This window comes from Podarcis muralis, chromosome 1 (assembly GCF_964188315.1).
Source record: "Podarcis muralis chromosome 1, rPodMur119.hap1.1, whole genome shotgun sequence".
Taxonomy (NCBI): domain Eukaryota; kingdom Metazoa; phylum Chordata; class Lepidosauria; order Squamata; family Lacertidae; genus Podarcis; species Podarcis muralis.
Genome location: NC_135655.1, coordinates 122,681,299 through 122,753,387, shown reverse-complemented (window position 1 = coordinate 122,753,387; position 72,089 = coordinate 122,681,299).

Sequence of the window (72,089 nt, the reverse complement as noted above, 5' to 3'; positions counted from 1 at the left end):
CCTTTTCAACATGGTTTGTTCATGCGCATTACAAAGAATTTATGCACTTATCTATTTCATATTCCTCTTTCGCTGTCCCCCTAGAGCTTCTACCAAGACTCTTATCTCCCAGAGAGCAAACTTTGTTAGAATGGAGGCAGGTGTTAGGAATTATGGTAGCTGAGCTTGACCTACCCAGTTAATCATTTTGGATGTGTGCCCCAGGGGTAGGGACACACTGAAGGGGAGTAAAACACACACACACAGGCACGCACACCACTCTTGCATTTTGTTATATGAGGCCAGGGGAATGAATTAACAGGATCACACAGCAGGGACCTTGCATAGATCAGTAGGACAAGCCCTAAAACCAAAACAAAGGCGGCAAAAGCGAATTTTATGCACCGAGTTTGGCAGTTTGCTTGAGGTTTTCTTAACGGCAAACTCTACGGGAGATGGAAACCCCTTGGAGTTTGACCTTGTATTTTGTCAGCAACTGTTCCAAAAGCACTAGCACAGCGTTTCTGGAAAAGCAACACATTTGTTGCATCGGGGAGGAAAAAGAACAGCAAGCAATTATTTCAGACTCTCCCTCCTGTTTTGGAGTTCTTCAACTTTTTTTTTTTAAACTCACCCTCAAGTGGATTATTCGTATAATCTGGAATAATATTTTGAAGGCACCTGTGACTGGTGTGAGGGTCTCAGGGTTAGGTTTTCACACCTCGGCGCACATGAATCCTGCAGCTCAATCCCCATTAATACTAATAGAAGCTGCTCAGCAACTGAGCTCCAGTGTTTTACTTCCCGGGATGACCTTGCTGGTAAAATGAAACCGTCAAATGAATATGTATATAGATTGGGGCTAACAAAAATCCATGCCGTTGATCATCTTGAAAAGTTCTTCCAACCTTCCTACCATCAACCTCTATGGAGACCCTGGAGACAGATGCTTTTAATATTGTTTCGGCAGCTCCATGTAGTTGTCTTGTCATTTTAGCTTCTAATCTGCTCCAATGCAGAGTTGACATAGTCTATTGTTCCCCCTCTTGGGAAAAGGGCAATGACAGGCCTAGACAGCATCTTGAGAAGTAGAGACGTCACCTTGCCAACAAAGGTCCGTATAGTTAAAGCCATGGTTTTCCCAGTAGTGATGTATGGAAGTGAGAGCTGGACCATAAAGAAGGCTGAAGAATTGATGCTTTTGAATTATGGTGCTGGAGGAGACTCTTGAGAGTCCCATGGACTGCAAGAAAATCAAACACATCCATTCTTAAGGAAATCAGCCCTGAGTGCTCACTGGAAGGACAGATCCTGAAGCTGAGGCTCCAGTACTTTGGCCACCTCATGAGAAGAGAAGACTCCCTGGAGAAGACACTGATGCTGGGAAAGATGGAGGGCACAAGGAGAAGGGGGCGACAGAGGACGAGATGGTTGGATAGTGTTTTCGAGGTTACCAGCATGAGTTTGACCAAACTGCAGGAGGTAGTGGAGGACAGAGGTGCCTGGCGTGCTCTAGTCCATGGGGTCATGAAGAGTCGGACACGACTAAACGACTAAACAACAACAACAACATTGTTCCCCCACCTTCCTAGCTTACTTACAGCTGGTATGATTCTCATTATTTTTCATTTATTTATAAGGCACCAGAAGGAAGTTCTACTTGATAGGAACATATATCGGTTTTATTTTCAGAGTGCCTGTCCTGACTCCAACATCAGATACTAGTCTCTTAAAGTTAAAGGTAAAGGGACCCCTGACTGTTAGGTCCAGTCTTGGACGACTCTGGGGTTGCGGCGCTCATCTTGCTTTACTGGCCGAGGGAGCCGGTGTACAGCTTCCGGGTCATGTGGCCAGCATGACTAAGCCGCCTTTGGCGAACCAGAGCAGTGCACAAAAACGCTGTTTACCTTCCTGCTGGAGTGGTACCTATTTATCTACTTGCACTTTGATGTGCTTTCGAACTGCTAGGTTGGAAGGAGCAGGGACCGAGCGACGGGAGCTCACCCCATCACGGGGATTTGAACCACCAACCTTCTGATCGGCAAGCCCAAGCTTTGTGGTTTAGACCACAGCACCATCTTACAAGGTGGCTATCTCTCCTAAATTACAAAGGATGGTTCTTGATTTCAAGGAGGGCTGTTTTCTGTTTGAAAACCTCTGTTTGAAGGGCTCTCTGGTCTAAGTTCCATTTAAAGATTAAGACTCTGCGCTTTAAACCCCTCCGGAGTTTCCCCCACAAAAACCTGCTCTTTACTGTTGAATAAATGTTTTCCATATTTTCACATATAACTCCTTTGCCTTTTGTCCCCTGATTACCCATAGTTCTGGTGTTCATTTCTCTAAAATGGCACATTGCCAAACTTCCTGGTCTCACTGTTCATTGTTTTAGTTCTAAAGTGTCATCCAGTTCTGAGCTACAGCTGCTCATGCAGGCAAAAGTAAATGACTCAACTTACATCTTATGAATAAGATGTAAACTCCCCTAGAAACATATTTAACAACACCAGTATTGGATATATCCATTGACCAGTAATCACACTGCTCTGATGGCATAAAGGTAAAGGTAAAGAGACCTCTGACCATTAGGTCCAGTCGCGGATGACTGGGGTTGTGGCGCTCATCTCGCTTTACTGGCTGAGAGAGCCGGCATACAGCTTCCGGGTCATGTGGCCAGCATGACTAAGCCTTCTGATCGGCAAGTCCTACGCTCTGTGGTTTAACCCACAGCGCCACCCGTGTCCCTGGTGCTCTGCTGGCATAGCAGCTTCCAAAAAATTTGTATCTGTATCTGAAGGAAACCCCGCCACATGTGGATGTATGTACCAACCATACCACACATTTGGGTTTGCCAAGGATAACTTCCTTGGTGTCAATATAGGCAACACTGAATGGGATGCCCCCAAAGTGGCAACTCAGAAGATGGTGGCTTTCTATGCTTCTAGGGTCTATGGGGTTGCTCTGCCTAAGCCCCGAACCCCAAATCCTGGACCTGAGGCTGCTAGGAATGATAGTTTAGTGAAAGTCCTGGGGATTTTCTCTCCTTTCTTTCACAGGGGTCAATTGTAACTATATTAGTCAACGTAGGTATAAGAGGTTTGCCTGGATAGCTCAGTGCTGATAATGCCAAGGTTGCAGGTTTGATCCCTGTATGGGACAGCTGCATATTTCTGTCTTGCAGGGAGTTTGGACTAGATGATCCTCAGGGTCTCTTCCAACTCTGCGGTTCTGTGATTCTAGTATGATTCTAACTGGTATCCTTTGGGCTCCCCTTTCATATCCCCCCCCCGGCACTGGGCAGGTGGATCTCACTGCTGTCAGGTAAGCCCACTAGAGCCTGGCAGCAGCATCATGGGAAGAGGGTGGCTGAAGATGGAGATGGGAATTCTATCCAAATGGTGCAACAAGACTTTTATAAAGTGTTGGTGCTAGCTGTGTGTTGGGGATGCCATTGTCCCAGCTCCTGTGGGACTTATTTCCAGGTGAGGGTGCAAAGGATTTCAGCCTATGTTATCCGATGGAATTCCTGGCAAGATCATGAATGTAAACCGTGAAGTCTCTAAAGATGTTTTGTGGTAGTTTTAATGAATTTTTTTTTTTAAAAAAAGGGAAGAAAAGCTCTCAGATTAAGGTATTGTGTGGCTTTCCATTTGGAGGAGGAGATCACAACATTCTTCACATCAGATTAAGTCTCCTTTTTCATGTCCTTGGAAATGGACTTCATTCACACAGCCAGGGCTGGAGACTTTGAAGCAAGCAGCGCTTGACAGCCTAGACTCTTCCCGGCGAATGGAGCTATAACTGTTCTGGCATATCGGTTTGCTATCTTTATTGCAAGCTGGCAGATGCTTTTCGAGCATTCGAAATGTAAATAAAAGATGGCAAGGGGCAACTGGATATGAAATAAAGAAGAGCAACACCTACAGAGCAAAAGCATTTGGTGAGCTCTCTGACTAACGCAGTTGGCTCACTTGATAAATCTTTTAGCAACTTCTGATTTCACAACAGTCCATGCGCTAAAGAGCAAAAATGGAAAAGAGTAAGTTTAACTCCTGGTTTTCTTTTTCTTTTGTGAAGGTTGTTGTTGAAGATGCACCAGATATATTTATTCCACACCAAGGAATGAAAACATAAGACACATCAGCTAGATGGATATTCAGGGTTACAACTTTATCAAATTCTTTTAACCAAGCCGCAATGCATTCCTGCAGTTAAATTGCTCGTTCCACTAGTAGACTCATGCCAGTAGTAAGCCCAGTGCATTCTGGTAGTTAAAAAGGCTCACTGCTCCTTGCCCTTTCAGGGCTCATCAGTTCACATGCAGCTGCTGCTGAAATGAGAGCTATAGAAACAATTTTATTTCATAGCTGAACGAGATATCAGGAGTCATCTATTTCAGCTGAATGTGGGAATGTGTAGTTAGAAAGTACCTGACAGATGGTGACCATCCAAACTCATCTTAAATGCCTCCAGCATCTACGGATGCCTAGCCTGGCTCAAGGCAATGGAGCCCTAGTTATATAGTTATTTGCGCTTCGCTGTCCACTCACTGTAAAACAGCCTTTCCCCAACCTGATGCCCTCCAGCCTGTCTGGCGGAGGCTGATGGCGGAAGCAACTGGATGGCAGAAGCACCGGGTTGCAGGAGGTTGTCCTATAGGATGTGCGAATGGAGGCTTTGACAGTGTCACTAGCAATCCCCATCACCAGCTAGCAAGCCTTAGAGTTAGTGAGGCCATGAAGCTGTAGGGTATTTCCTGTCCCAAATTATCTCAGTTTGACAGCCCATAAAAGGTTGGTTGAAATCGGGGGGAAATCCTGTGCAGTTCTGTTGGAGTCTGAGGCCTACGCTGAAAGTGATGAATACCACACACACATTCTTAATACGGTCCAAAGACCCACAAAAGCAGTTTCGAAGCAAAATACAGCAGGAATACAAGAGAAAATTCCAAGACAGTCATGTTTTTACCAGGAGCATGTTGATTCCTAATTCTTATTACCTCCAAGAGAATTTTTTGCCACAGCTAGGTTACTATCATTTGTCTGATCTTCGAGAAGATACTTGAGATAGAGGGTTTCAGAATTTCCAGGTAAATTTGCCATTAAGGGTTCAACTAACTGATCTCTGGCCCACAGTGTAGTAGGATACGCTTCATACAATCAACAGCCTGAGAACTTAGCAAAGTCTATTCTGATAAGGTATGCCGATCGGTTTGCCGTTGAGAACTTTAGATGGAAATACATTTAATCTGGTTTTGGTAAACAGTCGGCGATAGTTCAGTACCCAACTATAATCAATGAATACCAGAGATTCTTTCAAGTCCAGGTGAGGGCAATGCAAGTCAGCACCCTGGACAGCTCCCAGTAAGCTCTGCTCACTTGGAAAGATGTTGACTCAGCAACAGCTTAAAGCTAGGGTTGGGACAGATCTTTATCTCTTCCCCCATAAGCTAAGATTGACAGAAGGTGGGACAACCCACTTGTCAGCCATACAATGGCAGGTAGGCTGCCCTATCAGAGTTGACCCACAAAGTGGTTGTGGTGGAGGAAGGCATTTCCTTCATTGGTGCGTTCCCCACAGGAAGTGCACTGCTGAAGCAGCACCCCGCAGGATTGAACTCTCTGCTCCCCAACTGATGAACAGAGGGCTCCATCCTGCTCCCAGCAGGGGTCTGCTTCACCAGGGCATTTCCTGCTGCTGGGGATGGGACTGATGGACGGGGATGTGCAGAGTTCCATCCTGCTGGGTGCTGCTTTGCCAGTGCATTCCCTGCCCCGACCCATCAGCTGACATCACTGAGTGACATCAGCTGATGGATGGGTTAGTTGGTTTGGGGGAAAATGGCTTATGGATCAAGAGTGGCCTGACAGCCAGAGGTTTCCCATCCCCGACTTGGAGCAATCTGTTCTTAAAAAGGCTGGCACTATCCCACTCCACAACTCATGAGAGCTATTTGCAGTGTCAAGAGGGCCTGTTGCCTATTCTGCCAACGTGTGATCTTGCATGGTGAGGGTGAAGAAGGAGAGGCCTCACATTCCAAGGAGGAGTCAAGAGCCACAATCTTGGGTTCCCCCACCCTGAGTGAAGTGACTGGTGTATCATATGGAACAGCGCCCCCTTCAGGACCTAGAGGCAGGAGACATGGCAAAATGCTTCCTTCGCAAGTCCAATACTTCAGGATACGCAAGCATTGTATTCTACTTCTCTCCTACCTGCCTGCCATTTGTAAACTATGCCGAGGAGCAAAGCGATCCATTATACCAGGGGTCAGCAAACCTTTTCATCAGGGGGCCGGTCCACTGTCCCTCAGACCTTGTGGGAGGCCGGACTATATTTTGAAAAATATAAATACCCTGCAAGCCAGTCGCGCAGCTGCCTCCGGACCTGGAGGAGGAATGCAATCTGCACGCGCTCAGGAGCGCATCTCGGCGTCGCCCACTCACCGGCGTTGTTGATGAGCAGCAGCTGCTCCATCAGCCCGTCCCCGTGGAGCTTCCAGGTGGCGTGCACCACACGCTGCAGCTGTTGTCCGACACCAGGTCGGTGGGCAGGTCGCACATGCAGAGCGCCGGGCAGACGGCGTGCAGCTCACTCTCCAGCTGCTTGAGCATGGCCACTGAGCGCGCCACCAGCAGCAGTGCTGAGCCGGGTACCAGGTGCGGGGCCAGCAGGCGTGCCAAGCCCATGGCACAGCTCAGACCCGCCACCCGCCCGCCAGCTTCTCTGTCCTTGGCCGTGCCAGGTTTACCACAGCGGGTGGCCGGCAAGGCATCAGATTGGCTGCAGGAACTTCCTGCAGCCAATCCGAAGCCACACCAGTATTGCCGTCTGCCCAGAAGCTGTGCCAGCATTGCAGAAGTCAGTCCCCACACAGCGAGGCGTCCGCAGTGGCGGGGACTAACCAAGCGGGCAGCAGGGTCCGCGGGCTGGATTTACGAGTCTGGGGGGCCGCATTCGGCCCCTGGGCCTTAGTTTGCTGACCCCTGCATTAAACCCATTCCTGGTTTCTCCCAGCTAGGCAGAGAAGGCAAAACCCTGCAGCAAAAAATCCTTCCCGATGGGCCAAATCAGGAGCTCCCCCAAAGTATCCCAGCACAACAGAAAGTGATGGACTCATATTTCATTATGTGGATTCTGAGCTGGGGGGGGGGGGCAGACAACTCTCCCAATGATGTACTTAGTAGGAAGTGGGAAGCCTTAGAGGCACACTCATGCCTGCTTCTCATTGGGCACTCTCCACAGGGACAATGAATAATAATAATAATAATAATAATAATAATAATAATAATAATAATGATAACATTTTTTTTAATTTGTATCCCGCCCTCCCTGGCCAAAGCCGGGCTCAGAGCGATTAACAACAAGTAAAAACAGCACAGTGTACATAAAATCACACAGAGAATTAATTAAAATACATTCTAAAATCAATTCAGAATCAAATTAATGGCAACCATTGGGCTAGAGTTCTATGAGGATTACAGAAGGAGGGGGTCAGACTGTGCCTTGGCCAAAGGCCTGGCGGAACAGCTCCGTCTTGCAGGCCCTGTGGAAAGATGTCAAGTCCTGCAGGTCCCTAGTCTCTTGTGACAAAGTGTTCCACCAGTTCGGGGCCATGGCCGAAAAAGCCCTGGCTCTGGTCAAGGCCAGCCAAACCTCCCTGTGGCCCGGGATCTCCAAGATGTTTTTATCTGAAGACCGTAAGGTCCTCCGTGGGACATACCAGGAGAGGCGATCCCGTACGTACGAGGGTCCTAGGCCGTATAGGGCTTTAAAAGTTAAAACCAGCACCTTAAACCTGATCCGGTACTCCACCAGGAGCCAGTGCAAATGGTATAGCACCAGGTGAATGTGATCTCGCAGTGAGGACCCCGTAAGGAGTCTCGCCGCGGCATTCTGCACCCGCTGGAGGTTCTGGGTCAGTCTCAAGGGCAGCCCCATGTAGAGTGAGTTACAAAGTGGGCTTAGTCTGTCCTGAAGCCTCGTACATTGTTCCCTTTTAAGTTAGGGAGGCTTTTAGTGGAGGTGAGTCCACTGCTCTCTGAACATTCAGACGTTTGCATTCGTCATTCAATTGCATTTGATTTAAACTATGATTACAGGACGGGCCGTGGGTGGCGCTGTGGGTTAAACCACAGAGCCTAGGACTTGCCAATCAGAAGGTCGGCGGTTCGAATCCCCGTGATGGGGTGAGCTCCCGTTGCTCGGTCCCTGCTCCTGCCAACCTAGCAGTCAAAGTGCAAGTAGATAAATAGGTACCACTCCGACGGGAAGGTAAACAGCGTTTCCGTGCGCTGCTCTGGTTCTCCAGAAGCGGCTTAGTCATGCTGGCCACATGACCCGGCAGCTGTACACCGGCTCCTTTGGCCAATAAAGCGATATGAGCGCTGCAACCCCAGAGTCGGTCACGACTGGACCTAATGGTCAGGGGTCCCTTTACTTTTATGACTACAGGGATGATTTCTATTGTGCAGTATTTGGTAGTTGGAATGCAAGGCCATTCTTGTTTGGCACGTACTTGATAAGCGACATGCAAAAGAGATTTGTTGTAGCTCCTAGCGGATACCTGCCAAATCAAAATCCCTTGGCAGGCTCCTATGGTTGCATATGCAACAAAGGACTTTGCTGTTAAGAGTCCTTGCTTTGAGTTCTCGGGCAGATTATTGGTGGAATTAGCACGGATCACAGATGAGAAGCTGGCCTGAGTCCTGGAACATAGGAATATAGGCACCTGCCTTACACTGAGTCAGACCCCTAGTCCATCTACCTCAATGTTGTCTTCACTTACTGGCATCAGGGGTTCAGACAGGACGTTCTCAGCCGTACTTGGAGAGGCTGTGTATCTTCTGCATGCAAAGCAGAGGCTGTACCACTGAGCCATGGCTCCTTCCTGAAGTATGGAATGAAAGGTTGGAGAAGGGGTGTGAGCCATAGAACTGAAGACCCAGCCTTGGTCCAAATCCCAGGGCTGAAAGTTCTAGTTGTCTACCTACAAAACCCTTGTTACTTGAGGGTCACCCTCTTTCATGTGAGTCCTCCAAAACACTCTCTCTCTCTCTCTCTCTCTCTCTCTCTCTCTCCTCTCTCCTCTCCCTGATTCTTATTGATTTTCAACAAAATATGATCAGAACATTAGGTTCCCCCCAGTTCCACCAGTGTGAGAGCCAGTGTGGTGTAGTGGTTAAGAGCGATAGACTCGTAATCTGGGGAACCGGGTTCGCGTCTCTGCTCCTCCACATGCAGCTGCTGGGTGACCTTGGGCTAGTCACACTTCTTTGAAGTCTCTCAGCCCCACTCACCTCACAGAGTGTTTGTTGTGGGGGAAGGAGGGAAAGGAGAATGTTAGCCGTTTTGAGACTCCTTAGGGTAGTGATAAAGCGGGATATCAAAATCCAAACTCTTCTTATTCTTCTTCCACCAGCCTCCTCCAGGAACAGAAAATTAATGTGTATTCTTTCTTTTTTATTGTAGTGCATTTATTCCACAAAGGCTGCTCTATTGGAGGGCTGTGACCAGGGAGAGGGATTTATTTGTTTCGTTTTGGCACCTCATATTTGGAACTGCTCCCCTGAAGAAGCTTGCCTAGTGCCAACTCTGATGCCCATTCAGTGCCAGCGAAATACATCATTTGCCCTGGAAGTCCATCATTCTTCACAACTGCTTTTACAGTCGTACCTTGGAAGTCAAAACAAAATCCGTTCTGGAGGTTCATTTGACTTCCAAAACATTCGGAAACCAAAGCGCGGCTTCCAATTCGCTTCAGGAAGTTCAGTCATTCGGGTTCTAAAAGAACGTTCGCAAACCGGAACAGTCACTTCCAGGTTTGTGGCATTCGGGAGCCAAGATGTCTGAGTTCCAGGGCATTTGGGATCCAAGGTACGACTGTAGTATCATTTTTGCAGCTCCTCTGGGATCTGCTGCTTTTTATGGCGGCTGCTTTTAATGATTTTAATGCTTGCATTGTACTTACTTTTCAAACGTTCTGCTGCCCCTCGGAGGCTTGTTCTGAAGGCTATAATGTATTTTTAAAAATCAAAACCATGACATTTTGAGGGTCTGAGTCTTGATATTTGAAGGTGGCAATATTGACGTCACAATCTTCACGTTGCCAGCTGCTCATTATACAAACCAGCATTCTTTGAGTCTAGTAATCAATTTATTTTCTTTTTTTCTTTTTGGAAGGGGGGAATTTACTGGCAAATGGCACAAATGTTATGCTTTCATTTGAAAACCTGTAATCTGCTCCAGCAATCTGTTATAGCATATGTAGCGGCTTGGGTGCATGTACCATATTTCAAGCAAGGTTCCAATTACCGAGGTTTTATTCACACCAGTTTTATGCAAATCTGTCGCGAGTGGGTGTCTGTAAGAATCAGTGTCTCGGGCTCATTAGTAAACACTCACTTTGAAGTCAGCTTTGCATCCAGACTACAGAGCAGTGAATAATATCAGATCAATCTGATTTCATTGAAAATGTATGAGGAAATGCCAGGATACAATGTCAAGATTCTTGTTTCCTAATGGCCTTCTATACCAGGGGTAGGCAAACTAAGGCCGGGGGGGCCGGATCCGGCCCTATCGCCTTCTAAATCTGGCCCGTGGATGGTCCGGGAATCAGCATGTTTTTACATGAGTAGAATGTGTCCTTTTATTTAAAATGCATCTCTGGGTTATTTGTGGGGCATAGGGATTTGTTCATCCCCCCCCCAATATAGTCCGGTACCCCACATGGTCTGAGGGACTGTGGACCGGCCTCCTGCTGAAAAAGGTTGCTGACCCCTGTTCTATACAATGGAGACACACTAGCTTGCATGCCTATATTTCTGCATTTTTCTTTTAATATTTAGCAGCTGAGTCATTTTCAGAATTGAGCAGCTTTTCCTATACAGTGGTACCTTGGCTTTTGAGCATCTCAGTAGCCGAACGTTTCGGTTTGTGAACTTTTTTGGAAGCCGAACGTGCTCCGTTTTGAGTGCTGCACTTCCAATTTGAATGTTACACTTCCGTTCTGAGTGCCACGCTGAGTTCTGTCGAGTCCTGAGCATGCACGCAACACAGAGGTGATATTTGGCGCTTATATTTGGCGCTTTTGTTTTTTGCTATTTATTTTGCATTCTTGTTTTGGGGGCTTTGTCAGTTAATTTGTTTTTGTGACTGTGTGGAACCCAGTTCAGCCGTCTCGTTAGATAGTAAAATCCATGTTAAATTGCTGTTTTAGGGGTTGTTTTTCAAGGTCTGGAACAGATTAATCTGTTTTGCATTACTTTCTATGAGAAAGCATGCCTTGGTTTTGGAACACTTTGGAAGTCGAACGGACTTCCGGAACGGATTAAGTTTGAGAACCAAGGTACCACTGTATATAAAACTTCATGCTCTGTAAATGTACTTACTGCCACTTTTTTCTTGATTCAAGGGAGTTGTGGCAAAGTCAGGAGAAACAGATTTGGTTGAGCATTAAGAGAGCAGATCAACAATGATGAATATTACCTGGAGGGCGATGATGGTCTCTTCTTCACTGGAGGTCTTCAAAGCAGAGGGTAGACTGCTATCAGCTGGAGATGTTCTACCTCTGGGTTGCCTGCATCAAGCAGATGTTTGGACTGGCAGATGTCTACAAAGCCCCCTTTCAGTTCTATAATTCTATGACATTTTAAAAAATGCTTTTTATTAACTTTTTAATACAGCACATAAACACATGACACTTAAGAAACAAACTAAAAAGAAGACACAAAACAAATGACAAACATACTGTATAACCATAAATCTGAAAGTTCTTACCCATGGACTGATGTTACCCTATTTTCTATTTCCGATTCTTATTCTATTAGACCTCCTTCCTCCTCAAAGCAGGCCTGATTTCCTGTTTGATAAACTGTTTCTTTCTCATTTCATCACTTCTACCCTTCTCCATATACTATACTTGTAAGCCATATTTTGTTTTGCAAATATTACTCAAAGCAAGTCTAGGTTTTGATTGGGGGACACTGTTTATTTTAGGTAATCTCTGTACATTCCCCACTCTTTTTGGAATTTCTATAATTCTGTGACATTTTTAATCTATAATGCCAGAATGCACACCTCCTCCTTTTTTATTTTTTAAGTGGCAAAAATCTGTTCTTCCAGTAGCAAAACCATCCCCTGAACAGCAAGGCGCCTCCCCAAATTATTAAACACAAACAGGACATCAGCACACTATTGCTTATTTAATTGTCTAGATAAGCTAAAGCTTTGGGTACTAGCCCCTCTGCAGTTGCAATTTTGTCTCACTTCCTGTCTCTGTATTTACCAAGACAAAGAGTTTTCCCAGCCTACAAATGTTTGTTGATAACCGCAATTCCAAGAACATCTGCGTCTCAGCTGCAATGCAAATGAATATTTGAATATAAGGGGAAAGGCATTTGGTGCTCGCCATAAACTCTCCCCCTTCTCTTCGCCTCCTGCTGCATCCTATTTTGTCACTAATTCCGCCTGAAGCTGCGCTTCTCCCCACAGAGAAATTGGAAAGAGCGGGAAGCCGCTAACAGCTCCATCAATCCAGCTTCCCCCAGCCACAGGATGTTGTCACAGATGAACTCTGCAGTAAAGACAGCATTTAGAGAGGGGCATCTACCGGATTGGAAGATTTATGGGCTAAAGCACACATCTCTAGAACACTGTTTCTGTACTGCAAGGTAACCCGGAGGAAAATGCTTCTTGCAATGTGACAGTTTAAAGGAATGCTGTCTTTGCATAGCGTTAAGATTAAATGGAAAGTTCCTAAGATAGCCGCTATTCAGGCGCTTCTCGCTCAATTTAAAGGAGCAGCAAAATAATGCCAGGAGGTTGTCAATTCCATGCTTCTCTTTCTGTTTGCGGAGCTGTCATTAAAAGCGGGCACAGATGCTTATTGCTTTGGAATTTGTTAGTTTGGGATGCTCTCCTATAGGCCTAGTTGATAATGTCTTGCAGGTGTTGGTATAGTAAAGACCAAGGGTACAAGCTACGAAGATGTTCTCCTGCTCTCAAAGGCAGGGTAGGCTTATCAGTCTAGGGGCCACATTTCCACCTTTCACATGCCAGTGGCGGGCAGGGGCAGAGGCTATTATTACAAGGTGTGACCGGAATGTTCCGTGAATGGTCACAGAAATTGGACGGCGAGAAATATTTGAACATACATGCCTTAACAGGCCTTCAGAGTAGGCCCTCTCTGATACAATGCAACGTTTGTAGAATTATTATTATTATTATTATTATTATTATTATTATTATTATTATTTATACCCAGCCCATCTGGCTGGGTTTCCCCAGCCACTCTGGGCGGCTTCCAACAAAATATTAAAATACAATAGTCCATCAAACTTTAAAAGCTTCCCTAAATGGGGCTGCCTTCAGATGTCTTCTAAAAGTCAGATAGTTGTTTATTTCCTTGACATCTGATGGGAGTGCGTGCCACCGAGAATGCCCTCTGCCTGGTTCCCTGTAACCACACTTCTCGCAGTGAGGGAACCGCCAGAAGGCCCTCGGAGCTGGACCTCAGTGTCCAGGCAGAACGATGGGCGTGGAGACGCTCCTTCAGGTATACTGGACTGAGGCCGTTTAGGGCTTTAAAGGTCAGCACTTTGAATTGTGCTCAGAAACATACTGGGAAAACTGTTGGAAACTTCTGGAGAAGTCCTCTCTTCTTACTGCTTTCAGTTCCCTCGTCACAGCAGCTTGGACATGTGAAATGTTGGAAAAATCAGTGCCCTTTCAGTGCAGATTTCAGTTTTGGAAAAAGAAAGAAATCCGGTGGGGCCAGATCAGGAGAATATGGAGGGTGGAACAACTCAGTAACCTCAGGAACGATTTCACGTGGAATATGAAATTCTTCCTCCATCATTCGGATGGAGAAACGCCGATCCCGCATCAGTAACTCATGAACTCTGTTGACATTTGCAGCCGTTCTGTTCTCCTGCCAGACTGAGGGTCCTCTTCAATGGTTTGCCGCCCTTCACAGAAGTGCTTAAACCACTCATACACTGTCTTTCGAGTTGCAGCTTTATCTCCGTACACAATTGTGAGCATTTTGTGGGTTTCCGATGCCGATTTACCCAAATTGAAACAGAATTTCGTATTGACTCTCTGCTCCATTTTCAGGCACAACGCACTGCACTATTAACAGCTACTAAACGCTACCGCATGAACATAGGCCTGCCAACAAATGCAGAGGCGCGTGCGCATACGTTAGCTGAGATACTGTGATGGCCTGGGAGTCGGGCTCAGACTTGGAACCAGAGGACTCTCAGTCTGCACCGGATCCTTTGCCTCAGGCACCATCTGAACCAAGTTGGGGCCTGATCCTGAAGAGTCCCAGTCTGCACAGGTTCCCCTGCAACAAACACCAGCTGGGCCGAGTCAGGGGCCTGAGCCTGCCCTGGCTCCAGATGCGGGGATTACCTCGTTGCCTTCAGCTGGGCCATCACTTACAGCTGCTCCACTACCGGTTTGGTCAGGGGAGGCTGAGGCGGCCCCTGGGTCTAGTAACCCACCGACATCTCCCGAACTGCAGAGACTAAGGTTTGAGAGAAGGAGAGACCGGAGTACTTGCAGGAGGAGTGCTCGCCTTCGGGCGAAACAGGGAGGCGAGTCGCCGGGGGAGCAGGACCAGCCGTTACCCCGACAAAGATAAAAGGCTGTTGGACCCTGCCCCAGGTTGCGGAAGCAACAATATTGTATGCCAGATCGTGCATGAGATCCCGTACCTGTCCTTGCCTGGTTCCTGCCTCGTGTCCTGCCTTGACCCTGTCAGATTGGCTCCTAGCGGAACCTTCGGATTCTGGACTGGACCTGGACTGCGGTTCTCGGGTTACCCCTGGGCCCAGCACAGTTACAAATGCCTCCCACGTGTCTCTGCGAATCCGGCAGTTCCCATTACAGTGGTACTTCAGGTTACATATGCTTCAGGTTACATATGCTTCAGGTTACAGACTCCGCTAACCCAGAAATAGTGCTTCAGGTTAAGAACTTTGCTTCAGGATGAGAACAGAAATCGTGCTCTGGCGGCGCGGCGGCAGCAGGAGGCCCCATTAGCTAAAGTGGTGCTTCAGGTTAAGAACAGTTTCAGGTTAAGAACGGACCTCCAGAACGAATTAAGTACTTAACCCGAGGTACCACTGTATTGCATATAGGGATGATTCACCCTCCTTTCCGGTCACACCTTGTATTATTATTATTATTATTATTATTATTATTATTATTATTATTATTCCCTTCATCCAAAGATCACCCACAACATGCATCATTGGTGTGTGACATCATGCACGTCGCACACATGTGTGTTGACACACAGTCACACGCATCACGGTCACATCAGAAGGAGGCTGAGCGTGGAGCCAAGGGGTTGTGATCAGATCCTGGCTTGTTGGTTTTGCAGCAACTGGCCCTGTGGACGAACTGAACTCGGTGGAGGGGGGGAGAGGGGATGGAGGCATGATGGGACTTGTAGTCCCCAGAGGCTGAACTGAGAGATGTGGCAGAAGCAGCAACTCATTGGGAGACAGCACAGTGGCAGGCCAGGCCAGGGGACAGGGGAATTGCCCTTTCATCTCTGCAAGGAAGAGGCTGACCAGGCCCCCCTCAATATTGGGGGGGGGGGGCTCAGTCCCATCCCAAGAGAATGGGGGGGACTGAAGACACTTCTGCCCCTTAGAGTTGGCATTAAACAAAAAAATGAAACATGACAGATGGCTGAAATGTTGCACAGGATTTTGCCTGTGACAGAATGACACAGGGTCTTGGATTCAAATCCTAATGCGAGACATTTTCAGCCTCAATGCCCCATCTGTCAAGTGACCTGTTATCACAGGTCCTAATAATCGGGCTAGAACGATGGAGGCGATAGAGTAACCTGGTCTCAACCAGTCATGCCAAAAACTGGGAACACGACATCAATAACTGCTCCACAATTGTCAAGGATTTACTGTTGATCCTGGAAAGAGACTGTAACCCACATCTGGGTCTGCGTGTTCCAGCTTGCCCCTCTTGTTTTGACACTTAATAAGAACCGATCGATGCCAGCAGAGTTCAGAAAAACTTGCTGCTGCTAACCGCTTTGCTGTGTTACACAATCCAGCCCAAAGTTAAGCAGGTTTAATCTCTGTTCGTTTCCAAAGGAGGGAGTGAAGCGCATGCCTTGAATGCAATGGAACTTAGATCACATCCACACCATAAATCAAGGCATATGACTTCACCCAAAAAGGTTCTGGAAATTATCTGTTGGGGGTGCTGGTAACTGGAGTGCATGTAAGGGTAAACTATAGTTCCCAGAATTATTGGGAGAACCCGAGGTGCTTTAAAGGTGCCAAGTGGGACACAAGATTTACCCACCTTGGAAGAATGGCAGATGCAAGCAATGGATTACATGGAAATGGCGGAAATGACTGGCAGAATTCGTGATCAGGGAGAAGAGTTGGTGGAAGAAGATTGGAAGAAATTTAAAGTTTACTTACAGAAATATTGTAAAAATTTTGAATGTTGATGACATTGAAATTAAATGAAGGGGTTCTAGTAAATAAAGTAAAAGATTATGTAAGAGTGGATTGAGAATAGATGAAAGTTTGAAGTTAAAATATGTGAAACATGTGAGGAAAATAATTAAGGACTAACCATTAGGATACGAATTTGCTGAACCAATTTTTAAGTGGAATACAAAAAAGGGAGGCGTGAGGAAGTCAGGATAATAAGTTGATCAAAGTGGACAAAAGAAAAAAGAGGGTTTTTTGGTTTTTCTTTTTTCTTTTCTTTTTCTATCTTATGTTAATTGTTTGTATTTTTGTACTTTTGTATTTTTGTGCTTTTGAGTTCATTTTTGTGTTTTTATTACTGTTTGTTTTATAATCTTCTTGTTGTGGAAACTGAATAAAATATTATAAAAAAATAAAAATAAAGGTGCCAAGTGTCCCTATTTTCCAGGGACAGTCCCGGATTTACAGAAGCTGTCCTGGTTTCTGATTTGATCCCAGAATGTCCCGCTTTCTCTTAGGACGTCCCTATTTTCATTGGAGAAATGTTGGAGGGTATGGAGTTATGCAATCCCCGAGCCAAGGAGATAAGTAGCTATACAACCTTTAGAAGATTTATGAAGGCAGCCCTGTATAGGGAAAGCTTTTAAATGTTTGATGTTTTATTGAATATAAATATGTTGGAAGCTGTACAGAGTGGCTAGGGCAACCCGGTCAGATGGGTGGAGTATAAAATGGCTGTTGTTGTTGTTGAATAGGACGTCCTTATTAAGCATAGCTGTCAACTTACAGATTTGAAAACAAGGGACCAGCAGCCAAAATAAGGGATTTTCAGAGCACAGGTATGTTCACCTTCTGAGCCCCTCTGAGACAAAGGCAGAAAGCCCAGCCAGCAGCCAAACAAAGCCTCAAGTGGTGGTTCCCACAGCGCAGCAACCCGGCAAAGGGGATGCAGCAAGGAAAACCACCGTCACCTCTCCGCTGGGAAGCGCTGAGCAAAGGCAAGTCCCCAGGCAATGCAGCTGATTTGATAGGCGCAAGGCATGCAAGCTCCACCCCCCAGTCGTTCTTAGACTCCTTATTGGGTGAGCAATGCAGCCAAGCAACACAGCTGGAGCCTCCCTCCTCCCTGGCCGGCAGGGAGGGAGGGAGAGGATCTGCTTCCTTTGAAACCCAGGAAATTTAAGGGACATCATCAATAAGGGACAGCAGTAGGACACGGTGCTGGGATAAGGGACTTTCCCGCCAAATAAGGGACGGTTGACAGCTATGGTCCTTATTTTCCTCAGAGAAATCTTGGAGGGTTTGTGACTTCCAGTGTGGTGTAGTGGTTAAGAGTGGTAGACTCGTAATCTGGGGAACCGGGTTCGCGTCTCCGCTCCTCCACATGCAGCTGCTGGGTGACCTTGGGCCAGTCACACTTCTCTGAAGTCTCTCAGCCCCATTCACCTCACAGAGTGTTTGTTGTGGGAGAGGAAGGGAAAGGAGATTGTTAGCCGCTTTGAGACTCCTTCGGGTAGTGATAAAGCGGGATATCAAATCCAAACTCCTCCTCCTCCTTCCCTCAGAAGAGTTCTGGAAATTATGTCTTGGACTGCTGGTAACTGGAGTGCATGGAAGGGTAAACTATAGTTCCCAGAATTACTGGGAGAAGTCAGGTGCTTTAAAAGTGCTTTGAATATATGGTGCGGATGTGACCCTAAACAAGTTTTGGTTAGGCCCCACCAGGTCCTGTTGATTTAGCTACTGCTAAATATACACCTCGCCAACCCAGCGATGTGGCATCTCTCAGAGATGACTGTGGAAGTCAGATTTTTGATCCCTGCAGCCTTTCCAAGACACTTCCCGCTTCCTTTCTAGTGCCTCCTGATAAAGTTGCTTCCCAACACTGCAATAAAAAAGGAGCTACAAAGCAGTGCTAGGCATGTAGCTGTGAGGGCTCTGAGTAGCTGTCACACAAATGGTAAAGTTAAATTGATATACTGCAAGGCTGTCTTGGAGCAGTTCAGCAGGAGCAATCGGCCGCCCGCTGCGGCCTTTGCAGGGTCCCGCCTCTTCCTGAATAATAAGAGGAAGTCACCATGTATGTGGCCTTTAATTGCTTCTGAGTAGATAAACTACATGCCATAAATGTCAAAGGGGGAAAGGGAAGTCTTATGTGATTCCTGTTTCAACCTTAGGCATTCATTAGTTTTGCAAAAAGCTGGGTACACAAGTGAAGCGACAAGCACCCCAATTTTAGCAGCTGGCAAAGCACCCCGTTCTTCTGAGGGCCATCACCGCTTCCCCCCTTTAATTTTTTATTTACACTTTTTAAGTTTATACATTTCACTTAATTTTACAATCATTTCGACATTTCAAAGCCTGACTTCCTTCCCTCTCTTTCTGCGGTTCCTTAATTTTTTTAAAAATATCTTCTGCATATCCAAATTAACTTAATTTGCTCACTTATTCATCTTCTTTAAATATATACGCTTATGAAGCTGCAGGTTATAAAATAATCCTGCCAATGTTCTTATCTGTTTACAATTTATCTGTAAATATTCAATAAACCATTTCCATTCTTTTATAAAAAAGTTTATCTTGATTTCTTATTCTGATAAGATTCACCATTTCTGCATATTGGGCTAGATGTCCTTCGAGGTTTCTTCCAGCTGCATGTGTCTATAATACTTTGCCTAAATCAGGGCTCAGCAAACTTTTTCAGCAGGGGGCCGGTCCACTGTCCCTCAGACCTTGTGGGGGGCCGGACTATATTTTTTGGGTAAAAAATGAGGCAAGAGCACCACGAGCCCCAGTGGCTGCTTACCTGTGTTCTGCAAGTGGCAGGGCTGGCAGCAACGTCGGAGGGATGATGAGTAGCATATAAAAGGGCTGTGGAGAGGGGCAGCTTAAAATGGCGGCCTCTTGAGCCCAGCTGCTGTTGGCACCAACAAAGCCCAGCTCCCTTCCTCCTCTAGGCAGGGCAGGGAGAAGCCGGGAGGAGAGAGGGAGGAGGTGCCTGTTAAGTTGTGGGTAGACATAGCAGATGACGCAGCGGTTTCTCCAAAGCAGCTCTTTATTTGTAAGCTGGAACAGAACTGAACTGAAGGGTTCAGCCAGCATGCTTATATAGAGCTCCAGTACAATGTAACTGTGACAACTTTCTGTAACTATCCAATCACTGAACGTCACTTTCGATCCCTTATTTGCATATGTGGACCTGAGTAAAAACTATCTACAGTATCCCCCTGCTGGCCCAGGGTGAGAACTTCAGTACATAACAGCGCCGGCACTAACGTGTGAGGGAGAGGGAAAGAACATGTGCGCTGGCGATCCACGCAGCGATTCCTGGACTGTCCGTGGGCCGGATCCAGAAGGCAATTGGGCCTGATCCGGCCTGCGGCCCTTAGTTTGCCGATCCATGGCCTAAATGAACAAAGCACTGCACACGTGCTATCTTAGTACTCCTTAAAAACAAATCCAAAATGCAGGATGTTGTTGTTGTTATTTACAGTATCACAGATGGGGGCAGGGCAGACGCAGAGGATCGGAGTTTCCTTGCACGTTAGCACAATCGCTGGGCTTAAAATGCTGGCTCAACAAAAAAAGTCTACCCCATTGTTGTCACCAAGACAAGACATCAAATGGACATTGCCAAGCAGGGTTTTGAAGCCGAATTGGGCAAATTTTCCTTGGAAGCAAACAATGTTGAAATTAATGAGACTGACTGCTTGGTTTATGCATACGTAATTGGTTAATTAATATATTTTTAAAACCGCTTAGAGGTTTCCTTACAATAAAGATCTACTTCTAGTTGCTCTTCTTCTCTCTCTGGAAAAAAATAATATCAACAATTCTGTAAGCTACATATAGAGAAGTTAATGTTAAGTTGTGCTTTGAGATGCACTGCTTTTACTCTGCTGGGAGTAAAACCGACCAGAAAATTATCCAGTTTCACCTCCTTAGCATATCTCCTCTCTGCAAGCTGAGTCATCCCTTCTACTGCATGGAAGGAAGCTCTCAGCAGCCGCCTTTGTAAAAATGAACTGGGTGGAGGGAAAAGCATTTATTTCTTTTATCTTCCCCTAGGGATGCATGAACTGGATTCCTCCCCCTAAAAGATCAAGGGGTGAATCCTACATTTGGGGTTTGCCGAAGGAGAGTACGGTATATGGTGAAAAAGCTGACCATTGAGGTAACTGGCTGAGTGCTAATTTGGACAGAGGTTCCCTTAGTCCAAGCCCTTTGAACCGTGATTCAGGACTATTGTACAAACTCTAAAATGCAGCGGTCATAAAAACATACAGCATCCTGCTGCATCAGGGCAATGATCTATCTAGACCAGGGGTCAGCAAACTTTTTCATCAGGGGGCCAGTCAAGTGTCCCTCAGACCTTGTGGGAGGCAGGACTATGTTTTGAAAAATATAAATACCTTGCAAGCCAGTCCCGCAGCTGCCTCCGGACCTAGAGGAGAAACACACTCTGCATGCGCTCAGGAGCATGTCTTGGCGCCGCCTGCTCACTGACATTGTTGACGAGTAGCAGCCGCTCCATCCCCGCGTGGCTGCTGAGTGTGCCACCAGCAGTAGCGCTGAGCCGGGCGCCAGACGTGGGGCTAGCAGGTGCGCCATGCTCTGGCTGAAGTGCTGTGATGCACCCGTCATGATGCCCTTGGTGCGACCCAGACCCGCCGTCCGCCCGCCCGCCTCTCTGTCCATGGCTGCGCCGGTTTACCTCAGCCGTGGGCAGCGAAGCTTTGGATTGGCTGCAGGGCGGGGTACAGATAATAAATTACTATTACTATTACTATTACATGTTATTTGATTCTAGGGAAAGTAATCTTTTTGCAGCTGCCTCAACCAGGAAAACCGTGGGAGTTTTGCGCAGAAATTTCCCTGCCTTTTTCATGGGTTCATGCTTCTGCCGTTCATGCGACGAGCTGTGAAACAGCATGCTGACATGTGCTGTATCCCCTGCCCATTTCAAGGCTCATGCATCTTCTTTTGTCCAACAAGAAAACATGGTGATGTTGCAGCACAGAAAAGGGAAAACCTGGGAGAATGGCAGAATGTAGACAGAGTGTGAGGAACAATGTGTGTGATTAACATTTACTGTCATGTGGTCAATACGTGGTTTGGGCAGTGTGAAAGGAGTGATAGAAAATGGGACAGAACAAATTGTACCGCCTTGACATCAGTTAAACTAACACAATAAATGTTGAAGTTATGGGAGTGGAATTCCTTGATCTGGACTTTGTGCCGAGTATAAATCAATAACCTCTACACACCAAGAAAAGAGTTCCAAAGTTTTACCGCACACCGTCTTTAAACTGGTTACAAAAAACCCCGTTGTAAATACAGCTCAACACACTGATCTTAAGCAACTAGCAATGCAGTCTGGTTTTATGTAAGTTTTTTTGTTTTATTAATATAGTCCAGAAACTATGCTCTCTCTGGTCCCAGAGAGAGAGAGAGAGTCAGATAAAGCAAGTTACCGTATTGGCCCAAATATAAGCCCCCCCCCCATTCTGACTGTGAAAAGTTGAAGTGCGGCTTAAATTCGCGACCTTACAAAAATGGGCTTTTATGATATCACCGCTGAAACAGTCATAGGGTAAAACAGAACAATAAAATGCTTTATTGCCGATCTGCAAGCTTGAGACTGTTGTGCAATTAATTCTAATGTCATTCATCGCTTTCCCCGTATTTTACAGTGCAGTGTTGCTTTTTTTTATTTGCATTTATGGTGCTACGAACAGGTGTTTAACCCCCTTGCGGCTCCTTTCTAGTACTCGTAGGATTTTCTTCTACATTTGCCATTTACGGGTGTGAGTGCCTGCGAAATTTTAAGGGAGCGGCTTATATTTGGGTGTGGCTTATCTTCGGGCCAATACGGTACTTCTTCAATACTCAGGTAGCTTCTGAGAGAGACCCAGACTCCCAGAGATGAGTCATCAAGTACATAACTAAGACTCTATCTTCTTTTTTGCAGCTTTAGCTGTACAACCTTTTCCACTTGCTCCAGTTCTCTGTGAAGCAGCCATTCTGCAAATGCAAACCTCCACGTAACATTTTATGCACATTAAACATACATTATTTTACATTAAACTTATGTGGGGATGCGGCCTCTGTCTGGGGTCTTTAAAGACCCCTTTGCTGGCACTCCTGATGTGAGACTGAGCCCTGTCTCTCTGCTTTCTGTTGTCCTCCCCATTTGCCCAGATTGCAAAAAAGTATTGCCAAGGTCTGTGCTGTGATTTTATCCATTGGACTATATACCACACTGAAATTTGAATTATGCTTCTTAACTATCTTAACTCTCTGGAGCAATGTCAACACACCCAAGGGATGTACCGGGATCAGACTGTCACTGCACAAACAGAAGCTGGCATCGTTAAGGGAAGGTGTTTTTTAAAATAAATAAATATTGGTTTGTGTTGGGGGTGGGGGGCAAAACAAACTTTATATGTGCATACATCTGCTCAACCCCGGTTGCCCCCAGAAAAGAAAAACACCCATCAGCACTGCTGGAAAGACTGAATTCTCAGACAAAGCTATTTTTTGAACACAGCCTTTTTGATACACTGACTTAAACAACTGTTTCAAGAGCTTTGTGTAATAGCCAAGAGCACACCCACACCCTGACAGTGTCACTTAAGCGGGGGGTTTCCGAAAATTAATTTGCAACAGCAAACCTTTGTAGCAACTAAGATTTGCCATGGTTTAGACGGCCCCTTTCCCTTATCTAATGAATCCAGACACTGCAGACTTCTGAGGCTTTCAACTGATCAGCGGAGAAAGTCAACAGAGATTTGAAAGACAGCTCCTGCTGTAGACTCGGTGATTCTTGAAGCCAGTTTTGAAAATGCAAAACCCATATTTTTGCTCCTGCCGACTGTGGAATCTCAGTCTGGCAAGCAGGAGGAGAAACAGCCAACTTCTATGTGCTGTGTTTGATGTGCTGCAGTAAGACACCATGGGCTGTGTCCGCCTCTGTCACACAGTTGGGTGTTTGTGTCCCTTGGATTTGGGACCGGACCTGGACCGCATTACTCGGGTTACCCCCGGGCCCAGCACATCGTCCAAAGAAGGCCTCCGTTCTTCCATAAAATGTGCACAGTCACCATTGAGCCCTGGAGATTTTAGCAACAGTCAGCTGCTTAATCCATCAGACAATGCCCCAGAGTTTTCCCTCCTATAGTTGTTAACTCCTCTGTCACCCAGTACTGTCGCCTTTGACTGGACCTACCCGTCCAGGGGTCCTTTACCTTTTTGCCACCCCACCCTTCCCAGCTTCCATTTCAGGCAGAGTCCTGCATCGCCTGTAGAAGAGAAATTTCTTTGCTGATCTTTTCATGCATGAACTATGAATGCACCAAAAAGCCAGGCGTGGTGGATATCTTGGAAGAACAGTTGCAAGCAGAAAATAAAAGAAAAAAATGAGAAAGTGGGGTGGGGGGGAGGTATCCTGCCAGTGCGGGCACAGATTTAGTTTCACAGCACTTACAAAAAAGAGAACAAAAACCAGGCTTGATCCCTGCTTGCATATTTCACGATTTCTGCACCATTTCCAGCTCCAGCACAGCAGTCATTTAAGAGATATAGGTGTGGGCAGATGTGCTCGCAGGCAGGCTGAGCTGAGCTGTCTACTCCCAATAAAATCCTTCAGCACTTATTTGGAAGAAAGGGAAATGAACAAGCTCTTCAAAGCAATATCTCTTCACAGCAAAGGCAGGTTTACTGTGCAAGGCTGTGTGCGCACTATTTCATGCGGAATGAGCTAGCAGCCGCCGGAACGCCAGTCCCTAACTCATTACCCAGTAAAGCATTTGGAAACACCTTGAGTGTGAAAGGTGCTTTATAAAACCTTTGCAATATACAAGGAAGAAAGATGTTGCGTGTGCCCGACTTGTCCCCGTTCACTAGGTAACTGTTTTGGCAAGCCTGTTTTCGTCTCCGTTTTCCTTTGTGGAGAGGGACAACAGAGAACTGCAACAAAATGCGTGTCCTCCCCGCCTTCACCCCAGCATGGCTCCCCTTTATTGCATACGCAGCCCAACAAGACGGCAACAAGAATCCACCGGCAGCATGAGAATCAATCTGGTTTACCTGACTCAACTAGGCCTCCCCCTCTCACAAGTGCAAACAAACCCCACTGCAGCCAACCACAGAAAACCAACCACACCCTGCCCCCCCAATACCCCCCAGAACCAAGGAAATGTAATAAACACATAGAAAGGGAACCTACCCAGTTGACACTGGCACAAAACCCCACACATACACTATACAAAATAAGATAAGCCTCCCTCCCTCCTCTTCCCCCCTCTTATTCCCCAACCTTATACTGTACAGTGGTACCTCGGGTTACAGACGCTTCAGGTTACAGACACTTCAGGCTACAGACTCCGCTAACCCAGAAATAGTACCTTGGGTTAAGAACTTTGCTTCAGGATAAGAACAGAAATCGTGTGGCGGCGGTGCGGCGGCAGTGGGAGGCCCCATTAGCTAAAGTGGTACCTCAGGTTAAGAACAGTTTCAGGTTAAGAACAGACCTCCAGAATGAATTAAGTTCTTAATCTGAGGTACCACTGTACTCAACACTAAGGTCTCACAACAAGGAAGCCGCCCAGAGTGTCTGGGGAAACTCAGCCAGATGGGCGGGGTATAAATAATAAATTATTATAATATTATTATTATTGTAACTGTAAAACCTGAAAAAAAGAGACAAGGCACGTACTTTTGTAAACCAAGAAAATCACACACAAACCTGTGTGTGTGTGTGTGTGTGTGTGTGTGTATGTCCTCCCTCCTAATGGGAAGACTCCTGGCCTGCCGAACCAGAGCAGCGCACGGTAACGCTGTTTACCTTCCCGCCGGAGTGGTACCTATTTATCTACTTGTACTTCATGCTTTCGAACTGCTAGGTTGGCAGGAGCTGGGACCCAGCAATGGGAGCTCACCCCGTTGCAGGGATTCGAACCGCCGACCTTCTGATCAGCAAGTCCTAGGCTCTGTGTCTTTTCTTCTGCTTTTAATGTATGTGTTATTAAATTGTGGTTAAGCTGCTTTGAGTTATTTTTCTTTAAAAAGTGACTAGCTTTCATAGAATTGTTGAATTGGGAGGGACCATTAGGATCATCTGGTCCAATGTCCTGCAATGCAGGAATCTTTCACCCAACATGGGACTTGAACCCACAACCCTGAGATTAAGAGTCAACTGACTAAGCTATTCAGGGGTTGGACTAGATGATTCCTGGGATGCTTTTGAACTCTACAATTATATGATTCTAAGTTGCTTTTGAATTATTGATGCTTTTGAATTATGGTGCTGGAGGAGACTCTTGAGAGTTCCATGGACTGCAAAAAGATCAAACCTATCCATTCTGAAGGAAATCAGCCCTGAGTGCTCACTGGAAGGACAGATCCTGAAGCTGAGGCTCCAAGACTTTGGCCATCACATGAGAAGAGAAGACTCCCTGGAAAAGACCCTGATGTTGGGAAAGATGGAGGGCACAAGGAGAAGGGGACGACAGAGGTCGAGATGGTTGGACGGTGTTCTCGAAGCTACCAACAGGAGTTTGACCAAACTGTGGGAGGCAGTGGAAGACAGGAGTGCCTGCCGTGCTCTGGTCCATGGGGTCACGAAGAGTCGGACATGACTAAACGACAACAAAGTTGATTTTAATTCTTCTTCTTTTTCCTCCTCCTCTCCTCCTCCTCCTCCTCCTGCCACTACAAGTTTAGCATAGGTACTTTTATATCTGTAATTGATGCAAAATGCTACACAGGACAATTTGTGCCGTGTTTCGAAGGAATGTGTTCCTTTGTGCCGTACTCTTTCGAAGTTCAAAGTCCTCCTTATGCAAGGAAGAATTCCTCGTGACAACGTACTGAAATGCAGTGGGTTCACAAGGTTCAAAACAGATTCATAATCTGATTGAACCTACTCTCCAGAACGAGTGCACATTTTAAAAGGAATTTTTCTCAGTATTGATTACGTAACACCAAAAGTTCAGCGGTCGGTGGGTGGGCGCATTCAAGGGAAATTATGTTTCCTGGCATGGTGAGCTTCTGCTAAGCACAAGGCCGGCAACTCAGCTAATGTAACGGAACAGCTGAATGCACGGCTAATGCAAAATTCCATCACTCCATCAACAGAGTGGGGTTTAACTTGCCCACCTCTGCACAAGCATACGATTTGCGGAGAGTCTTTGCCAAGGTTAGTTTGCTTCAGAAGTGCAATGGCGCTAGGTTTGTTAAGGGGAAACTTTTTCAAAGGCTTTGAATAATGCGCCGAGGGCTACGCACAGCTCCTCGTCTCTTAACAGTGGTGCCCAGCCTGTGCAACGCCCTCCCATTACATGTCAAGGAGAAAAAGAACTACACAACCTTTAGAAGACATCCGAAGGCAGCCCTGTATTGGGAAGTTTTTAATGTTTGATGTTTTGTTATGTTTTTATAAGTGTTGGAAGCTGCCCAGAGTGACTGGGGCAACCTAGCCAGATGAGTGGGGGTAGGGGTATTATTATTATTATTATTATTAATAATAATAATAATGGTAAAAAAGGTATAATGGTAAAGGACCCCTGGACAGTTAAATCCAGTCAAAGGCAACTATGGGGTTGCGGCGCTCATCTCGCTTTCAGGCTGAGGGAGCCGGCATTTGTCCACAGACAGCTTTCCTGGGACATGTTCCCAGCATGACTAAACCGCTTCTGGCACAACAGAACACCATGACGGAAACCAGAGTGCACGGAAATGTTGTTTACCTTCCCGCCGCAGCGGTGCCTGTTTATCTACTTGCACTGGCGTGCTTTCAAACTGCTAGGTTGGCAGGAGCTGGAACCGAGCGTTTCTTTAAAGCCCAGCGGCGCCTCTTGACTGTCACTGGTAGTGGTAGGGAATTGGGGGTGGATGATGACTTGATCCAAGTTCTGCAAGTCGCTCTTATCAAAACTGCCCCAGTTGCAGTTTGTGGTTGGGTCGTTGGTTACGAGGCCAGAGAACCTCGCTCCCCTCTTTTCTTTCCAGGCAGAAGGCAAAGTTTTAATGCATAGAGCTGCTCGCTAATAATTGAGCCTGTCTGCCGAGATGAAAGAGCTTCACCCTTCTCAGAAGCTGTCACTTTTAATGAGCCGGCCTTGTACTCATTCCTGTTCAATATTTTGTACAGGTCTTTCATGTTGTCCTGGAAATTGGTACAGTGGTTGAACTTGTTTGTTTTTGTATCCACCCCTCCCCCCAAAAAGGAGGGTGGAGGAGGAAATTTGTGGAACATTAAAGCTCAAAAAGAAAGTGAAATGAAGAGGACCCTTAATAACAGCTGGTTTTCTTTTATTAAATGAATATGATTTAAGGAATGTGCTTAAGATGAGTTAGGGCATAGCTCAAAGTCGAAATTCTTTTTCAAGCAGTAAGTCCCAGAATTCATGGTGGGCCACTTGGACAGATGGGCAGGACTGTTACCTTCCAATCAAAAAATAACGATGTCAAGGGTAGAAAACTGACATCATCTGCTGTCAGGTGACTCACATTTCAAATGATGGCTGCAAAGGAAGAATCTACTTTGAATCCAAGTTCTTCTACAAGGGAAGAATCACCGTTTGCAGGTGGGGCTTAAATGCAGGTCACAGCTGCAAAAGGATGCTCTTTACATTCCTGCAAAGTGGCAAAGGAAGATCCTTTACACCCCAGCTTGAAGTCAAGATGGCGACACAAAAGGGAGAATGGAGAGTACACGGAAGTGGGATGCTACTAGCCCAGAGATGGAAAGAAGAAAGAGTCACTACCAGAGCGGAATGACAAACTAAGCTGATGAACTACGCCAAAATGGCAAAACTGACTGGAAAGCTCAGGACAAAAACTTTAAAAAAGAATGGGGAAAATTTATAATTCATTTAGGAGACCACTGTAAGCAGATGAAAACATTATCAGGATTTTAATCTCACTTGTAACATGAGATTCACTTTGGACGGATACAAAATATAGATTATGGAAAAATATGTAGTTGAAAATGTTGACAATAAGACCCATGGAGTAGATGGAGTGAAGTCTCGAGATTCAGAGAAACCTCCAAATACAGTGGTGCCTCGCAAGACGAAATTAATCCGTTCTGCGAGTCTCTTCGTCTTGCGGTTTTTTCGTCTTGCGAAGCACGGCTATTAGCGGCTTAGCGGCTATTAACGGCTTAGCGGCTATTAACGGCTTAGCGGCTATTAACGGCTTAGCGGCTTAGCAGCTTTAAGAAAAAGGAAACAAACTCGCAAGAACTCGCAAGAAGCGAAGCAAGCCCATAGGGAAATTCGTCTTGCGGAACGACTCAAAAAACGGAAAACGCTTTCGTCTAGCGAGTTTTTCGTCTTGCGAGGCATTCGTCTTGCGGGGCACCACTGTACAGAATAATAATAATAATAATAATAATAATAATAATAATAATAATAACAACAATAATAATAAATTTATACCCCGACCATCTGGCTGGGTTTCCCCAGCCACTATGGGTGGCTTAAAACTGAATATTAAAAACACAATACAGTATCAAACATTAAAAACTTCCCTAAACAGGGCCGCTTTCAGATGTCTTCTAAAAGTCAGATAGTTGTTCATCTCCTTGACATCTGCTGGGAGGGCAGGCGCCACTACCAAGAAGGCCCTCTGCCTGGTTCCCTGTAACTTCGCTTCTCACAGTGAGGGAACCGCCAGAAGGCCCTTGGCGCTGGACCTCAGTGTCCGGGTTGAACGATGGGGGTGGAGACGTTCCTTCAGATATACAGTAAATATGCATTTAGTATTGCTATAAACTTATATTTGTAAAATCAAATAAAAAATGATTTCAAAAAAAGGGAGAGTACACTGAAGTGGGCTCCTGATGCTTTCTTTGCAGCCGAAAGTCAGCACTTCTTGAATCTGGAATCTCTTTCTGTCACTGTGCAAAGGTAGAACTGGCTCAGGAGTTTTCCATTAGCTGCATTTCAAAGCCACAGTTTCAACTTTCTGGTGCTGGATGTCATCTATGACAGCCAGTCTGGAGCAGATGGCTGAAGACAGCTTGGAATGGCTTGGTGGGACAAGGCCTGGCCAACCTAGCTAGATCCATGAGATGGGATTATGTAGGACCCCAAAGTCCTGCTTCCTTAGGTTCCTAAGCATATCTTAGCAGACATAAGGCCTAGGAATTTGTTCCTTAGAAGCCGAAAACTGAGCTTCCCTGCATACACTCAGACCCTGTTCGTATGCATAATACTGTGTTAGAATGGATCTTCTAGTACAGCATATTATAAAACATGAATGAATCCTTTGGTTTTCAAGATGAAAGCAAAGCCCAGCACGACAACATTAGGTTCCATTACAGCTGAGCCATTTTTCTTAAATCGCAGACCAGGAAAGTGCAGAAAACCAACACCTGCTGAAATATCTGTGCTGTGCACTGACTTTGACACATATCTCTCGTCTGCTTTTGCAAACCTATATATTTCTTTAACCTCCCGGTTCCCTTTGATCCGCAAAGCGAAAGAAGCAGCACCATTTTATCTAGAGAAAGGTTTTTAAAGGCCTGAAGCAAAGGACAGGGACTGACTCCCCCTCACCCTCACCTTGGAATTATATACTTTGAAATCAGTCCATGATGTAGCCTCCTGAATCCTATTGCAAGTTCAGTTAAAAGGGAAAAATAAAAGGGTGCTTTTAAGCAAGCAGGCGGTAGACATCATCCCACCAAACTGCAGGAGATGATCAGGTTTATAACGTTCTTAAGTCTCGCTAGTGTTATAAGAATTCTAAGGTCTCAAATATAAATTAAATGTTCATAAAAGTACAAGGCAAACACATGCATAAGTATATAAACTGTTATGTACTGAAGTTCTCACCCTGGGCCAGCAGGGGGATACTGTAGATAGTTTTCACTCAGGTCCACATATGCAAATAAGGGATTGAAAGTGATGTTCAGTGATTGGATAGTTACAGAAAGTGGTTGCATTGTAGTGGAGCTCTATATAAGTAGGCTGGCTGAACCCTTCAGTTCAGTTCTGTTCTGGCCTGTGAATAAACAAGAGCTGTTTGAAGAATTGCTGTGTCGTCTGATATGTTCACCCACAACTTAACATAAACCACGTTTCTGAAATGGTTCAGGAGAGCAATCCTGAAGCCATTTTGACTCTCCCAAATTGACCTCAAATATTTCTCTGCAAGGAGAAAGAAAATGGGAAAGCCTCCCCATTGTCTTTTTGCTTACAAATCCTGTCTTAAAGGGTGTATTTGTGTATGAATAGGGTGAGCCTGTGACCTGGATTCAGGAACTAAACTATTAACCGTAACAAAAGAATGGCCAGGCTGCCCAGGTAATGCAATCAGTGACCATTATCAGGTATCCTGGCAGACAGGATTTTTTCCTGTAGACCCCCTCCTTCATGATGTATGTGTGCTTTTTTAGGGGTGGGAATCTTGGGCTACAGGGTGGGCAATTTCAAAAGTCTATATAAGGGCTAGCGCACCATTGTTCTGGGTTCTCTCCTCCTTCCTGGATGTGGTGCGTGGGGACCCTGTTGCAACCGTTTAATAAAGATCAGGCTTACTAGCCTCTTTGCTTCTCAGTATACTCTGGTTGGCCTCTGTTATTTTCTCCTACCGATAAGGAACCTACTTAAGGACTCTATATGGGCTCTTGGATACGCCATAAGAGAAAAGGAGCAGTTTTTTCCCCTTATAACACTGGGGTAGTTGGGAGAGCCATGGATCCTGACCTTTGAGAAAGGTTATCTAAAAACATAAGGGCTGCAGTCCTGTACCCACTTACGTGGGAGTAAGCCCTAGGGACCCCTTCATGGATCACTGCCTTGCCATGGCGAAGGGGCTTGAATAACTCAGAGAAGCTATGAGCTATGCCGTGCAGGGCCACCCAAGATGGACAGGTCATAGTGGAGAGTTTTGACCAAACATGATCCACCTGGAGCAGGAACTGGCAAGCCACTCCAGTATCCCTGCCAAGAAAACTCCATGGACAAAGACAACAGGCATAGTGCCTGGCATGCTCTGGTCCATGGGGTCACGAAGAGGCGGACACGACTAAACAACTAAACAACAACAACAAAGCCCTAGGGAATTGAACAGGACTTACTTTGGAGGAGACATGCACAGAAATGTGCTTCTATCTATTTCACTCTCCCCCCTCCTAATCTGCAAGAAAACATTTTGCTTCATCGAAATAATAGTTCAGCCTTGCGCCCAACAGTTCCTCAAAATAGTTCCTCAGAATTACAGTAGGAGCTGAGAGTTCCCCTTGTCAGTAATGAGCATTTGTTTCCAGCCAATTCATTCTCCTGCTTTTGGCCTTGTGGGTTTTCTCTCCCTCCCCCCCCCCCCCGCTTTTGTAAATTAAAAATTATTACTCCTTTTTCTTCTTCTGTAACTTGAAAGGCTACACGGGAGTCATCGATGGAAGTAGTACGCCAGCCTTCTAACAGAGCACACTTCTGATTATTCTTAGAACTGAATCTCCTTTCAAATTCTTCCCTTTGAGAAGAAAGGCAGAAACAAAAGACCTTAAACTGAAGGGTCACATGTCTCTTAAGAACACCTGCATGCTCATCACTGGATGAAAAGATAACATTAATGCTTCGTTTTCTTAATCTTGGAAAAACTAGTTGAGATCATTTGAAATGCGGCATCGCAGCTCACCAGGGGTGACCCGGCTCATTCTGCCACCTGAGGTGAAACAGGAAGCCTCCTGCTCCTGCTGAAGCCTTGCTTACATTTAAAGTTCCTATCCCAAATCCTGGGAACTGCAGTTTACCCTTTAGGTAAAGGTAAAAAAGGGACCCCTGACCATTAGGTCCAGTCGTGGCCGACTCTGGGGTTGCAGCGCTCATCTTGCTTTACTGGCCGAGGGAGCCGGCGTACAGCTTCCGGGTCATGTGGCCAGCATGACTAAGCTGCTTCTGGCGAACCAGAGCAGCGCACAGAAACACCGTTTACCTTCCCACTGGAGCGGTACCTATTTATCTACTTGCACTTTGAGGTGCTTTTGAACTGCTAGGTTGGCAGGAGCAGGGACCGAGCAACGGGAGCTCACCACGTTGCGGGGATTCGAACCGCCGACCTTCTGATCGGCAAGTCTTAGGCTCTGTGGTTTAACCCACAGCACCACCCGCACCCCCTTACAGAACTACAATTGCGGGCACACGCGCTAAACCCTGTCTGTGGTGCCTACCCTTTTACTCCAAATGATGGTTTCAAATTGGCCACAACTTTTATTGAACTTCAGAAGTGGGGAACTTGGCACAGGTCTTGGCAGGTAACCCACTCAGCCCGCCTGGCTGAGGATATGCAGGCAGACGAGGTCCAGTGAGAGGGGACTGCAAAGCGCAAACTTACACAGCATGCCTTTCCACTGACCTCGTCCCGGGAGTTTGACCTACATGCTTCTGCTCTAGGGCCAGGGTTTTTGCCCTTTCATGGGCCCTGCAAGTGCCGCCGCATGGGGAAGGAGCATGAATGCACCCCCCCGACTTGATGTTAGACTAAAGGCTACCTTAGGTAAAGGTAAAGGGACCCCTGACCATTAGGTCCAGTCGTGGCCAACTCTGGGGTTGCGGCGCTCATCTCGCTTTATTGGCCGGGGGGAGCCAGTGTACAGCTTCTGGGTCATGTGGCCAGCATGACTAAGCCGCTTCTGGCGAACCAGAGCAGCGCATGGAAACGCCATTTACCTTCCCGCTGGAGCAGCACCTATTTATCTACTTGCACTTTGACGTGCTTTCGAACTGCTAGGCTGGCAGGAGCAGGGACCGAGCAACGGGAGCTCACCCCGTCGTGGGGATACGAACCGCCGACCTTCTGATTGGCAAGTCCTAGGCCCTGTGGTTTAACCCACAGCACCACCCGCGTCTGTTAAAGGCTACTTTGCCAAGGCCTAAAACCCACTAAAGTTGTGACCAAAATGCTACAGGGAAGGCGAAACCTGCCAATGGAGGGAAAATTCCTTCCCGGTTCTGAATACAGCAACCATCTTACGACCGCAGCAGCGCCTGCTGACCTGGAACGCAAAATATTAGCCTGTAAGGAAAGAATCATTCAATTGAAGATTGCAGACCTAGGATGAAATTATGAAGGCAAGAAATTATTAATTTGAGGGAGGGTGGGTGGGTGATCCTGGAAGAAAGAACAGCAAAAGAGGCTTGAGCCCAGGAGTCAGCCTCTTTTCTTTTGGCCTTAGGCCCACCCCCAGCCGGCTGTCCATTGTCCTCCCCGGCTGAGGGCAGGTCAAATGCCGGCTTAACAGGTGGGTGGCACCCGTCCAGGTGAGCTCCGCTCGGTGCCGCAAACCCCGCCCACCTGTGGGGAAGGGAGGGCGGATATTCCCAGTACACTGAAGGAACTTCGATTTCCAGTACTATTTTCTGCGGTTGTTGGCTTTAAATGCATACAGTGGCACCTCGGGTTACAGACACTTCAGGTTAAAGACGCTTCAGGTTACAGACTCCGCTAACCCAGAAATAGTACCTCGGGTTAAGAACTTTGCTTCAGGATGAGAACAGAAATTGCACGGCGGCAGTGGGAGGCCCCATTAGCTAAAGTGGTACCTCAGGTTAAGAACGGTTTCAGGTTAAGAACGGACCTTCAGAACGAATTAAGTTCTTAACCCGAGGTACCACTGTACTGTGTATGCAGCCAGTGTGGGCCTTTTCAAATTCTATGATGCTGAGAAGTGCGATAGGGTCCTCATCCCCCAAGGAAAGGCAAGGCACAGGTGGGCAACCTGTGGCTCAGGGGCCACATATGGCCCTCAACCTCATTTTATGTGGCCCTCCACACAGCCTCTGAAGAGGCTCCATTCTTTCATCCCATCAGAGTTCCTTCCTGCTTGCTTTAAAAGTGTTTCTCCTCACCCCACAACAGCTATGTAGTTTTAGAAAAAATGGAAGGGTAATAAACAGGTATACAGTGGTACCTCAGGTTAAATACGTAATTCGTTTTGGAGGTTCATTCTTAACCTGAAACTGTTCTTAACCTGAAGCACCACTTTAGCTAATGGGGCCTCCTGCTGCAGCCGCGCCGCCGCTGCACGATTTCTGTTCTCATCCTGAAGCAAAGTTCTTAACCCGAGGTACTATTTCTGGGTTAGCGGAGTCTGTAACCAGAAGTGTATGTAACCTGAACTGTATGTAACCCGAGGTACCACTGTATATATCTAATAAACATGTATTCTGGGATCAAATCAGAAACCAGGATAGCTTTGACTGTTCCTCGGAAGGTCTGCAATGGAGGCGGGCAGGTTCTTCCCCCAAAATCATAAACAAGGAAAAATGAATACATATATATACATAAATAAAAAACATAACAAACCTTTATTGTCACTGCAATAAAGGTCCCACTTTTCCTTAGCATGTCCCTATTCTTATCAGATAAATGTTGGATGCTATATATTTATGCAACCCTCCACTCCAAGGAGATAGTAACTATACAACCTTTAGAAGACATTTGAAGGCAGTCCTGTATAGGGAAGTTTTTTTTTAATGTCTAATGTTTATCATCTATTTTTCTATGTTGGAAGCCATGCAGAGTAGTTGGGGCCCAGCTTCCAGTTCATTTGGCCAGCATGACTATGCCACTTCTAGCGAACCAGAGCAGTGCACAAAACGCCGTTTACCTTCCCGCCGGACCGGTACCTATTTATCTACTTGCACTTTGACGTGCTTTCGACCTGCTAGGTTGGCAGGAGCAGGGACAGAGCAATGGGAGCTCACCCCGTCACAGGGATCTGACCTTCTGATTGGCAAGCCCTGGGCTCTGTGGTTTAGACCACAGCGCCACCTGTATCCCATATTATGGAATAGGACATCCCTATTTTCATTGGGCTCCATGATCACTGCAGATGGCGACAGCAGCCACGAAATTAAAAGACGCCTGCTTCTTGGGAGAAGGGCAATGACAGGCCTAGACAGCATCTTGAGAAGTAGAGACGTCACCTTGCCAACAAAGGTCCGTATAGTTAAAGCCATGGTTTTCCCAGTAGTGATGTATGGAAGTGAGAGCTGGACCATAAAGAAGGCTGATCGCCGAAGAATTGATGCTTTTGAATTATGATGCTGGAGGAGACTCTTGAGAGTCCCATGGACTGCAAGAAGATCAAACGCATCCATTCTGAAGGAAATCAGCCCTGAGTGCTCACTGGAAGGACAGATCGTGAAGCTGCGGCTCCAGTACTTTGGCCACCTCATGAGAAGAGAAGACTCCCTGGAGAAGACACTGATGCTGGGAAAGATGGAGGGCACAAGGAGAAGGGGGCGACAGAGGACGAGATGGTTGGACAGTGTTTTCGAGGTTACCAGCATGAGTTTGACCAAACTGCGGGAGGTAGTGGAGGACAGAGGTGCCTGGCGTGCTCTGGTCCATGGGGTCACGAAGAGTCGGACACGACTAAACGACTAAACAACAACAACAACAAAATTTTCATTGGAGAAATGTTGGAGGCTATGCCATTGCTTACCCTGGATTCAATCTAACATCAAGTTCTCCTGTGTCCCCCCCCCCCCCCGGTTGAGAATTCTTGCATGTCTCCCATTCACTTTTCAGGCATGGATGGATGAGGTCTTGGTGCACATTCTCCTCTTAGAAAGGATTTGCCCTTATTCTGATGATAGTTGGCAGAGTACGGACGGTTTCCCCATGGGACATATGGTGGTATGAGGTCACTAACCCTGTCTACTTCTCCAAGGACACCTTGGGACCAAGATACCTAGAGATTCATAGCAACATTCTCAACGCCTTCCTGGTTTGCAGCAAAGCGAAAGACAGATGTTGGCTCTGTGACTGCCATCTGCTGGATCTATCACAAACTGTCTACATGCCTCCTATAAATTCTCCATTTTTCCTGCTAATCCACACACAACAGACAAAGCACAAGAACCCAGGTTTGTCAGATCTAGTTTGTGTCTTTTCCCCCTAGTACCCCAGAATCTACCAACTAGAACCCGGTGCAAAAGACATAGAGTTAGACTTGAGCACACCCTCAACCTAAGGGATTTGTTTTCAGCACCAAAACTGAAGTGTCCTTCAGCAGAAAAAGCCCACTCCTTTCCCCTTTCTATTGCCTAATTTAGATGTGGAACGTCGTTTTCTTGCTGCTACTATTGACCATTAATGTGTTTGTTTATTTGTATGCCATTTTTTCCACCATGAAACCCACCATTGCAGCTGGAAACTTGTCGGATGAACCAACGGTGTATATAGCAATTAAAAGAACCTGTTGAGTAATAATTACAAAGAAGGATAATGCCAGTTATCCTTTACAAAGAAGAAGAATTACAAAGAAGAAGAAGAATTACAAAGAAGGATAAAGCACATCACTGAAAAAAACTACAGTATTCCAATTAAACAATTGGGTTAAAAAAATTCACTCCAAACCTATTGCTGTTCATCCAGAGATCTGCCTTCTGCTGACTGGTAAATAGTAGTACTGCAATATTTCTCCACATTCCGCAAACCCTTTGCCAGATTCCACACCAGGGAGATCCACTAGGGCTGGCTGATGTTGGGTTTTCAACATCTTGTTGTATCACCAGCCAAACAACACGGTTTGGCAACATACCATGATATTTAAAAAAGCTGTGTTGGCCCCAGCCGGTAAGATGCCAAGTGAAACTGCTTCAGCTCTCCTCGTGGGAGTTGAGGTGCTTTCATTCCAGTGCCACACAAGCTACCTTGCCCATGCAAGGTAATGCGCACCATTGTGTCCGTTATTATTAGGGACGCAGGTGGCGCTGTGGTCTAAACCACAGAGCCTCTTGGGCTTGCCAATGAGAAGGTCGGCGGTTCGAATCCCTGTGACGGGGTGAGCTCCCGTTGCTCTGTCCCAGCTCCTGCCAACCTAGCAGTTCGAAAGCACGCCAGTGCGAGTAGATAAACAGGCACCGCTGCAGCGGCAAGGTAAACAGTGTTTCCGTGTGCTCTGGTTTCCATCATGGTGTTTGTTCTGTTGTGCTAGAAGCGGTTTGGTCATGCTGGGAACATGACCCAGGAAAGCTGTCTGTGGACAAATGCTGGCTCCCTCAACCTGAAAGCGAGATGAGCGCCGCAACCCCATAGTCGCCTTTGACTGGATTTAACTGCCCAGGGGTCCTTTACCATTATACCCTTTTCATCATCATCATCAATAATAATAATAATAATAATAATAATAATAATAATAATACCCCTACCCCCACTCATCTGGCTAGGTTGCCCCAGTCACTCTGGGCGGCTTCCATCACTTATAAAAACATAGCAAAACATCAAACATTAAAAACTTCCCAATACAGGGCTGCCTTCGGATGTCTTCTACAGGTTGTGTAGTTTTTCTCCTTGACATGTAATGGGAGGGCATTCCACAGGCTGGGCACCACTGTTAAGAAGGCCTTCTGCTTGGTTCCCTCTAACTTCACTTCTTGGAGTGAGGGAACTGCCAGAAGACTCTCGGCGGTGGACCTCAGTGTCCAGGCTGAATGATGGGGGTGGAGACGCTCCATCAATTTGCACCTGCCTTCACACTGCCCATGTATTGAGGACTCGGCTGAGTGCATGCAGAGGCTTCCTGTGATTCGGAAACCACATTGAGAGAATTATGTTCGAATCAGGCTGTCGAGTCCATTGTTCAGCGTTTGTTTATTCCAGCCAAATGGATGTCGTAACACCGCCGGGTGCGTCCCCCTATATATATCGCTGTTCGGAGCATATTAGATTAAATGTGCCATTCATTTAATTATAGCAAGGTCAGTAACTGTGCTAATGAATGAGCTATACTGCCATGCATTTAGAGGTGCGAATGCTCATTTACTGCTTAGAACACCCTCTGACTGCATAATTCCATAAGGCACACAAAAGCAGGAATGTGTGTGTAAGGGGAACGCTGAACCAATGAAAGCTCGAGGAAAATGCTAAGTGCCCTGAAAGGCTAAATAAAAAGACAGAACAGTTTCACATGCTTTGGAAACGCCTTTTACGATTTCTTGGAGCTAAGCTGAGGCTGAATATGCATGCACTTGGCTTTCCCTCCTGTAATAAAAAAAGGTATCAAAGCAGCACATTTATTATGGATTGCCTAATTATTTAATGATGCTGCAGTTGTAAATAATTACGGGAAGTTCTCCCTCCTCCCCTCCTTCTCCCCAGCCAGTAAGTTTTCATTTAGAGGAAAAGATAAACCTACTTCAGTTACTGTCGAGAATGCAGTTCATACAGTGCAAGCATTTATTTATTTTTACTAGTAAGTGTTTTGGACTGACGTTAATTATGTTCGACTGCAAGTCTGTCATGGATATAAACAGTTATTTACTCTACTACAGCGTAAGTAGCCAAGCCAGCTGGGATGACATCCGGGGCAGACCGTCCCCACTGCACCCCCCTTCCTCCACCACTGGATCAATGGGGAGAGAGAGTGTGCTGGGCCTGGGGGTAACCCGTGAAACGTGGTCCAGAATCCGAAGGTTCTGCTAAGAGTCAGTCCGACAGGGTCAAGACAGGACACGAGGCAGGAAACCAGGCAAGGCGGATCTCAGGCAGGATCTAGCATACAGCAATGTTGCTCCCACAACCTGGGGCGGGTTCCGACAGCCTTTTATCTTGTCGGGGTAGTGGCTGGTCCTGATCTCCCGGCGACTCGCCTCCCTGTCTTGCCCGAAGGCGAGCACTCCTCCTGCGAGTACTCAGGTCTCTCCTTCTCAGACCTTAGTCTCTGCAGCTCGGGAGACGTCGGTGGGTTACTAGACCCAGGGGCCGCCTCAGCCTCCCCTGACCAAACTGGTAGTGGAGCAGCTGTAAGTGATGGCCCCCTGAAGGCAACGAGGTAATCCCCACATCTGGAGCCAGGGCAGGCTCAGTCCCCTGACTCGGCCCAGCTGGTGTTTGTTGCAGGGGAACCTGTGCAGATTGGGACTCTTCAGGATCAGGCCCCAGACTTGGTTCAGATGGTGCCTGAGGCAAAGGATCTGGTGCAGACTGAGATTCCTCTGGTTCCAAGTCCGAGCCCGAGTCCCAGGCCATCACAGAGAGAGAGGAGGAGCTAAGGGGAAAATACATTAGCACAGCGGCCTTGTTAAGAAGTGAACAGTCTCTTAATTATTTTACTATACGTGGGCCTAGGGCTTTTTTGTAAAATAATCTATACTTCTCTCCTAAATCCATGAGCTTGCAGTGTGGTGGGTGTATTAGGCTGTGGGGTTTTTTGTGTGTTTAAAGGTCAGAAGCATCATTTTTTAAAAAAATAATTTTTAAAATTAGTTTTCCAATATACCCCCAATAATAGCTAAATTATAACAATAACAGCTAATTCCCAAATTATACAGTTATCAAATTAGTACATTTTAGTTTAAAGGGGCTCCCTTACATGGCAGATTCGAATCTGAGATCCCATTGGCAGAATGCGTTTAAAGCACTATCGTACCACTTTAAAGTGTCATGGCTTCCCCCAATGAATTCTGGGAAGTGTCATTTGTGAAGGGGGCTGGGAGTTCTTAGGAGACCCTCACAGAGCTAGAGTTTCCAGAGTGGTTGAACAGTCAGTCCTTTCCCAAGGAACTCTGGAAATTGTGAACAGGCATCTCCTAGCAACTGTTAGCACTCTTGACAAATGACCGTTCCCAGGATTCTTTGGGAGAATTCACAACTGCTTTAAATGGTATAATTGTGCTTCAAATGTGTGTCCCATATGGGGCTTTACCAAGTGAGTTGACTGAGGAGTGAAGTGCTTCTGAACACAACCTGCGGCCCGAAATATGGAGCAGGGGTGTCTCCTTGTCCTCCTGAAATGGCACCTCTTCTTCCTTCACTCTTGATTCTCTCTTTCTTTTGCATTTCTTGCCTTTCAGACCTACTTAAATTTTGTGGGCTAAACCACCCACATATAACCAGCATGCTTGAGTCTACAGTGGTACCTCTGGTTGCGAACGGGATCCGCTCTGGAGGCCCGTCGCAACATGAAAAGAGCGTAACACGCAGTGGCGGCGTCTGCGCACGTGTGGGTTGCAACTCGCTGCTTCTGCGCATGCGCGAGCAGCAAAACCCGGAAGTAACCCTTTCCGGTACTTCCGGGTCGCCGCGGGACGTAACCTAAAAGAACGTAACATGAAGCGGACGTAACATGAGGTATGACTGTAATTAAAGCATGGAGGGGTTTATGCCATAGAGCAGAGGTCAGCAAACTTTTTCAGCAGGGGGCCACTCCACTGTCCCTCAGACTATATTTTAGAAAAAAATTAGATGAACAAATTCTGATGCCCCACATATCGCCAAGAGATGCATTTTAAATAAAAGCACACATTCTACTCATGTCACAACACCAGGAAGGCCCCACAAATAACCAAGGGGTGCATTTTAAATAAAAGCACACATTCTACTCATGTAACAACACGCTGATTCCCAGACTGTCCGCGGGCTGGATTTAGAAGGCGCTTGGGCCGGATCCGGCCCCCGGACCTTAGTTTGCCTACCCATGCCATAGAGTAAGTTGCCCTGCCTGTCACTTCCCCTCACCTTGGGAAGAAATAGGTAACCAAACCTTTGTTCCCTCAGTCTACATGTGAACTATGGTGCATGAGGAGCCCCGAGCTGCTCTCTCCAGCTTCATGGCTTTAACCAGCCTCTTCTGTTTAAGGCAAGAATGGAGTCTGAAACTATTGTTTTCCTATTAGGAACTTTTGCTATGTTGTAACCAAGCAACATTTCACTGCCTGTGCAACTTTTCTGATGGCTGCATGGAAAAGCACATGAATCTGACCTTTGGAGAATTTGTAAGTAAACCATTTTTAAAATTTACCAAAAATGTGGTCTATCTGTATGCTAGGGGAAATAGGAAACTCTGGGAGGAGATTTTAAAGTGGGATACTTTGGAATTCACTGGAAATGGCACATGTTAAGGTTTAACAGTCTATGTTCCCACACTTTGCTTTGCTGCATGTTTTTTCATGTTAAATCTTTGCTGGGGTTCTCTCACGAAAGAGCACTTGCCTGTAACTTGGTTCTTGGCTTCTAAAGATTTCAAGAAATTTAACACTGGAACTTTCTCAAATTATCACCGCAACCGCCTCATTGCTAAAAATGAGGCTCTATTGAAAGGAGCGCAGCAACGCTCCCCAGGAATCACGCTCATAATTCAGCGAACAGATTTCTTTTCAAATGTTTGTCATGCTAACATGATTTCATTTCGGGAAGAATGGCAAATGTTATTAAAAGTCAATGAAGCAAATGGAAGATGGGGATCGTTGAGCGAAAGACTGATAAAATCTGGTGGCCAATTATGTGGCATTTCTTGTCTTGGTTATGCTAATTCTACACGTTTTATCATATTTATGACTTTTAAAATGTGCATTGCTAAAAATTAATCTTTTTGTGCTTTAGGCGCACTAGTCTGTGCTCACCCAAGGTTGTGAAGTAGCTTTCTGGAACTTGTGCAGTAGTTAGAAAGTTGAGGCTTGCGTACATCAACGGTATAAGACCTCTTGTTGGCCAAGAAAGTCTGAAAATAGCCTACTTACCTTCATAACTGTGGTTTCAGAGAGGAACCAAGTTACTCACATGATGGGACAAAGACCGTGGAGGTATGTCCATCTTGCTAAAGCAGCCTCTGACTGAGGGCCTCATTTCTGGAGCATGTCAGAAATGTAAGCTGATACTTGTCCACCTGTCAGGGACCGTGCTAAGGAGGGCTGCACTGAGGAGGAATGGTGGAAGCCCCCCCTCCCCCTGATCCTGAATCTTCCCAGGAGCAGGAGGACAGTATAGATTTGGAACAGCGGTTTGCAGAGGGATATAGTTCAGAAGGCAGAAGCTGGGGAATACTGGATGGGGAACAGCTAGGAGAAGAAGCACTGGAAGAGAGAGAGTTAACAGATTCTCAATCTCTGGACAGCATTCCTCCACTCTCCCCAAGGTCAAGAAGAGTTCAGAAAGTGTCAGAACAGAAAGCACAGAGGGGGCAAGCTCAGATTACAAGACGTAGGAGGGACATGGATTAATAGGGATGGAAGAGGGTGTAATCCTTAATTGGGAGCACCGCCATTTCTAGGAGATGTGTTCTTTTGTCTCTCGCTGTGATTATTAAAGTATCTAACTAGTAAGTTGTTCCTTTTGTTTCATCTTATTTACAGCCACAGGGGAGGAAACTGATTCCCCGAAGCCTGACACCACCTTACACGTGGCTATGAAGTCTGAAGTTGCTTGAGCTCTCTCATAGGTCATGGACTCGGGTTGCTGTTGTGCTGAGTCATCCTGAGCAATGCACTCAGGCCATAGCTGGCTTGATCCATAGGAAACAACCTTATTACTGAGTCCCTCCAGCTCAGGACTGTTTACACTGACAGAGCAGTTGCTCTCGAGGGTTTCAGATAGGGGTCTTTTGCAACCCTACCTGGAGATGCCCAGGACGCCATTTGAGACCTTTTCTATGCAAAGCATGGGTATGTTACTGAGCTGTGGCTCATCACCATGAGACACAGTCCTTCCTACCGTCAGAATAGGTAAACGTAAAGGGACCCCTGACCATTAGGTCCAGTCGTGACCGACTCTGGGGTTGCGGCGCTCATCTCGCTTTATTGGCCAAGGGAGCCGGCGTACAGCTTCTGGGTCATGTGGCCAGCATGACTAAGCCGCTTCTGGCGAACCAGAGCAGCGCACGGAAACGCTGTTTACCTTCCCGCTGGAGCGGTACCTATTTATCTACTTGCACTTTGACATGCTTTCAAACTGCTAGGTTGGCAGGAGCAGGGACCGAGCAACGGGAGCTCACCCCGTCGCAGGGATTTGAACCGCTGACCTTCTGATCGACAAGTCCTAGGCTCTGTGGTTTAACCCACAGCGCCACCCGTGTCCCATACCGTCAGAATAGGATGTCCCTATTTTCATCGGAGAAACGTTGGAGGGCATGACAATGGGATGCTCCTTCTGTGAACACGCCAGGGTTCACCGCAAACATGCTGATCCTTCCCTGTTTTTTCTCTGTGGCCCTTTTTGGCCCGTAAGCCTAACAGCATTCATGACTTGAGTTTGCTATTGGAAGGAATGATAAAAGAAGTCTCAGTAAAGGTGTAGTGCATTGATTGTGGGGATTAATAATGCAAGTAAAGGTGAACCCTTTATGAAGAGGCTCAGACCAGTGTGTGATAACTTATGGCAATTTCACACATTCCGTTTTGTAGTGGAAAGGAAACCGTTGCCTTTTTCTAACATTACTCGCCAACTCAACCTTTCCGATATGAGAACAATTTGCAAATTGATATTCGGGGTTACATTATTCAATTAACATAACAATTATTTGTGGAAATGAGACCAACAGGTGTTCTTATGCATTCAGATGAACAATTGCAGCTCCTTACCTAATGCAGCACATTATTAACTTAACCGACTCTCCTCTTTTATCTCAATTAATTCCTCTATGTGTCGCATTTCTCTTATTAAATTCCAGTAACTGCAGCAATAAAGTTGACACGCTGAATATGATACGATGGGTGGTTTTACATTGCTCTGACTGCTTTTTTATAATACAATTATGAGGGGCTTCTTAAGTGTGATTCATTAAACTAATAGGATTTTAAAACAGCTACCCCTGCTCATTGATTCTTACCTATAATCTGGGATGTTTTCTTGCACTAATAATTGGGCATGCTGTCACTTCGATGTTTGACATCGCCGGGGAAAAATAAAATAAAAGGACTTCTCCTTTCATCTTGTAGAAATGTTACTTGATGAATAATTCAATACATAATCTGTGCTTTGAACATTTTTTAATGTCAAGAATTCCAATACGGGAAATGCTAAAGGGGAAGTTTTTCAAGTAACCTTAGACTCATAGCCCCTTTTTTAAAAAAATGAAAACAAGTGTGGTGTCGTGACTAGGACAAGAATAGCCAGCAGGGTGCAGCCTAGGTATTCCTAAAACAGCCCCACCAGTATGATCCGGATGCTATTTGCGACAGACAAATCCTGGATATGTCTGGGAAATCCCAGACATATGGAAGCCCTAATGTCAGGGAGTCTCAGGCTAAGCCATTTCATAATCATTCAGATTTCTTTTGGTGTATGTTTTTTAAATCACTTTCCGTCTACTCAGACATTCTGAATTCATAGCTGTCAAGTGTCCCTTATTTGAAGGGACAGCCCCTTATTCCAGCGCCATGTCCCGCTGCTGTCCCTTATTGATGGATGTCCCTTAAATGTCCCTTAAATGATGTCCCTTAAATTTCAAAGGAAGCAGCTCCTCTCCCTCCCTCCCTGCCGGCCAGGGAGGAGGGAGGCTCCAACTGTGTTGCTTGGCTGTGTTGCTCACCCAATAAGAAGTCTAAGAACGACTGGGGGGGTGGAGCTTGCATGCCTTGTGTGTGGCTAGTTAATGCAAGCTGAGGGGTTTTTTGAATGCTGGACGCCATTTTGTTGCACGTGCTGCTGCAAACTTTGCAGTGCAAAGCCAGGCCGGGGAGCCATCTTAAAGTTGAGGCTGCATAGGCCTTGTGGTGCATGTGATTCAGATTCTATTCAGTTGAACCTCTGGTTACAAAGTTGGTTGGACAGTGTTCTCGAAGCTACCAGCATGAGTTTGACCAGACTGCAGGAGGACAGGAAGACTGGAGTGCCTGGAATAGGCTGTAGGTCCCTTATTTTGGCTGCTGGTCCCTTATTTCCAAGGCTGCTGGTCCCTTATTTTAAAATCTGTAAGTTGACAGCTATGTCTGAATTACCAAAAAATGTGCACTCAAAGAAAAAAGGAAAAAAGCCGAGGCAACACAGCGTGCCGCCATATCTAAAAGTTGTTATTTTGGTTACTTCAGAAAACCTTTTGCAGGCATTGTCTGGGCCGTGAGTCAAGGCAGACATTTGTTCTTCCGTCTTCACCAGCTGAGATAAGGGAATCAATTTTACTTCATGAAAGATAAAACTATTGGTGCAGAAGATTAATGGAGATCTCTAGCTGCTTTATGGCAGTGGAGTCTTGATCAATCCAGAAATGGACAAAGGCCTCGCACTGTGTCACTCCCCTCAGGATATTGATATGCTATAGAGGCTTGAACACCGATGAGTCAAACCTTCCCCAACAGTTCAGAGTGACAGGAAGATAACTCAGGAGAGGCCCTCAGCAGAAGCTCATTGGGTAATCACAGGTTCATGGTGATGTGCAGTCAGTTCCAGGTTGGAGAGCTCTGTGAGCCAAGGTAGTGGCTGGTATTCTTGTAAATAGTTGTGCTGGCGCAAGGATCAGCACTAGTGCAACTGGATTTCCTCTCTTCACCTGTGTGCAAACCCCAACATTTGCTTAGGAGGATTTGGGGGAACTCTCATAAAATATTTGTGGGGGGAGGCAAAGGCGATAGCAAATGAAGAAATCAACGGATGAATTTTTATGGAAGAATGGAGACCTTTATTTGGACAATTTGGAAGATATTCTAGTTTGTTTTTTAACATATTTTGATTAAAATATGTTGACAATGGACCCTCTAATGGAGGATGGGATACAGTAGGTGACCCCACCTCTGAGGCCAGCCCTACTGATGTGTCACTGAGGAGGGAAGATTGGACAGATATTTGAAGTGAGAGCTCTCATCTATGCACTTGGAAGTAAGTACCACTATGTTCAAGGTGTTTTACTTCCCAAGAAGTGTGTTTAGGGTGGCAGCCATAAGAGCATTTATCTGGGAGTAAAGCCCATTGAACATAAAGAGACTTGCACATCTGAGTCATCGTGCAAACCATGAAGACCATCCCCTGAGCGATGCCTTTGCAGACACTTTAAAAATACAAATGACTGCAGTGAAGGAATAGACGTTCATTTATGTCTATTTAAATGTATACTCACCTTTTTATGCAGCGCACATTCAAGGTGCCTTACTGCAACTTGAAAACAAGACAGTATGTGAATATAAATAAAATCCATTCTGAAATGCAATAACATCACTGATAGCAGACAATAAAACAGTCAAAGCTGCAGCCAAAAACAGAAGTAAAAGCATGAACCGCAAACCACTCAAAGTCTCCAGCTGAAAAAGGAAAAGTGGCTTCACTGCTCTATTATAAGGTAAGAGAGCTCCCATTATATGGGTAATGAAGGGCCTAGATGGAGAAAATTATCGTGCAACTTGGGTGCCACCATTGAAAAGCCCCCTTCTCACATCCCGAAATATTCATCAGTGTTGAGAGCAGAAGGGGCTCAGAAGCCAAGAGTAAATAAATATAGCCCAAGATGGATAAAGTGAAATGTTTCGTGATGCAGAAAATGTAACTATTGACATTTTTAACCTAGTTCAGACATTCCCAAAGTGCTTCTTCCCCAAATACCCACTATTTACACCACAAAGCATAGCACATAAAATATGAACAGGTTTTATAGCGTAGTGGTGCTTCCCCTAACTAGACACCACCTTTGTGCAGATCTATGTTTAGATGTGGGACGCGGGTGGCGCTGTGGGTTAAACCACAGAGCCTAGGGCTTGCCGATCAGAAGGTCGGCGGTTTGAATCCCTGCGACAGAGTGAGCTCCCGTTGCGCGGTCCCTGCTCCGGCCAAACTAGCAGTTCGAAAGCACGCCAGTGCAAGTAGATAAATAGGTACTGCTCCGGCGGGAAGGTAAACAGCATTTCCGTGCGCTGCTCTGGTTCGCCAGAAGCAGCTTAGTCATGCTGGCCACATGACTCGGAAGCTGCATGCCGGCTCCCTTGGCCAATAAAGCGAGATGAGCGTCGCAACCCCAGAGTCAGCCACAAGTGGACCTAATGGTCAGGGGTCCCTTTCAATTGCCCAGACTCCGACCTCACAACCGTAGAATCACCATGTAGGCCACAGCTTAACATGAGTCAACAGTGCAATGCAGCAGCAAAAAAATAGCGAAAGCTATTCTAGGCTGCATCAGCAGAAGTATAGTGTCCCAATCACTCTATTCTGTCTTGGCCAGATCTTGCCTCGAGTACTGTGTTCTAGGTACCACAACGTAAGAAGGATATTGACGAGCTGGAATTTGTGCAAAGGATGGAGACTAGGATGATCAAAGGTCTGGAAACCAAGCCTTATGAGGAATGGTTAAGAGAATGGGGCATGTTTAGCCTGGTAAAGAGACTGAGAGAAAACCATCTTCAAATATCTTAAGGACTGTCACACAGAAGAAGGAGCAAGCTTGTTTTCTCTCTCTCTGGAGGCTGGGACCCAAACCAATGTCTTCAAGTTACAAGAGAGGAGCTAAACACCGGGAATAACTTTCTGACAGTAAGAGCTGTCAGTCTCCTGCGAGAGGTGGTGGTCTCTCCTTCCTTGGAGGTTTTTAAGCAGAGGTTGGATGGCCACCTGTCCTGTACGATCTAGTTGAGATTTCTGCATCACAAGGGGTTGGACTAGATTACCCACCGGATCCTTTCCATCTCTACAATTCTATGATTCTATGAGCTGGAAAAGACTTTCTGTTCATCTAGTTCAGGGGTTGTCAACCTGGTCCCTACTGCCCACTAGTTGGCTTTTCAGGATTCTAGGTGGGTGGTAGGTTGTTCTACGGCACAAGCTGAATCCCCCTTCCATTGAGCACTGGTGGGCGGTAAGGAAATTTTACCATCAAGAAAGATGCATTAGTGGGCGGTAGGTATAAAAAGGTTGACTACCCCTGATCTAGTTCACTATAAAAAGATGCACCCAGTTTCCTAACAAAGCTGCAAGGAAAGTGTACATTGGCTTTTGGTTTAACAAAGTACAGTGGTACCTCTGGTTACAAACTTAATTTGTTCTGGATATCCGTTTTTAAGCTGAAACCATTCTTATCCTGAGGTGCCCTTTCGCTAATGGGGCCTCCTGCTGCTCACGCGCCTCTGGTGCGCGATTTATGTTTGCATCTGGGGAAAGTTCACAACCAGGAGCAGCTACTTCCGGGTTAGTGGAGCTCGTAACCAGAAGTGTTCGTAACCAGAGGTACCACTGTATCTCAGATACCTGTCGGGTGATTTTCATTAAGCCTTTCCACCCTAACTCTGTTAGAATTCCTGCTCCATGATTGCAGTCATGGGATTGTTGTCTATCACATGACGGTATATGTTTTGACTCCAAAATGTGGGAAGTGACGAAGACAGGATGTTTTGGTATTACTCTGTTCCGTGAAGTGGGAGTATTGTCCTTTGTTTTTTTCTCTTTGCTGTCTGATGCTAGAGAGAGAGGGAGCCACGTTGTAGTGCTCCGTGTGTGTTTATATGTAAATAAAATAGATTAGCCAAAATGCTGAGTTGCTGAGGTCTGTTACGCAAGCTGCACAAACTCTGCGGATCCCTAAGTGTGCCGGTGTCAGTTGGCATCGGTCGATGTGATGTTTGGGCTGAAGAAAGCCTATGAAGCTCCCAAACAATCGACCAGGAGGGAGAGAACATGCCAGTTGGGCATGTGTCTCTGCTAGGGTCCTACTCGAGTGTAGGCTGAACTCCTGACAGGTTCTACAAGACATCAACTAATGTAACAGCACAGAAAGAGAACTACTTATTTAGTGCCTAGAATTCTGGGTGGAGTCAACCCTGAGCAAATAGCCTTCTTGTTAAAAAACCAACAACTTAAACCTATTATTATATATTGCAGGCCTCCAAGGCTGCACTCTAAAGTGTGTTAAATGCATGTAGGTTCCATTGATGTTTATGGATTTAAGCTCACTTAATATTTTCAGGACTGTGCCCATGGCTACATTACACAAAAGGGTTAAGTGTTTCAGTATTGATACTAGAAGCATTGTAATTAGGAACAGGTGGATATAAATTAGAATAGGTTGGCAGGCTAATTGTTATTAATGAATTCCTCTGTAATAAAACTTTACATAATGAAATGCATAATTAGAACATTAATGACCAAGAAGATTACTTCAGTTTTATTCCACATTTTTAGCCTTAGGTGAAACCGGCTGTTTCTAAAACGGCGCCATGCCTGCATTATGCTGGTGTTTGTTTTACAGATAATCTGATCTCCGTACACCCCCGCCCCTAGTTAACAGAGTTATTTGTCTTTCAACAAGTGTGTCACAAAATAGAACTCTGTTCCACCCACAGAATTTTGTTATAACCAAGTCACAACATTCAATTTTAACGTATGAATATGTTAAAACCTTCCCTTTCCAGAAATGGTTCTTTGGGTGTTGTTTAGTCGTTTAGTTATGTCCAACTCTTTGTGACCCCATGGACCAGAGCACACCAGGCACTCCTGTTTTCCACTGCCTCCCACAGTTGGTCAAACTCATGTTGGTAGCTTCGAGAACACTATCCAACCATCTCGTCCTCTGTCGTCCCCTTCTCCTTGTGCCCTCCATCTTTCCCAACATCAGGGTCTTTTCCAGGGAGTCTTCTCTTCTCATGAGGTGGCCAAAGTATTGGAATCTCAGCTTCATGATCTGTCCTTCCAGTGAGCACTCAGGGCTGATTTCCTTCAGAATGGATAGGTTTGATCTTCTTGCAGTCCATGGGATTCTCAAGAGTCTCCTCTAGCACCATAATTCAAAAGCATCAATTCTTCGGCGATCAACCTTCTTTATGGTCCAGCTCTCACTTCCATACATCACTACTGGGAAAACCATAGCTTTAACTATACGGACCTTTGTTGGCAAGGTGATGCCTCTGCTTTTTAAGATGCTGTCTAGGTTTAATATGCTGTCTAGGTTCTTTGGGTAGGACGTACAGAAGTAATATTGGTTCCTGAGCAAAACCTGGATATCTCCTCTGTCAGACAGAAATGTGGAAGGTGGCTACACTACTAGGAAAATGCACAAAATGGTGCCCCCCACCCTGACTCCGTCTTGCCTGAGAGTTACCCAGGAGATGGTTGACCTTTAAACATCCTGAAGGTTCTTTCCACAGGCTAACAAATGTACATGTGAAATCTGAGAAAGACCAAGACTGTAGTTGATTGATCACTTGCTTTATCTACAGATCAATTGCTTCCACCATCTTTTCCTGGGATACAACACTGTGCCTAGCTTTTAAGCTGCTATTGTTTCTGCCTATTCCCTGCCAGAATGGAACCCGAAAGTCTATTCCAAAACCAAAGCATTCCAAAACCAAGGCACACTTTCCCATAGAATGTAATGCAAAACGGATTAATCCATTCCAGACTTTGAAAACAACCCCTAAAACAGCAATCTAACATGAATTTTACTATCTAACGAGACCATTGATCCATAAAATGAAAGCAATAAACAATGCACTGAAGTCACACAATCAATCAATCAATCAATCAATCAATCGGTAGCTGAACTGGGTTCCACACACAAAAAAAGAGCCACAAGAACAAAAACGCAAAATAAATAGCAAAAACAGGCAGATCTCAGCATAACACTCAAAATGGAAGTGTGGCACTCAATTCAGAAGCGTCACACTTAAAACGGAGCACGTTTGGCTTCCGAAAAAAGTTTGCAAACTGGAACACTTACTTCCGGGTATGCAGTGTCTGGGTTCCAAGTTGTTTGAGTTCCAAGGCGTTTGAGAACCAAGGTACCACTGTATTGGTATGTGTGTGTTTTGGATTCATACAAAAATCAGTCATGGCTCTGGCTCTCTGGAGGGATTTGGCCATCAGAAATAGTTCTAAAAAAAACATGGTGACCCTATCCTTGGCTCTGTGGGTTAAACCACAGAGCCTAGGACCTGCCAGTCAGAAGGTTGGCAGTTTGAATCCCCACGACGGGGTGAGCTCCCGTTGCCCGGTCCCTGCTCCTTCCAACCTAGCAGTTCGAAAGCATGTCAAAGTGCAAGTAGATAAATAGGCGTCCGGCGGGAAGGTAAACGGTGTTTCTGTGTGCTGCTCTGGTTCGCCAGAAGCGGCTTAGTCATGCTGGCCACATGACCCGGAAGCTGTATGCCGGCTCCCTCGGCCAATAAAGCAAGATGAGCGCCGCAACCCCAGAGTCATCTGCGACTGGACCTAACGGTCAGGGGTCCCTTTATCTTGACATTTATCCTTGGCTTCCCAGTCTACTTCTTCCTTCCAGTTTCTAGCTCAGCTAGAAACTCAGCTCCCAACTCTACCTTTGTATTCTAACTACCAGTGATCTGAGGGTGGTGGGGGCCCAACCTATTTGTTATCTGGCATAAATCCACTTCCTTTGTTACCTTAATGGCCCATACTTAAGGGCCATTACCTCACTAGGAAGCTAGCCTGGCTATTTAGCTTCAGCAAGGTGATGGCCTCACGTGCTTTTCAGCCATAGCCTGGGAAATCTTTGTTCCTTGCACATAGCTGTCGCTGTCGCTCTACTCAAGCAGCAATTGTATTTTGATTTTCATACGTACAGGTATTGTAGCAGTTCTAAAAATATGGACAAGTGTGTAGTCCTAATCTGAGAAGACACTCGCTCCATCTGCATCACATGACGTGTAAGGCATGCCAAACGTGTTCATTTTTAAGTAGAAGACCAAAATATAATATCAGAACAATTGAATGAAATCTCTACAATTCAGTACAGGAAATATTTTCATGTCTTCCCTCGCCTCCAGTCTTAGACACACACTATTTCTGTGTATCTGCTTTCTTGTCAGGGTGCTTGTTTTTAGCGAAAGTGCAACCCAGGGCAGTACTGTATATTGAACAGGAAATGTTTAGGTATCTTACAAATGTGTAGTTCTACTCAGTCACAGCAAAATGTGTGCAAATAAATGGCATATAAATGGTCGGCTGGGCCTCGGGGGAAATAATATGTGTAAGAAGTACGGCAGGTATAAGCCAGAATAAAATATTCATAAGAACACTGAGTAAAGCTCAGAGAGAAGCTTGCAAACGTGAAGAAAACTGTTCTTTGAAGAAACGCCTGTGTTATTATGGGGTTATGTGGCACAGTAGATTAATATACCAGGCTGTCACTTCTGTTAACCTGGCTTTAAATCTAACTTGTTAAAAGCTTCTTTGTGCGCATGTGAGCTCCGAGCAAATTCCTTTTGGTGGAGAAGAGAGTGAGAACAAGAGAGAGAGGGGGCATAGCTTGGCAAATGTCTATTGCTGGAGTGTGCGGGAAAAGAGCTGTGAAGTTTACTCAAGGTCACCTCAGAAAGCAAACACGCTCACATATCATAATTCCTCCTCGCCCCCAGCTAGCAAGTTCGAAATCATGAAGGGGGTTTTCAGGCATGATAAAATTGGTTGCAGATGCTGCATTTCCTCCAACATTTCTCTGATGAACATAGGGATGTCTGATTCAATAATAATAATAATAATAATAATAATAATAATAATAATACTTTTATTATTTATATCCTGCCCATCTGACTCTGTTGCCCCAGCCAACACTGGGTGGCTTCTAACATATATAAAAAAATAGGGGAAATTTAGGGATGATATGTTTTATTGATAAAATGTTATGTTGTAATTCCTAATAAAACTTTATTTTAAAAAAAATCACAGTGGCATATAAAGTAAGCAGAAAATGGATGCAATTTAATACAACTCATAGTGACTCAAAGTACCAGAAATGATTGCTGTGTGCCAGTAAACGTGCTCTCAGAAGGGGCTGCTTCATTCAGTACCGCAGCAGATGACTCTCTGGTGCAAGATCTTGCATAGCTTTTGGTCACGATTTCTTTTTCACCCTCAAAGAGATGAGGACGGCATCAGCCCATCCCTCTGGCGGGGCCAAAGTGGGGAGAAACTCAATACACTTCACTTTTAAAGCTGAATTGATCACATTTGCACTTTCTGAAACAGTAGGAGAATAGCTTGTTCTACTAACGTATTGGTGGATTTGTCCCTGTGTAACCGCAGCCTAGACTGACCAAGGTCACATCCACACCATATATTTAAAGCACTCTTATTCCACTTTAAGGGACGCGGGTGGCACTGTGGGTTAAACCACAGAGCCTAGGACTTGCCGATCAGAAGGTCGGCGGTTCGAATCCCTGCAACAGGGTGAGCTCCCGTTGCTCGGTCCCTGCTCCTGCCAACCTAGCAGTTCAAAAGCACGTCAAAGTGCAAGTAGATAAATAGGTACCGCTCCAGCGGGAAGGTAAGCGGCGTTTCCGTGCGCTGCTCTGGTTCGCCAGAAGCGGCTTAGTCATGCTGGCCACATGACCCGGAAGCTGTACACCGGCTCCCTCGGCCAATAAAGCGAGATGAGCGCCGCAACCCTAGAGTCAGCCACGACTGAACCTAATGTTCAGGGGTCCCTTTACCTTTTTATTCCACTTTAAAAGTCATGCCCCCCCCCAAGATTCCTGGGAACCAAAGTTTATTAAAGGTACTGACTGCACAGACCTACAGTTCCCAGCACCCTTAACAAACTCCATTTCCCAGGATTCTCCATGTCTGCGAAACTGGTGTAAGCGAGCATTAAATGTATGGTGTTGGATGTGACCCAAATCTCTCTGCCATGAATCAATGTTCAGGTACAAAGGAAAAGTATCCCTTAATAAACTCTTGCTTCTAAATGTCAAAACATTCAATTTCCTGAAAGGACAGCTCCTTTTGTGCCCCTCAAAAGGTTCTCCTCAGCTTCTCCCCCTGTATTCTCCTTAACTTTTAAAAAATAAACACCGGCAACAGATTCTGAAAATAGCTGCCTGAACCTGGGGGTCACGTGTACATCCAAAAGCTCTTCAGAGGAATTGTTTGTCAAACACTGCATAGAGGGGAGAATTAAAACTGCTGAACTTCAGATGTTAATGAGAAATATGCCAGTTCCCAAGGTCCCTCTGCATGCAATGGCATTTGCCTTCTGCTCTGCTCTTGTATAGGTTTGCAGAATTAATTACTCCACTCAGTGTATGGGAGGAATTTGTCTCAGATGCTCGATGTTGCATTGTCTGGTTCAGAGTGGAGCTTCTGCAATCCGCTAATGAATGCCAAAGCATTTTGTGTAGACATTGAGCTCAAAATCAGGGGTGGAGGGGAAGGCAAGAGGAGGAACTGGAACAGGACAAAGGAAAATATTGTACCGAGCAGAAACATACTGTTAAGTGTTTGGGGGTGCTGGATCCAGCAAGGGTTAAAATATAAGCCAGGCCAGTTTCCTTATGAGTTAATTGCCTGGGAGATGAGCCATTGAGAGAGAAATAAAGGGAAAGGTGATGAGCCATTGAGAAAGCAAGAGAGAGAGAGAGTGGGGGCTCTCCACCAGCTCTTAGTTAGAAGACAAAGCCAGAGTTTGAAGCAGAATTGAGTTTTTGCTATGATGTGACCTAGAAAAGAAAGGTTGCAGACTGGAAAAGGCAGAGAGCGCCATGGCTGATTTGTGTTTCAATCCAAGACTTCAGCTAAGGGAGAGGGAAAATAAATCCTCTTGGGGTATTAATGCTGTGAACCCTTCCAGCATAGGCTCAGGTAGTACATATGTGTAAATAAACCATATATCATAAAGACACTGCAGTCTCTGTTGTGCCTCATTTTGAAAAGGAAACATGGACCCTGGAACCCTTGGAATCTCTCATCGCTTGGAGACTGGGGTGGCATGCAACAACACATAGGTTTTCTCAGGTTACCTGACTGAGATGCTACATTTAACATCAGAAAGAGTGGTGCGCTCATACGTATTTGTGACTTTGACAAGTGACATGTTACATTTGTGAATGGACTGTCATCTGTGAAATGCCGCAGGCAGAAAGTTTCTATCAGCTTCTGTGATTTTGAGAGCTGTGCTTTTCAAGTACAGTATATATTTGGAGCAGGCTTCCTCAAACTCGGCCCTCTAGATGTTTTGAGACCGTTCCCATCATCCCTGACGATTGGTCTGTTAGGATTCTTACTCCGTGTTTGCAGTAATGGGATTGTTTTCTATCACATGACGGTGTATGTTTTCATTCCACAGTGTGGGAAGTGACGGAGACAGGATGTTTTGGTATTACTGTTTCCGTGATGAGGGACAATTGTCCTTTGTTCTTTCTCTTTGCTGTCTGATGAGGAAGAGGAAGGAGCTGAGTCAGAATGCTCCGAGTGTATTATATGTAAATAAAGTTTAGCCAAAATGCTGAGCTATTGAGTCTGTTACACGAACTGCTAACACTGCAGGTTCCGTAAGCATTCTAATGCCTTTTGGTATCAATCGCTGTGATGTTCGGGCTGGAGAAAGCTTTTGAAGCTCCCGACCGACCAGGAGGGAGAGAACATGTCAGCCGGGCATGTATCTCTGCCAGGGTCCTACAAGCAAGTAGTGACGTTCCTAACTAGCTAGGGATCATGGGAGTTGTAGGCCAAAAACATCTGGAGGGCCGAGTTTGAGGAAGCCTGATTTGAAGTGAAAACTGGTTTTGGATTCTAAGGTCCTGAGCGGTAGAAAGACTTCAGGCTTTGTGGCATTGTGCTTGATTATGTTCTACTTACATTCCCACCACCACCAATCTGTGTCCTCCTCTTCATTTCTGCTTACTATGTCACATTTGTTACTATTTGCATAGGCACCCAAGCAGTTACACTGGGCGTGCTATACATGCTGAAGTTTCTGATCCCAGTCATGCAATGGAATCTATAAACAGATGGGTGATTTTGCTTTGTAGGATTAACGCTGATCCTTTGAAAAGGACTCACAACACTTCGCAACGAGATTACATTGTCTCCTGTTTTGTACTTGTCAACTGAATGGTAATTTACTTTGATAAGGTTTCCTTATCTGCTGGTTAGACACAGACAGATGGAGTGCCAGTGCTTAGATGGTCAGAGCAGCACGGGGAGCTGTATCCAAATAACATCTCTCTCTCTCTCTCTCTCTAGTGATGGCTTGTATAGATTGCCACAGCATAGCCTTCCGCAACCTGATGTTCCGCAACCCTCCAGATGTTGTTGGACTCCAACTTCCATCAGGCCCAGTCTGATGACCAATCATCAGAGAAGATAAGAATTGTGGTCAAAAACATCTGAAGGGCACTAGTTTGAGAAGGCTAAGCTAGCTATATCTGTGTCTGTGTCATGTACCTCCTTATAGGAATCAACTCTACCATTTTAACCCTCCCCTTTCTCAACAACATTTCCTGAATCAATTTTTTCTCTCCCTGCCTAACTGCAGCCACAGAGGAGCCCAGTCACAGGACTGTACCTATGGAAGAGGGAGTATTTAATCCTTCCCCCACCCCCCAACTATATTCCCAACAAAATCCCCACTCTTCAATGTTCGGGGCAGAGAAAAAACGGAAACTGCTTGCTCAACTACAAAATGTTGTTGGGGTTCTAGAACTGGCATTCCATTTGCACCTTCAAGTGGAATGTCAATGACTGGTCATCACTAAATGACCCATGCCTGGATCTGGAAGCCCCCTGACCTAGGAAAGGGACATGATGCTCATTGGGTGACTTCCATCTGGCTCCTTGGAAGGGATGCAAGTTCAGTCGCAGAACTCATGCTTTGCATGCCAAAGTTTCCAGGTTGTAACAATCCCTGCTATCTCTGGGAAGGTCTTCTCTCTGTAACTCTTGAATGGGACGCTGCTATTCTGTTCATACCAAACAGTACTGCCCTAGATGGGTCAGATTTGGTACAATTTCCTACATTCTTAAGCTTGCTTGTGATGGAACTGGGGCCGGCCAATCAATCAATCAATCAATCAATCAATCATTTGATTTGTATTATGCCTTCCTAAAGTTAAAACTGTGATCAAGGCAGCTTTGTCGTTTGTTGTTGTTTAGTCGTCTTAGTTGTGTTCGACTCTCTGTGACCCCATGAACCAGAGCATGCCTTGGAAACTCTCACTTTCTTCTCAAAGCTTCTCCTTTTTTCTGTCCATGGAGTTTTCTTGGCAAAATACTGGAGTGGTTTGCCAGTTCCTTCTCCAGGTGGATCACATTTAGTCTAAACTCTTGGCTATGACCTGTCCATCTTGGGTGGCCCTGCACGGCATAGCTCATAGCTTCTTGAAGTCATTCAAGCCCCTTCGCCATGACAAGGCAGTGATCCAAGAAGGGGCAAGGCAGCTTACAACATATTAAAAAACCACATAACTACAAGTGTAACAACAGTAAATGTAAAGGTAAAGGGACCCCCGACCATTAGGTCCAGTCGTGACCGTCTCTGGGGTTGCGACACTCATCTTGCTTTATTGGCCGAGGGAGCCAGCGTACAGCTTCCGGGTCATGTGGCCAGTAGGACTAAGTCGCTTCTGGTGAACCAGAGCAGCGCACGGAAACACCGTTTACCTTCCCGCCGGAGCGGTACCTATTTATCTCCTTGCACTTTGACGTGCTTTTGAACTGCTAGGTTGGCAGGAGCAGGGACCGAGCAACGGGAGCTCTCCCTGTCGCGGGGATTTGAACCGCCGACCTTCTGATTGGTAAGTCCTAGGCTCAGTGGTAATTAACAGCAACAACCCCTCGCCACCCAAATAAAATCTCCTAAACAACCCCAGGCCAAAAGTTAGGAGCTCTCTTCTATACGTATCACTCACTACAATCAGCATAATGGAAGGGGATATAAAGATCTTACCCCACAAAAAGGACCCTCAGAAACGCTCACTATTAGAGCCGACTCCTAATTACTGGAACCAATTGGGAAGTAATAGAACTGCCTCCTTTTTGACATAGCAAATTGTAATTAGTATAATCCTGGTGATGGGGCAGGTGAGTGACATGCTCCCCAATTAAAACAGGAAGCCTGGTTAATTATCTCTTGGCTAATAACCGTGACAGTGATAAGACTCTTCCAAAGTGGTGGAAAATAATGAAGCCTTTAATGAACTTTGTGGCGAATTACATAAATCAAAGGCAACTTAATAAAGGCTTAGATTTTCTTTCTCTTTGAAATAGAGATTAGATCTTTTGAACTGTAAAACTAAAAGAAGTAATTCTGGAAATCTGCGGACAAAGATTTGGGAGGCCAACTCTAGTCAACATGGGAGTTTTTCTAACTCCCTGGAAGGTCCCCACCCTCTTCCTTTCGTATCAGAGATTCCCCTTTCAAGTCCTGCAGAAGTGTCTACAAGAGCTGATCAAAAGCCATGCTTGGAATTCCTTTTGACAAAGCTGTGCCTGGTGATATTGATGGGATTCCTCGGTTGGAGGAGAGGGTGGTACGAAAAGTCATTGACTTATCGCTAAAGGAGTCCAAGAATGTGCTGAAGAGGCAGCATCAATGGGAGTCTCAAAGGCGTGAATGGGCTGCTTAGTACTGGCCAGTCTAAAGGATTACGACTTGGATCTGAGCAGCTGGAGAACGAGAAGGATGATGCGTCACAAGTGTCCTTAACTAGCCATGATATTGGTTCTTCAGATTTTGAAGGACCATCAAGGAAAAGAGTGACATGGGAGAGTTCCTCATCAACAATGCCTGGGCAGGCTATCTGGAGTCAACCACGGGTGGTAGGCCCAAGAAGCCCACCATATCCACCTTGGCCCACCACATGAGGACCCCAGTTGGTGCAGCATCTCACTGAGCTGGCTTAACAACGGGCATTCTATGTATTGTATGTGTATTTTAATGAACTGAACAGACTGAAATAAATAATATTATATTATTATATTATATTATATTATATTATATTATATTATATTATATTATATTATATTATATTATATTATATTATATTATGGGACGCGGGTGGCGCTGTGGGTAAAAGCCTCAGCGCCTAGGGCTTGCCGATTGAAAGGTCGGCGGTTCGAATCCCCGCGGCGGGGTGCGCTCCCGTTGCTCGGTCCCAGCGCCTGCCAACCTAGCAGTTCGAAAGCACCCCCAGGTGCAAGTAGATAAATAGGGACCGCTTACTGGCGGGAAGGTAGACGGCGTTTCCATGTGCTGCGCTGGCTCACCAGATGCAGCTTTGTCACGCTGGCCACGTGACCCGGAAGTGTCTCTGGACAGCGCTGGCCCCTGGCCTCTTAAGTGAGATGGGCGCACAACCCCAGAGTCTGTCAAGACTGGCCCGTACGGGCAGGGGTACCTTTACCTATATTATATTATATTATATTATATTATATTATATTATATTATATTATATTATATTATATTATATTATATTATATTATATTATATTATTATATTATATTATATTATATTATATTATATTATATTATATTATATTATATTATATTATATTATATTATGAGAGCTAGGCTAGAAACACTTTTCTTTATATGCTAGCTTTTGGTCTGGAGGAAATTTTTATATGGAGGAGATTGAATTTCAAAATCTCAGTAGCGCAGACAATGAATCTAGCTCTCCACTGGGGTTAGGGATACTACCTTTGTTTGGCAAGGCTGCTCCATACCTACAACAACCATACAATCCTCACCAACGTATAGAGAATTTTTAGCAAGAATTTTAGCAACGTATAGCAAGTTTTAGCATTAAGCCGTCTGCAATTCTGCAGGGAAATTGCTCGAAGGTTCTGTCTTCAGAGAGGTATTTTTCCTTGTGGTGTAGGGCAGATCAAGACCATGGCAAACGTCTTGTTCTACTGTCTGTTTTGTTATGTATTCAGTGGTCTGTGTTTGCCTGAGCTTGAGTCTGGACTAAGGATTTTGAGCCCCTGTGTTCTGATTCGATACACGATATCCAATCACAGAACATTTCAGGATTTGGGCCTCCGCCATTGGCCATTAAACTCTGAGTCAAGATTCGCAGCTTGGAAGTTTAGACAGCCAATCACGTTGGGAGTGGGAGTGGCCCAGGCCTGCAGAAATGTATATAAGCAGTTGCTTTGCCCCTGCTATCCAGTTCTGTTAGCTCAATAAAGGTTCTTGCTGTTATCACTGTGTCTTCACGTTTTATGCTGTAATCCACAACAAATATTTGAGGCCCATGCTGAAGGAGAGGTTAAAGTGCTCTGATTCCTACAGGGTTGCCTTTTTAGTGAATAGCTGTGGGCATGATGGCATGGAGAAAGTAGCAGAATATCTGAGCAATGTCATGAAACTACATTATCATAAGACCTGAGTGATACTTTTTAGCCTTTTTAGGCCTGTATGGTTTTATCACAAAGCATCTGCTCCTGTGAACAGATGTCAATCTTATGTTCCGACTCATATATTCCTGTCTTTTCTGTATTCCAATAAAGGTTGCTTGATTGGTTGATATATGGAAGAGCATTCAGTCACGTGAACTCCCGCCGCTGCCCTGCCAACGCAAGTTTTAAGTGGTACAGCCCCATCACAGGTTTACCACTTGAGCTTTGACAACTTTGAGCTAAGTGAAATGAGCTGCAGACATTTCATTCCTTTCATTTGGTGGAATGGTCTGCTCTGTATCTTGCTGAAGTGCATCCTTCTTAATATCAGGTGCAAAAATCGGAAAATAAACATGTTTTTGCTTTTTTTAATGAAACCCTGCACTTGATCTGATTTCGGTTTTTGAAATTACAGGGGACGTTATGTCCTGAATTTGCATTTCTGAACTTGCCACTGCTGACAGCTGGCAAAGTTACACTCCGCATCAATAGGGTTTTGTGTACTTTTCAAAAAAGAAAGAAAATAAAAGGAAGTCCTGTATCATCAGCATATATGGGAGACAGCTAATAGTGCAGGGAACAGTGGAATATTAAAAAGCCATATTAATCAAATGCAGATTAAGCCTCTAAAAGAGTGCTGTCGTACAAAGAAGAACAAAACTGTGGAGTTAGGCCCATATGAAAAACTGCAAACAGCTGCACTATTTTTTTATTTTTTAGGAAAGAAAAAATTCTATGAGAAGCATTATTTCCATGATTGAAATATTCACAAATCAGTCATTGGTACAACTAAATCTTTTCTAAATGGATGGTTTATGTATTTATGAAGGGCATCTTTTTTTGCTTCTTCCTTCATTACACGTTACCATAGCAACGGCACAAATGTGGATGGAGACCCTTTCATCACGGTAGTTACATATTTACGTGCAAATAGCTGAAACGTATTTTTCCAAGTTCCATATTTTTAAAAATAATAATAACAGAGCATAATCAGAGTTAGGTTTCAATGTGATTTAAGAGAGCCCTTCACTCTGATCGTAAACACTGACACGGCAACAGCAAGAATGTGCTCCAGGGCTGATGTGGGAAATATCGTTCTTCCCAGAACCACTAGTAAAAAAGAAAAGAAAAAGGTAAAGGACCCCAGGACGGTTATGTCCATTCAAAGGTGACTATGGGGGTTGCAGCGCTCATCTCAATATCAGCCTGTGGAATGCCCTCCCATTACATGGCAAAGAGATAAAGAACTACACAACCTTTAGAAGACATCTGAAGGCAGCCCTGTATTGGGAAGTTTTTAATGTTTGATGTTTTGTTATTTTTTTCCTAAGTGTTGGAAGCCGCTCAGAGTGACTGGATCATCCTAGCTAGATGAGCGGGGTTAGGGGTATTATTATTATTATTAATAATAATAATAATGGTAAAAAAGTAAAGGTAAAGGACCCCTGGACGGTTAAGCCCAGTCAAAAGGAACTATGGGGTTGTGGTGCTCATCTCGCTTTCAGGCTGAGGGAGCCGGCCTTTGTCCACAGACAGCTTTCCGGGTCATGTGGCCAACATGACTAAAGTGCTTGTGGCACAATGGGACACCGTGATGGAAACCAGAGCGCACAGAAACGCTGTTTACCTTTGTTACAGGAAAAATCTGAGGGCTCCCTTGGACAAAAACAAAGACACCAACCAGGATAACTTGGAGCAAAACAGCAGCCTGTAGGCTTGGCCTTTATTGAACTGATGCATCAGGGTGTTCCCCTCACTTGCAGGAGAGAGGAAAAGACCCAGAAAAATAGTGTGCAAGGTCTTATAAAAACTTTTGAAATTCCCCTCCTCTAGGTCAAGCCCACCCCCAGAAACATCATGCATACATTACAGAAAGGAGGGGTTGAGGGAGGAGTTGGTGGTAACCTGAGTGTCTTGTCACCTGGCTGGTTCCTCCTTCCCCCCCTCCCCATGAGTCACTTCCAGGAGACAAAGGGGAGTTTGCAGTTTCCTGCCCCCTGAGGGAAGATCTGATCATTGTCCTTTGTTTCAGTCCGTGTTGAATACACTCCCATATGCAAGTTCTTTGTGGCCTTGATTGTCTTCTGTCTGGGATCATCTGGGCAGGGCTCCTGCAGATGTGCTGAGACAGTGAAGGGATTTTGGCTGACCAGGGTCAAACCCCCCTCCCCTTTTGTTAGTTCTTGTCATATGGAGTAAAATAAAAATGGAACAGTGCAAATCCAATGTATGGTTGATTTTCTATGAATTTATAACAGAAATGTGACGTATGTAGTGTGTGAGTGTGTGTGTGTGAAGTTTGTACAAGCAGAATGATTGGGGTGGGGGGGTTCCTGCTACAGTTCCCCCCTTCGGAGATAAGATTGCAAAGGTGGCTACTTTGCAATCCTTTTCTCCGCACAATTTAAGGTGGTAAATATTAACCTGCTATTCTCCGTGTGTCCATGTGAACGTGAAAGGGACTTGGATGTCATGCTTCTTAAGGATATTTGCATAGAAATATAATGGTGTAACAGTGCACATAGTTAGACATAGGATATCACGTAAATTAATATTTTGTTGCTCAGTTACTTGTGGTATTCTAGCACCTTGGAAGAAATCTTTTCTCAATAGTGGTCTATGCTTTACATTTAGCAGGAAGGTCCACTAATGACTGAAAAGTGCAGTTTGCTTCCCCCCCGCCATTTTTGTGTGTTTCTCAGGTGTCAAGCTAGCTCTTCTGTGGTCTCACACTGACAAGTGCTACAGCAACACATCCTGTCTGTTGAATCCCCTCAGGGCTTTCAATTAACCATGTCGCCTGGCATTCACCATAGCTGGCACAGGTTTGGGCATCTCGTGAGGGAGATGCCTTTGCCTTGGCCTTTAGCTATGGGATTTTATTATAGGCTGTGGTCTTGCACTCATGGAAGTTGCTCACTTGCACTTAAAGGACCAAAAAGCTAATTGCAGCCTGGATACACTTGCCCAATTCAAACTGAGTCCAATTTGAATTTATCTTGCCCCATGGTTCTCAACTCTTCAAACCAATCTGTTAAAAGAAAACCATTCTTAAAAGGGCACTTTGTCCAAATAAGTCAATTTAACTCTATAAGGGATCATTCCTGCTAAACCAAAGCATTTGCACCTTCATGTACCTGGTGTTTTATGGATCCAGAAGCTTGTCCTTGGCAAAACGAGGTTTAACACATTTTAAAATGGATAGGGAAAGTTGGCAGAGTGCCAGGTGGAACAATGAAATGTGGTTATAAATTGAGCTAAACATTGGACTACACAATAGTGTGAGCTATTAGAAAGTATAAAATGCATGAGAATTCTCCATTGGTGTGTAAGCAATAAGACATTAAACATAAAAACAATTACACACAAAAATTGCCCCCCTTTGTGGAAATCACACTGTCAGACACATTTCAACATTCTTACATAATAACACATAATACAAAAAAAACTAATTAAATATCAGTTGCATATCTTGACACAATTGTGATCTTTTACACATGTATCTTTTGAATCCTGGAGCACAGTCTTAAGGTTCAAAAGTGGGAAAATGTCCTTGCAATTCAAGTCCTCCCCCCTTTGTCAGCCCCACTCCCCATCAGTCTATATCATTTTAAAGAGATAGCTGTGGCCACTTTGAAAACTCTGGTGTTGCAGGTCTTGTGATGGCGAAGAACTGAGGGGTTGTTGCTGCTTTTCATCATTGCACATCTGTAGAAGTGATATCCTGTAAGGGGGCAGGGTTTTTTGGGGAGACTTAAAGACACAGTTAGACAAGGAAGGGGCAAAAGGCAAAAAGGATGTCCTCCAGTTTCCATGGGAAGCTGCAAATAATAACAATCTTAGCACATTAAGCATTTTATTCATTTCAATATTATTATCACATTTCCACATAATTACTGTTATTATCTGCTAAGTTTGTTTGCTTTCCTTCACTTAGTTTTTGTTGTTGTTGTTCTTTTCATATTATAAAATAAAAATTACTCCACATGTATAGGAACTGTAAAAAAATACAAAGGTTAAAAAATACAAAGAAAGCAAAAAATTAGATTACCAGTCAGATGAAAACAAACTTGACACAAAGACATCAGATTTAGAAAAGAATTATTATTAAATATATTATCAAAACCACGCAGATTACTACTAGACTGAAAAAAATGGGAAAACCATGGGGAAAAAACTTTAAATTCACCATGTGCTATCTGATAAAAGAACTTCATGAAACTGACTTTCAACATGTGATGAACATGTCCCCAAAGTAGAACACACAGATACAAAATGACCTATGAGGAACCAAAAATAAATAAATGCTAAGACACACAATTTGTTTTTTTTTTTTTTAACCTGAAGTCACCTGAAGCAACTTGTTTTGGCATTCTAACAACCCAATGAAAAACTGATTAATAAATGAAAAACAGATTATTTGTAACCTAAAAAAGTGTCAGAGATAGAGGAAAATCAACTAATATAGCAGGGATTCAGACTTGCTTTGCTGAACAGAAAGAAAGTGACTGTTTGGCTTTAAGGGAAGAAAGACAAAAGAAATACAAATGCAATTACTTTTATAGAGTATTTAAATCACTGTTTGCATCCCCTCATTATCATTTGTGCTGTGGGAGAAAAGAAGGGACAAACACTTTGTTAATGGGGTTCACATATCCTGTTAAAAGGGGAAATTATTTCATGTGAGAAGTCTGTCAGGAAATGCTGTTCCTAAAATGCATAGGCATATACACACACACACAAAAAAACCTGTTATAAAATTTAAATCCCATTGGGGAGGCAAACTACTCAAGAGAGGAACTCACAGTGGGAGTGCTTTGATATTTACCTGTGAAAAGAAATCGGCATGTCAAGACCTGAAACCTGGCAACCTCTTGACCCTTGATGGTCCAGTACCCAACCCCTTTGTCTTAATTAGCCCCTGGAGCAAAAGACACATCAAGGATGATCTCCCCCAATGGTTCCAAGTTCTTTTCATAAGGAAATTTGGATAAGCTTCTCCCTGCAGGCAAGCTCTCAAAACCTCCTCTCTCCACCCTACAGTTCCCCCTCCTTCCTCTCTCTCTCTCTCTTTTTTTTGACTGATCTAGCCTCTGTGTATGTGCAGAGTTCATGTCTCAGCAAACCTTTTATACTATTGAAAATGTTGCATCCTTTGGCTAAATTACCATTTGAATAAGGGAAGGAAAGGGTAAGGAGTAGATTTTAAAAATAGGGTTAGATTTTAAAACAAAAAGGGGAAACTCAGCAATTCAAGTATTCACCAAAGCTAGCAATTGCAGCCCAAGCAAAGGACTGCTTCCTTTATGTACAGGAAAGGGCTAATATCCCTCTGGTATTCACCAAAGCTAGCAATTGCAGCCCAAGCAAAGGACTGCTTCCTTTATGTACAGGAAAGGGCTAATATCCCTCTGGTATTCACCAAAGCTAGCAATTGCAGCCCAAGCAAAGGACTGCTTCCTTTATGTACAGGAAAGGGCTAATATCCCTCTGGCTATTCGTGGAACAATGCCACGCCCTTATATATGGGGGAAATGGCCAGAGAGTCAGAATTCATAGGATTTTATTAATATTATTATTATTATTTTAAATATTCTCAGTCATTTCAGCCTCACCATTTGCAGACAATTTTTTTTTCTGCCCTTTATTTACAGGATTGGTCAAGGCCCCCATATGTATTTGTATGTGCTTAAACTTTGAATTGACTCTGAAGTCTGATCCCCCCCCCTTAATGATACACTGTAATCAGCTTGATATTACCAGTTGTGCTTCAAAACATCACAGCTTCACCTCTCACCTTTTAAGACTAAAGAGCAAAACTAGGCTGAATTTCAACTCCATCAGCACGCCAGAATTTAAGAATTACCCTCCAATGCTTGCAGACACATGTTCCTTCCACACAGCCACAAATTGGGAGAGTTGAAAGAGACCCTGGGGTCATCTAGTCCAACTCTCCAAATATAGAGTTCACAGCAAGATTCCACAGCAGGATTTGTACTATCAAAGAGACATACACATTTAAGTACAGATTTACAACTGGGAAAAGAAACATCTATGCTCCTATCATGTACTAAGGAAGAGGAAAATAAAAGTACCCAACTTTACACAGAACCCCTTTTAGCAGATCTTGAGATAGTTTGAGTGAGTTTGCTTCCTTAGACTAAAGAATGCAAGTTCTTAGAGAAATTATCTTTAAAGGAAGATTGAAGTGAACATTTTTCCTAAGATAGGGAGAGGATCTCTTATAAAGCAAAGTTAATTCAATTGATATAACCACTCACAAATAATTAAAACAGCCATAGATTTGATTTAAAGGGAACACAAAAGTGAATAGGAAAGTGAGATGCAGGGTACCTTGGGAAAGATTGCTCCCCCCTCTTTGCAGTTTCCTTTAAAGGAAGCTTACTCGGGAGTAAATTTACCTGGCACAGAAGTAAGAAGGGAGAAAAAACTGAAACAGATAGAATGAAACAAGGGGGGGCATTTTCTGAGAAAAGAGGCCAGGAAGTCTTATAGAGACTGATATTTGGACTGGACTCATAGAATTTTGCTGGCCATGGAAGCCTCTACATTTAATAACAATTTTCTTAGAAAGAACACCATCCTTTCATAGGCATGTGCTTAATGAAATACATACACTGCATTTTAGCTTGAGAGAGCAGTTGGCTCAACTAGGCTTTTGCAGCAGAAACATTAGGTGTTGTTTTTTTTTTTCACAGCACATTTCAAAATACTGAAACAAAGGACTGGAACACGGATGTAGACTCACAAACTCAAAAGTTACAACAAAACATCATTTACCACTAGACTTAAAATCACCCTCCTCTTTTAAACTAGTGGAAGGAGGGGAGGTAATCCTCCTTTCAGAACACAGGTAGCATGTATACAGGATTTTACCACTTGGGAGGAAAACTCTTTTTTTAGAGCTTTTCTCAAATAACAAACATTTGCACACTTCATATGTAAATACAAACCCTTGGAATATTTCTAAATCCTTGAGTACATCTCTTATTCATTTATTATTATTATTTTAATAACTAAGATCTCTAATGCGTGGGCTCTCAGGCTGGGCTGTTATTATATCTACTGCCTTCTGAGCACCATTAAGTTTTCGTTTTATGTTCTAGCTTTAGGTCATAGTTTAACAACACAAATTTGATGTTTTCAGCTCTCCCTATGGGTTCACACCCTGATTTTGTTGAAGGATCCCTGAGGTGGCTGCTGTGCCCTGGGTTCCAGGTGGTGAGCTTAAGCCACCCACTAAAAGTTACAACGGTCTCATACTTTGTACTTGAAAGACCATTTTGCCCCTTTATTTTATTTTTTTCCCCAATTGGAGATGACAAGCTGGAGGGGCATATTAGAATCCTCTCTGGGGCAAAAAGGCTTCATGGAAGCTTTGTTGCCAGGAGGAGTCCAGCTAGGGTGTTTTAGTGAGCTCCCATTCTCTCATATGTTATTATTGGGCTTTTTTTCATTAACGAAGTACACTAAAGACAGAAAGAGTGGAAACACACACACAAGGGAGGAGGACAATGGGAAGAAAGGGGTAGAAGAAAGATTCTTTCAGTATTTGGAGTATTCTTGACTTAACACAATCCCTACTTATTTCTTGACCACAAATTATTTGCTGAAAACGTCAAGCCTGAACGGAAACCTAAACCACGGGTCTCTGCCCGGAAACCTTAACCACGGGTCTCTGCCCGGAAACCTAAACCACGGGTCTCTGCCCGGAAACCTAAACCACGGGTCTCTGCCCGGAAACCTTAACCACGGGTCTCTGCCCGGAAACCTTAGCCACGGGTCTCTGCCCGGAAACCTTAACCACGGGTCTCTGCCCGGAAACCTTAACCACAGCACTGTTTTTTTCAAGACTAACCCTAGTGTGGGGCCCCAATTGTGAACCTCCCCTTTACCTTCCACAACAGCCTCCTGCCTAACCTTTGGACTAAGTTCGGATTCCTTACTGAACGCCTGCGCAGTGCAGTGCCAGATCAGGACCCGAGAAAACAAAGTTTTGAAAGGAAACAAATGACCTTGCGTTCTCACGTACCCGGGTCATCCCTAACGAAGGTCGCTGGGCAGGAGGGGCAGCTTCATTTGCATAAACAGGGAAAGCAGAGAGAGGTTTGTAGGGACGCCCCTGGACGACTCCGAAAAAGGACATCAGAGAAACAATAAGCACCACGTTCTCCTGGCCACACTCCGAGAGGAAAACGGGGGAGAAAAAGGAGAGAGAGATTTGTAGGGGACGCCTCTGGCCGACTCCGAAAAAGGACGTCAGAAAAACAATAAGCACCACGTTCTCCTGGCCACACTCCGAGAGGAAAACGGGGGAGAAAAAGGAGAGAGAGATTTGTAGGTGTAACGTTGGAAATAAAGGAGAAAAGTCCGGCTGTTGTGGAGACGTTACTTTCCACCCCCCTCCCAATGTATTTTCTTCAGAACCATACTCACGTTCGAAGATGTCCCCCGTGGATCCCAGGATCCTTTCCCCTTAGCCGGCTTGACCTTGCCTTTGCTTCCCCTGGTTGGGCTTTTGGTGACGATTGATTACCGCCCGCAAAGAGGAGGCAGGGAGAGGAAGAAGGATCCCTGGGCTAAGGTTGCCCAGTGGCGCCTGATCCCCTCTATCTCCCCTCTCACCTTTGCAGGAGAACCAAGTGTCCCTGAGAATGGTCGCCAACTGTTACAGGAAAAATCTGAGGGCTCCCTTGGACAAAAACAAAGACACCAACCAGGATAACTTGGAGCAAAACAGCAGCCTGTAGGCTTGGCCTTTATTGAACTGATGCATCAGGGTGTTCCCCTCACTTGCAGGAGAGAGGAAAAGACCCAGAAAAATAGTGTGCAAGGTCTTATAAAAACTTTTGAAATTCCCCTCCTCTAGGTCAAGCCCACCCCCAGAAACATCATGCATACATTACAGAAAGGAGGGGTTGAGGGAGGAGTTGGTGGTAACCTGAGTGTCTTGTCACCTGGCTGGTTCCTCCTTCCCCCCCTCCCCATGAGTCACTTCCAGGAGACAAAGGGGAGTTTGCAGTTTCCTGCCCCCTGAGGGAAGATCTGATCATTGTCCTTTGTTTCAGTCCGTGTTGAATCCACTCCCATATGCAAGTTCTTTGTGGCCTTGATTGTCTTCTGTCTGGGATCATCTGGGCAGGGCTCCTGCAGATGTGCTGAGACAGTGAAGGGATTTTGGCTGACCAGGGTCAAACCCCCCTCCCCTTTTGTTAGTTCTTGTCATATGGAGTAAAATAAAAATGGAACAGTGCAAATCCAATGTATGGTTGATTTTCTATGAATTTATAACAGAAATGTGACGTATGTAGTGTGTGAGTGTGTGTGTGTGAAGTTTGTACAAGCAGAATGATTGGGGTGGGGGGGTTCCTGCTACACCTTCCTGCCACAGCGGTACCTATTTATCTACTTGCACTGGCGTGCTTTTGTAGCAGGAACCCCCCCACCCCAATCATTCTGTTTGTACAAACTTAACACACACACACACTCACACACTACATACGCCACATTTCTGTTATAAATTCATAGAAAATCAACCATACATCGGATTTGCACTGTTCCATTTTTTATTTTACTCCATATGACAAGAACTAACAAAGGGGGGTGACTTATTCCTGGTCAGCCATAATCCCTCCACCATCTCAGCACATCCCAGCACATCTGCAGGAGCCCTGCCCAGATGATCCCAGACAGAAGACAATCAAAATCACAAAGAACTTGCATATGGGAGTGGATTCAGCATGGACTGAAACAAAGGGCAATGATCAGATCTTCCCTCAGGGGGCAGGAAACTGCAAACTCCCCTTTGTCTCCTGGAAGTGACTCATGGGGAGGGGGGAAAGGAGGAACCAGCCAGGTGACAAGATACTCAGGTTACCACCAACTCCTCCCTCAACCCCTCCTTTCTGTAATATATGCATGATGTTTCTGGGGGTGGGCTTGACCTAGAGGAGGGGAATTTGAAAAGTTTTTATAAGACCTTGCACACTATTTTTCTGGGTCTTTCCTCTCTCCTGCAAGTGAGGGGAACACCCTGATGCATCAGTTCAATAAAGGCCAAGCCTACAGGCTGCTGTTTTGCTCCAAGTTATCCTGGTTGGTGTCTTTGTTTTGTCCAAGGGAGCCCTCGGATTTTTCCTGCAACACTTTCGAACTGCTAGGTTGGCAGGAGCTGGGACAGAGCAATGGGAGCTCACTCCGTCGTGTGGATTCAAACCACCAACCTTCTGTTCAGCAAGCCCAAGAGGCTCAGTGGTCTGGACCACAGCGCCACCTGCTCCCTTTAGAACCACTACTGTGTGATCAAGTCACAGACCATCTCAGGTCTCCCAACCCAGCAGAATGTATGTTGTGAGTTCTTTTTTGAATCACCAAACTGTAGAGTTAGAAGGGATCCCAAAGTTCCTCTATTCCAACCCCTTGGAATGCAGGAATCTCAACAAAAGCATCCCTGACAGATGGCCATCCAACCTCGGCTTAAAAACCTTCCATGAAGGTTTCCTAATGTTTAGTCAGAATCTCCTTTATTGCCATTTGAACCCACTGGTTTGGGTCCTCCTCTCCGGAGCAGCAGAAAGCAAGCTTGATTTCCTCCTCTAAATCCACTCCAAAGTGTATGCAGAATCCTTTCTCTCTCATGTCCGTCTCTGCCATCTCAGAAAAGAATATGTCTTTCCAAAATGGTCAATTGATGTCCGTGTTTAACTTTTTAAACATACAATATATGTTTATTGTATTTAGGTGCTAGGCAAAAACATCCGTCTTCTCCCAGGCTTTTAAAACTGTGTATGTGTGTTTGTGTGGGGGTATTGTTTTTGTTTGTTATTGTGGTTTGTATTTTTGTGTTTTCGTATTGCAAACTGGCCTGTGATTTTTGGATGAAGGGTGGCATAGAAATTTAGAATAATTTAATCTCGCTTGTAATGTAACAAATACTATAGACAATATGGATAGATATAAAATATAGATCATGAAGGGATGTGGGTGGGGCTGTGGTCTAAACCACAAAGCCTAGGGCTTGCCAAACAGAAGATTGGCAGTTTGAATCCCCGTGACAGGGTGAGCTTGTTAGGATATAGTTCCGTTCCACCTTAAAAGGGTACAGGCATGACTGTTGTGTGTCACATGCCTGTTTACTTCCAGCACAGGCTTGCTGGGAACTTCTGTTTATATATTGCTTTTGCCTTTGCTGTTTGCTGGACACAAAGGGAAGCAGACATTTTTTTCCTTTGTTCCTGAACTATGCTGAATAAATGCAGTAAATATGCTTACACATGTCTCTGTCTGCCACTTCTGTTGTGAGAAGATTTATTCACTCTGCTGATAGAGCGTGCCGAGTCTCTTAACGTATCTGAGGCTCATGTCACTGTTTGATGCTCTTCCAAGGGAGACCGGTGATCGCCCAGCTGCTGGCCGGTGGCTGGAGCCAGCTGGGGGTCTGCCTGATGCCCCCGTTTCACCGGCAGTATCCCAACAGAGTTCCCGTTACTCTGTCCCAGTTCCTGCCAACCTAGCAGTTTGAAAGCACGAAGTGCAAGTAGATCAATAGGTACCGCTCCGGCGGGAAGGTAAACAACATTTCCGTGCGCTGCTCTGGGTCGCCAGAAGCGGTTTAGTCTTGCTGGCCACATGACCTGGAAGCTGTACGCCGGATCCCTCGGCCAGTAATGCGAGATGAGCGACGCAACCCCAGAGTCGTCCGCGACTGGGCTTAACGGTCGGGGTCCCTTTACCTTTACAGATTATGAAATAATATGCAGTTGAAAACGTTGACAATAGGATGGAGGGAAGTCTCGAGATTCAGAGAAATCTTTCTATATGGATATGTATTTGGTAT